Source organism: Panthera uncia (genome assembly GCF_023721935.1).
Source record: "Panthera uncia isolate 11264 chromosome A3 unlocalized genomic scaffold, Puncia_PCG_1.0 HiC_scaffold_11, whole genome shotgun sequence".
Taxonomy (NCBI): Eukaryota; Metazoa; Chordata; class Mammalia; order Carnivora; family Felidae; genus Panthera; species Panthera uncia.
Genome location: NW_026057578.1, coordinates 33,245,736 through 33,317,824, shown reverse-complemented (window position 1 = coordinate 33,317,824; position 72,089 = coordinate 33,245,736).

Here is a 72,089-nt window from a genome sequence, read left to right as displayed (position 1 = left end):
GTGCCTTCTGTATATCCTCTTGGGTGGATTATCTACTTATGTCTTTTGTCCATTTTCTAATTGGATTGCTTGGTTTTGTTGAATTTCAACTATTGAGTTTAAGGTTCTTTGTGTATTCTAAATACAATTCCTTTATCACATATGTGGGATGCAAATACTTTCTCCCAATCTGTAGCTTGTCTTTTCACCCTCTTCTCAGAGTCTTTCACAGAGTACAACATTTTAATTCTAAGGAGAGTCAACTTTTCTTTTTATGTATTATGTTCTTGGGGTCAAGTGGAAAAACTCTTTGCCTGGTCCTAGATCCAAAGATTTTCTTGATTCTTTTTTTCTAAAAGTTGTATAGTTTTATGTTTTACATTTATGTTCATAATCCATTTATGTTCATGTTGTATAAAGTGTGAGGTGTAGGTAGAGTTTCATTTTATTTATTTACTTATTTATTGCTTACAGATGTCCAATTTCTCCAGCATCACTTGTTAAAAGATTATCTCTTCCCCCATTAAACTGGTTTTGCTCCTTTGTCAAAAATCAGTTGGGCATAATTCTATGGGTCTGTTTCTGGGTTTCCAATGCTATTATCTTTAAGGTGATTACTCCTATGTTAGAGCTGGATTCTGCCATATTATTATTTGTTTTCTATTTGTTTATTCTGGTCCTCACTACTCTATTTTCCTTTCTTCCCTTCTTGGAGGTTACTTTACACTTTAGAATTCCATCTTTATTTTAAGTGGGTGTCTATACAGTTTTCAGAGTGGTTGCTCTGGCTATTACAACATATATATGTGACTATTATCAAAATGTGCATTTTTCAGTTTCATCATTCCTATGAATGATCGTTCTTTTTTAAAACTTCTATTTCTTTGCTGAGGTTTTCTACTTTTGCACTTGTTTCAAAAGATTCTTCAGTTTTTGAAGTATTTTTATGATGGTTACTTTAAAATCCTTGTCAGGTAATTCCAACATCTAATTTCTCTCAATGTTGGCATCATTAGATTGTCTTCTCTCATGCAAATTGTGACTTTGCTGGTTCTTGGTATGATGGGCAATTTTCAATTATATCCTGGACATTTTGTCTATTACATTAGAAGACTCTGAATCCTATTTAAATCTTTTATTTTAGCAGGCAACCACCCTGCTTAGTTTATCATGTGGGCCGTGGTATACTTTTACAGGCTGTGGTTCCAGTGACAGTTCAATTTCCAGAGACTTTGCTGTTATTTTGGTCCAGTTGGTTTATCTGATCCCACTGGGACTCCCACAGGTCCTTGTGTCTGAGGGGGCAGAAGAGGTTTCTTCAGTCCAGATCCCCAGCATCTCTGGGCAGGGGAAGGAAGTCTCAGCCTCATGGGAACAAACGGTTCCCCAGACCAGGTTGCTTGTGGGGGGCTCCCTCTTGCCAGAGCCACCCAGCCACGCCCACATTGTGTCTCTTAATAGCGAGGTTTGAGGCCTGATGAGGAAGGACAGCACTGTTTCCTGGCCACTTATTATTAGCTGAGATCTCAATTGATCCCCCTTGCCAGTGGAGCTGGGCTCTCCTGGTGACAGTGGAAGGGCTCCCATTAGATCCATGAAAGGAAGGCCACCTTCTGTTTCTAGGTAAGGAGTCATGAAATGCTGGGCCTGGGTTGTTTGTTGTTTGGGGGGAACAGAAGACGCCCCTGATCCGTGCTGTTCCTCTAGACCTGAAAACAAATTCGTTTGCCTGCCTCTTAGGGACTTTCAGAGTTCTCTGCTGTTTGCCGCTTGCATTACTTCCAGGATTTATAGTGGTACTTAGTGTAGAAGAGCAGAGAGAAACAAATCTATGCCCTCTTGTCAAGATCATAAGTTTGAATGATCCTTTTTTGAAACACAAATTACTTACATCATTCCTTTGTTTAAAACCTTGTAACGGCTTCAGATTTTTTTCAGAGAAAAGCCGAAGTCCTTAAAATGATCTTAAAAAACCAACATAATTTGTCCTTGCCTTACAGTGACCTCTCTGACCTGGTCTCCTGTTTTTGCCCCAGCACCCCATTTACTTTCCCCAGCCAAATGGCCACTTTCCTGCTCATCAAACTCTCCAGAAATCACACAGCTTCACACTTATTAATTCTTTTGCCTAGAATAATCTTCCTCCCGATAGTCACATGGCTGGTTGCCCAGTTCCTTTAAATCTCTGCTCAAAATACCAGCTTTTCCGAGATGCCTTCCTGGAGTACCTTCACCATCACTCCCACCTTTTTACTTACTTACTATGCATCGAGGCAGCTTTGTGTTGTCTAGAAAAATGCCTGACACTTAGTAGGTGCTCAGTAACATGGCACTGAACAAATAACAGGATGCATATTCATGTGCAGTGACCCAGCTGTCACTTACCGTGGTTCAGAATGCTTCTGTTGTGGGAAAGAAATCACCCGGAAAGAAAGTGTACTTGAACCACTAGAATTTACAAAAGGCAACAGCCGGTGGGCCAGCTCTTGGCCAAGTGAACACTGAGAAGCACTTTATGCCCAGCGAGCAATCCTCAGTAAATGTAAATCCACTAAGGAAGCCCCACCCTACAGAGTCACCTGGCTTGTGTGGACTCTATGTTGACACAGTGGTACTCCCCATGGATGAAGTTCTGGCACAATAGGAGAATTAGTATAGGTTCTCGCTTTGAAAGATAGTAGTCATTCTTCATAGACCATGGACACAAATGACATAAAGAAGACAATAATGAAAAATTAAAAAATAATAATAATAATAATAATAATAATAAACATAGAGTGCTTCCAACATGATAAGCACTGGTCAAAACATATTCTATTAATTTATGTACTTTTCACAACAACCTTTCAAGGAAATGCAATTATCATGGTCTTTTTATATATGTGCAAACTGAGGTACAGAGAGGTTAAGTCACTTGCTCACAGTGACACAGCTCACAAGCTATAAGGCGAGGATTTGAACCTGGCAGATGGGTTTCAGAGTCTGTACTTTTAACTACCACCCTACATTGTAAAAGAAACAACCTAAATTTGTTTGGCTCCTACACATGAAGAAGAAAGAACTTAACTCATGAGCAAATAAAATGATAAATATATGTGAACTTCATTCCAAATTCATTTTCTCCAAACTTGAAGTTGAAGCTGACCTCTTAAGTAAAAGTTATACTTGCACTCAACTAAATGCATACAATTCAGAAGAGGAGCCTATAAAGATTTTTAAAGGTAGCATATTGTCTGTTATTTATGAAATGTCTACGTATACCAATGCAGTAGAAGAAAATCATATCCATTAACAATAGAGGAAGTTAACTCCCATTTGCCACATCGTTGTCAGGTTCCACATTGTCACTGTGAGAAGGCCAATTTAGCAAAAGCAACACTTGCTCTCTATGTCTGGTTGAAGCTATGTGAAACTGCCCTGTTTGATCGTTTTTTTTGACCCACAATTATGGCAATTTCACATGGTACAGCCTAATAGATGCAGGCCTCTTTTTCTTTTCCTTCTTGAACTAAGTCTTTTTTATTCATGTTTTTATGTGTATATAGTCAGAGATTAAAGGTCACCTTGCTTCTATGTACCTGGCATACCCTTTTAATATAATATGCTTCTTCCAGATCAGAAAGCAGAAACCAGAATAATGCTCACTGCATAGGCTATTTTCTCCTGGTGTATTGATTTGTTTTCCTAAGAAGTTCAAAGCAATTATACTCTTTTTTCCACCCAGACTTTGCATGACTTAAAACTTAAATAGGATTTAAAATAAATCTGCAAATGGCATTATTTCCTATTCCAATTTTCCCACTTACATTTGAATGAAACTGTGATTTACTCTGAAGTTATACTTTCACATGCTTCCCCCTTCTTACCTCTGTTTTTAGACAGAGTTCATTACATGTGTTCTGTAAATACCTAAGTGTAACTACTTTAGGCTTTGAGATACTCTCTGAAAAAAAAAAAAAAAAAAAACATGCCATTTTTTCCAGGGTCAGTAAGATTTTCTATCTGTCGTTAGGCAGATAGAATCATTTATTAATGTGAGCAGGCCTCTCCAGCTAGAGTTCTCAGATAGAGTAAGGAAAAACACATGGTAGGCACCCCAAAGGATGGGTGTATAGGGATCCCGGGAAGCCTGGGTGGAACACTGACAGAGTAGTAGAGTGACAAAATCAGAGTCCCTCTGACTGTTCAGGCCATCTTCATGGCCATTCTTTTTTTGAAATTAAAAAAATAAATGTTTATGTATTTATTTTGAGAGAGAGAGAGAGCATGTGAGGGGCAGAGAGAAAGGGAAAGGGAGAGAATCCCAAGCAGGCTCCACACTGCCAGCACAGAGCCCAATGTGGGGCTCAAACTCACAAACTGTGAGATCATGACCTGAGCTGAAATCAAGAGTCGGACACTCAACTGAGCCACCCAGGAGCCCCTGTCATTCGTTTAATAAAAGAAGCCTTATTGAAAGCTACCAGAGACATGAAGAAAATCAGACATGGCTCCTGTTTTCAAAAAGGTACAGAACTTAATCTCATTTTCCAGAGCCAACCCAGCAAGTGGGCCCATCAAGACTGTCCAGAAACCTGGTTTGGGTCACCAACTGTTTTTCCCCCCTCAGCCTTCCATTCCTAAGGTTCACTGACACAGGTCACAGGCTCCATGTCCTTGCTGGGTTCAGGCATCTAGATCTGTATGCCAGAGCTCTGGGAGTCTAGTGGATATACTAGACTATTATAGCCACCTGATCTTCACTTACTCAGGAATACATCTGCAATCTGAGGCACTGGCGTTCCTTGGGCACCCCAACTTTTCAATCAAATTAGGTACAAAAAGATTTAAAACATGAACCAGAAGTACCTGAACACCTGTCATAGCTCAATAACGCACACTATATATATGCATTTGAATTTTACTAAATTTGATTAAAAATAGCAAGCAGACATGGAGCATTTATAGTTTATGCTGTGCCAAATGTTTCACATGCGTTATCTCATTTCATGCCCACAAGATTCTTATGAAATAGATGTATTATTCCCACTTGCAGAAGAAGAAACAAAAGCTCAGAGAGGTTAAAGGCTTCCTCAGGGACACATACAGTGTTTGAGCCAGGTTTTAGACCCAGGGAGTTGGATTTCAGTGTCCGTGATCGTACACAGGGTATCTCACAAAAGAACAATTACGGAGGTTATGCACTGATTCTACAAAGTAAGTAAAGAGATGGTAATGAACTGAACGTTTTAACCTCAGTGACTCCCCACCCAATATACATTCACCAGATAATGGCCTTCCTTCCCTTTCACTGCATGCTCTGTTGGCTCAGTGGGATATAAATACGCTGATGCCTGCATCTTCCCAGAGCACACTCAGCTTAAAAAAAGATGAGCTCAGAGTAAGGACTGATCCCTTCCCGTGCTTCATTGACAAAACCTACCGAACTCTCCCTCAGTCAAACTCATGTGTTTCTCATCCCAGAAAAATGCACGTTGCGGCCCAGGCTAGAAGAAGAGATCTGGAATGATTTCCACCTCTCTACTATGGAAAATTCCCCATGATCATTTTCCTACAGTGAAGAATTCTGAGGTTTAATTTCCACTTTCCCAGTGTTCCTACAGATTTTGAATTGTTTCCATGTTCCCAACATAGGGATACTTTTAAAAAAGAAAAAACAGACTATATCAGGTACAGAAAAATCGCTTAGGAAAATTATTTAGGAAGAGAAAAACTAAAAAACATAAAAAGTGAGAGTGACATGAGCAAACTCTAGCCTTGAACATGGAAGAGTTCCCTCTTGTATTGCAATGGTCCTCAGCCAGACTCATCCTCAACACCTGTGAAAACATGTTTTGGTTTGAAGAGCCATTGCTAGGAGGGTGCTGCCCAATTCCTGGGTGCCCATTCCTGGGTTGGAATGTGGCTCTACCTCCCCAACACCTCACAAGGATCTTTTCCTCTCTGAACATCAATTGAGGACCCCAAAGTCTAGGGTATGTTAAAAGACCCCCTATCTCACAGCTGTATTACACAAATAACACAAACACTTGGCTAACATATTTAGCATTGCCTCGATACTTCAGGAAGGTGAGGAACCCATTGGTTAGTTCTGCCCCATTGAGACACTCCACTCTTACAGAGAGAACCTTCCCTAGTTTGAGGAAACAATTCCTTTTCTGTATTTAATTGCAAAAGCAACCGCAAATCATTCCCTTATGCATATCCATGCCTCTTTGCAATGTGACTTTGCAGACCTTGTTATCAAGAATTAGCATCTGTTTCCCCACCCTATGAATGATTTGATTTGGCATGTACAATATGGCAGAAGTGCCGATATGGCCATTTTGAGTCTCCGGATGGGCAACTTACATCCATTCTCAGAACTCTACCAATCCACAAAGCTGGACTACTCTGCTGGAGAATGAGGGACCACATGGGCCAGATTCATGTCAGCCTAGCCATCCCAGCAGCAGCCTCAGTCATGAGAGGGCAGCCCTGATCAGCAGAGCCACACAGCCATTCCACAGCTAACTGTAGAAGCCAGAGGTGCCCAGCAGAACCAGAAAAACAACCTACCTGAGCCCACACCAATTTATCAACCCATACCGGAGTGATCTAAATAAATAGTTGTTGTTTTAAGGCACTAAGTTTTGGGGCTGTTTACTACACAGCAAAACGTTGGCTAATGTACGTATTCTATAAATAACTACAGCAGATAAGGAAGGTGGAAACATGATACGGGGGAAATCCCGCTCAGCACACAACTTAAAATTTATTAAGGAATGAGCAAACATTGCTCTTTCTTTTGTAAAGTAGATTTAGTTATGATATGTTCAACTACACCACTATATAACAACACAACTTGAATTTAATCACAAGTATTAAAAAAAATTACTTCCCTTTAGAAATGGCAATGTGATATAAGGGAATGAATGTTGGTTGGTAATGAAGAGATGTGCATTTTAACTTGGGTTCTTCTACTAGAAGCTGTATGACCATGCCAGATCCCACTCCCTGACCCTCAATTACTGGAGACAAAAATGAAGGGATTGGACGTAATAACATTTAAGGCCTGTTCCGGTTCTAAAATGAAGGGGTTTATGGCATTTTTTTTGTCTGAAACATGAGCATATTTTTTATCACTACATTTCTAAGATGGAATAAGAACACTTCATTTAACCCTCCAAATAAGCCATTATCTTCAACATGCTCAGCACCGCTCCCAGTCATGAGGATATGGCAGTGAAGAGGACGGACATGCTTTAGTGGTATGTTGGAGCTTTCTTTTAAGCTCACAAGAACCAATTGTGTCCTTCTGTTCCCAAATCTGTGTTCAGTGATGATGCATTGGTAGCTTGAAATCAGACACTGGGGGGGTAAGAGGGAGAGGATATTTAAACCACAGAAATCAGCAAATGCTACAAATCGGTTTTCCCACCAGGACAGCCAGCCAGTTGTTAAACATTTACCAGGACAACAGTGGACTCTTCTCCCATCGAGTCAACATCCTACTAGGGGAGCTAGACATTACATTACGAAATATTTTATTACACTCAAGAAGTATGGTGAAGCAGCAGAGGGGGGAATGCATTAAGGCGACCACACGTACTCTCAGCAGAGGGAGGATACTGTAAAGACTTCATACAGAAAGGAACATATCACATGGGAGGAAATGGAGGAAGGCCAGTGTGGCTAGCGTGGCTGGAGCACAAGAGCTTGAAGGGAAGGTGGAAGGAGGTGTTAAGAAAGACTTCCAGGATTCAGACTGTGCAACTCTGTAAAGGGGGTGCCTTTCATAAGGCAGCAGGACCAAGGCAGGGGTAAGGGAGGAAGAAAATGAAGCCAATCTTAGCACTGGGTTTCAGGTATCTCAGGGACCGGGTGTGGGGTGAGGTAAAATGTGGGCTGCTGCGTGCAGGTGGTAAATGCAGCTGGAAGTACAGATGAGATTCTGATGAGTGGAGGGACTGCAAGTTCGAGCCAGCCAAGCAAACTGAGTGGTCATGGAAGTGGGAAAAAGCATGTGAGCAAAGAAGTCAAGAAAATGGGGCAAACAATGTAAAATTCTAATAAAAGATCAAGCCCACAGAGAGGTAATATGGCCGATAGGTTTTACCATATGAAGGTCATTGGTGGCTTTAGAAAAAGGTTTGGAGCAGTGATGGGGACAGAATGCATACTGATACGGGCTGAGGAGCCGGTGAAAGGTGAGAATAGAGAACAGAGGCAGAGCGTATAGGTAAAGTCTTTAAAGATGTTCTCTCTGAATGAAAAGGAGAAAGAAAGGAAAGCAGCCAGCTAGGGTCAAGAGAGGGTATACGGTTTTCTTTGAAGAGAGGAGAGGCCTGTCGTGTTTAATATTGATTGTACAGATCTGGTTAAAGGGAAATAGTGACAACACAAGAAAGGGAAGGGATTAATGTTAGTGTCAAATCAAGTCAGGGTCCAGGGCCAAAGAGGTAGGGATGGTCTGGGAGAGCAGGAGGGAAACAGGAGGAGAGAACAGCCGAAGACCAAGGTGGGCTGCCTGGGTTGATGTCAGGAAGGAGGTAGAGATGTCCTCCAGGACTTTCTCTCTCTTTTAAGAGGTAGGAAGCCACATAAACTACTAGGAGTGAGGCAGCCAGAGACTTGAACAAGGAGAAGGTTTTAGTGAATGAGTAACAGTAGGACAAGTCATTATCTTTCAATCCTGACAGACCTGGGTTCCACCACTTGGTAGCCTGTAACCTTAGACAAGTGATACCACCTTACTAAGTCTTACCCGTTTGGCCACCAATGGTTGAACAAGTACTATATACTAGCAGTGTACTAGAAATGCCAACAAAAATCTGATAAAGTCCTTGAATTCAAAGACTCCATCATCAATTGGGTGAGTAAAATAAGTCAGACAAAATTAACACAGCATTAAAATGGCTAAGGTGAAGGGAAGCATAAGGTATTCAGGAGCACAGAAGTAGGGAGGCATTCTAGACTGGCAGGATTAGAGACGACCTTCTAAGGAAAGAACCACTCTAGCTATAGCCTCAATTTCCCAAAGCAAAATGGAGAAAACAATCAATTGATTAATTAATGAGATAGTCAACATAAGGCACGTTGGCATGATGTCTACAACACAATTACCAATAAGTTCTACTTTCTTTCTCTAGAAATCCTTCCGGTATGATTGAGACTATTAGGCTAATCTACAGAGTTGTTACAGACTTCCACTTTTTGCACACATTTTCAATTTTCTCGAAACGTATTCTTCCCTAAAGATGGTTAGAAGCCATTAAAATTATTCCTCATAGCGAAACTCCAACTTAGAAAAACATACAAAACAACTAACAATAATGTCTTACACAGGGAATTGTAGACACTAGGCATATAAAAATTTTACAAGTTCTATCTCTTCTTTTATTTCTCTTTCATGTTTATGAGCCAGATGCAGCTGGATTCTCGATACCTGAGTCCTTGCCTTCCTTTAAATAAATGAATGCTCAATGTATCAGTTAGCAATCTTGACTGTAAAAAGACAATATGCCATCTTAAACTGACTTAGACAATGAAGGGATTGATTAGCTCATGAAATAGAAATGGCCTGATCTGGCATCTCAGATGACATCAGAAGGATTTGGTTCTTCCCTGGCTTCTCCCCTGCAGGGTTAGTTTACCATTTAAGCTCCCAAGGTGACAAATTATCCCAATATCTGTATTCATGAGAAGAAAATAACAAATTTGGGTCCATGTAACATCCTTGCAGCACACGATCCAACAAAAGAGAAAAGTTCTTTCCCTTAAAGTCCAAGGAAACTTTCCCTTACTTTGGACTGGTTCTAAACAGACTATTCTGGAGCCAATCTCAATGCAGTGACCTCCATAGAACCTTCTGTAATGATGGAAACGTTCTCTAACTGCACCTGTTCGCAGGTAGCCACTGAGCACTCCAAAATATGGGTAATGTGATAGAGAAACTGCTTTTTTATTCTATTTTAATTAATTAAAATTGAAATGTAAAAAGCAACATGTGTCTAGAGGCTCCTGTGTTAGACAGCACAGTTCTACAGTGAGGAAAGGGTGAGTTACACTGACTGGCTAAACTTGTCAGTGCCCACCACCTTAAATTGAGGGTGAAGTTAATCCCATTCATTCCACAAAGGTAAGTCATTCTGCCTGGTGTCCCAGAGCCCACCATTTTTATTTCCCAGAGATTAATGGCCCAATTCAACATGAAATCCTTTGCCGAGGAGTCATCTTTATAAATCTTACCTAGGACAATGCCATGTGAAAGTCACTTTGGAATAATAGCCTTTTAAAGCTGAGAGTGACCTCAGGGCTTGCACACTTTAGATCCATATTTCACAGAGAAGAAATGGGCTTGAAGCATCAATTGCTTTGATTATGGCGGTTATGAGAAGGGCCTGGATGTGCTGACCTTCAGCCATTTTTTTCACTGTAAAATCCAGTCCTTATGCTACAGCACTCCAAAAGGCCCACTGTGACAGAATTAACTTCATTCTACATGAAGCTTCATAATCACTGGTGTATTGAAGCTTCCGGGAAAGATTGTTACCACAGAGGTCTTATATTTTACACTCAAAAGTCTGAAGGAGCCTAAGAGGTAATATAAATAAGGTGGGCCAGCCAGTTGTGAACTGTGGCTGAGTGGACACCACCACATGTTGTGTCTAAAGCAGGCAGCCACCACCCACTCCAGCCAAATGTGGCCATCGGGGTGGGTCGGCCAGTATTGCCATGCCTTCAGATGAGAAATCCAGATTTGTGTATGAACTCCCCAGATTTTTTTAAATGCTGGCCTCTCACAGGGCTCCTGGGTGGCTCAGTTGGTTAAGCGTCTGACTTCAGCTCAGGACACAATCTTGCGATTCATGAGTTCAAGCCCCACATCAGGCTCTGTGCTGACAGCTTGGAGCCTGGAGCCTGCTTAAGATTCTGTGCCTCCCTCTCTCTCCAGCCTTCCCCCGCGTTCCCTCTCTCTCTCTCTCTCTCTCTCTAAAAAATAAATAAACATTTAAAAAAATAAAATAAATTGGGGCGCCTGGGTGGCTCAGTCGGTTGAGCGTCCGACTTTGGCTCAGGTCATGATCTCGCGGTCCGTGAGTTCGAGCCCCGCGTCGGTCTCTGTGCTGACAGCTCAGAGCCTGGAGCCTGCTTCGGATTCTGTGTCTCCCTCTCTCTCTACCCCTCCCCTGCTCATGCTCTCTCTCTCTCTCTCTGTGTCAAAAATTGTGATAGAAATTTATGAAGTCTGACCTGCTGAAAATGCAAGCCTTCAGAGTAGTTGCTGCTGGAGTTGTCCATGTGCTCCCATGAATGCCAGCTGACAGCTTCCAACTACAGCTATGTCTGAGGGCTTTCTTGAAGCCTGGGGCCCACTGCTGTAAAGCCCCCTTGGCCATGGAGAAGGGCTGGTGGAAACTTTAAGGCCCTAAGAGCCCAGGGGAGAGCTGCCTTCAGTCACTGACAGTTGAGAATTGGTGGGTAAATCCCACAGCTCCCAGGCCCCTCAACTGGGACAATTCCGAGGTGTGCTCTGCACTGTCTCCCAGAATTCCTCAGTGGTATGGAGCTTCAGATGCCCAGAGTGTAAAGTGGCATCTACTCTGGTATTCAGATAATTCAATATTCACAATACGGTGCCGAAACTGCTGCCCTCTTGCATAATGATGCCATGCTATAGGAACAAATGTTCGTCTAAAAACAGAATCCATTATGTATACCAGCAGAGTCGTTAGTTTCTTAGCATAGCAACTAGTTCTGCCCCATAAAACTTTTCATGGAGGCATTCTCTTCAAACAGGTGCAGTTGGCCGTGCCGCAATTCAATTTCCAGACTGCGGCGCCTACGTCAGCCGGGGGTTGGGGGGGGGGGCGGTTTTGCACGCACCAAAGAGAAATCTCATGCGAAATCATTCTCATCCCAATCCATGTTCTTCATAGAAGACAGAACTGAAAGCCAAAAATTCTATTGGGAGACACATGAATTTTACCACTCTCAAATGTATTATGTAGGGGTGATTAAATCACAAGCTTCCTGTCACACCTGCATAGGATCTGGTTCTCTGGTTTCCCTGGTGGGCTTATGTGTCAATAAAGGAAGAGCCCTCCAAATTAATAAGAAATGACACGATGTTATAATTTAACAAGGTGATATCTGTTTTTGTATCGGTAATACAAATTTAAGTTATAAAATGACATAATTACATAAAATAATTTTTACAACCACATTTGCTTATTCAAGAGGGCAGAGAATTTAATTAAATATTGAATTCCAACAGCCACTTGGTCTAACAGAGGATCTAGAAAAACAAAAACATAAAGGTTAATAAACAGGGCTTCATTGCTGAGGACAGGTTTGGTAAGGATAAGACAAATAGCTCATACCTGGAACATTCAGAGAATGTAAAATGAAATGAATTTTAATCAACTGAATATAAAAAAATATCTATTTTGATTCAATCTTGGATACTGAGATTCTAAAAAATGCTAGTAATTTCCTGGCTTCCTAAGTACAGTATAGGGAATATTGTTCAATCATAGACAAATAATTCAAAATCTTGTAGGGCCTCTGGGTGCTCAGCTGAATATTACTTCTGACAAAAATTAGGCCATGGACAGGAAAGGTAGAGTGAACGCAGCCTCTCAGGAAGTTTACTGACTTAATTTGTGATGTCAGCTTGCTTTCTATCAGTGTTCACCTTGGCTGCACATTAGAATCAGATGACCACACCTCAGAGCAATTAAATCAGAGTCTCTGGGGAGGGGCCCAGGAACCAGCATTTTTGAAGCTCTCTGCATGATTTCAATGTGCAGTCCAAGTTGAGAGTCACTTCATACAGGCTGCCTCTTCTCCCGAATGTAAGAAGCCTACTGAGGTTTCTTTTTAAGCAAATTTTCCCAGAAAAATTAACTTTATACATTAAACAGATTCTTTAAAAAGCCAAGACATACAGCCCAACTACCTGGGTTCTAATCCTGCCTCTGCTAGTAACCAACTGCATGACCAGGGGTCATCATTGAAACTTTGTGTGTGCATGTCAAGGTCAATACCTATAAATGGGGCTAATAATAGCACTATCCTCAGAGGCTTTTGGAAAAGATTAAATGAGTGCATTTGCGTGCATGTGCGTGTGTGTGTGTGTGTGTGTGTGTGTGTGTGTTAGCACAGTGGCATGTAGAAGACATTCCTTATGTGTTTGCTGTTACTGGTGATGATGGTAGCCATGATAATAACAACAAGAATTCAAAGGTGTGTGCAAATTGAATTAGTGCATATTTAAAAAAATGTATTTATACAGAGAACAAACTGAGGGTGTATGGGGGTATGGGGGAGAAGGGAAAATGGGTGATGGGCATTGAGGAGGGAACTTGGGATGAGCACTGGGTGTTCCATGTAAATGATGAACCATGGGAATCTACCCCAAAAACCAAGAGCACACTTTATACACTGTATGTTAGCCAATTTGACAATAAATTATATTTAAAAATTAATTAATTAATTAATTAATTAAAAATTTAAAAATGTATTTATAATATTTTAACACCAACTTCGTAATAAATTGATTGTTCAATGTTGGTTTGTGTTTTCGTCTTTTTAAATAAGTTAAATAAAATAAACGATGATAAAATGGGAAAAAATGGGAAATAACTAATCATATTCTTTAGTCTATTTTAAGTGCTTAAGTGATTCAAACTACCCATCTAAATTTATTTTACCAAAAGGGAGAGAAAAAAAAATTGTCTTTCTGATTAAATATCGAAAAGGCTTGATGAGGACCCCATCTATAGGATCAAACCATCTTGGATTGACAAGCAAATAAACCAGAAAACAACCAAAAATGCTCATTCTATCTAAAACACCCATGAAGCGCCTGGGTGGCTCAGTCAGTTGAAGAGCTGACTTCAACTCAGGTCATGATCTCGCAGTCTGTGAGCTCGAGCCCTGCATCAGGCTCTGTGCTGACCGCTCAGAGCCTGGAGTCTGCTTCCGATTCTGTGTCTCCCTCTCTCTCTGCCCTTCCCATGCTTGCTCTCTGTCTGTGTCTCTCTCTCAAAAACAATAAACATTAAAAAAAATTTTTTTAATAAAAATAAAACGAAAATGCTGGTAATTCAAGCAAAGGAGCAAGACAAGGATCTGGGAATTCTATCCATAACAAAAGCAAATGGGTTTTTTTATATAACAGAAAACAAAATTATGAACAATGTACCAAATGCATTTCCTCCACCCAATCCTCCAATCCAGTGTCTCAAACTAATTTTGGTATCATACAATACAAATATCCCATTTTATAATAGCTTCATAGCATGGAAAGCATCCAATTTAATTTTTCCTTACAAGACTGGGAAGAGCTAAATATAAGCAACTCATAAAACTGAGGCAAAATTTTTAATTAAATTATATTAAGAGTAAAGTGTTTTGAATTAAGGCCAGAGTGTTTCATATTTCTAAACTCCGATCACAGTGTAGTCAAAAGAGCATCGCTGTCGTTATTGGTATGATGAAGTGAAGTGAAGGTGACTTGAAAATCATGTCAATGCACTTACACCCTACAAATAATCCCAAAGAAACTGCAATGACGCTGTTTCATAACCAGCCTGATTTTAAAAGACATCTTGAAGAGGTTACATTTCAGTTAGCAATCTTGCTGAAAATCCATGAATCACAACCTCCAAGAAGAATTTGTGAAAGAGTCCATCATAATAACATTTCTTCTTACGTTGCATCTACATAGCCTAGGCAATCATAGTATTTGGTTATTCTACACTAGCTGGAGTTACTGAGGAAAAACCTTTGGGCTCAAGGCAGTAGCAAGAAGGTAGTGTTGAGAATACATGGAGCTTAATCTGAAAGTGGATTTGATGAGGGGAGATTCGTTCCTCAGCAATCAGACAGACCAATGACTAAATTACACTTGAAAACACTACAAGTTTAATCTCTAAGGATCTGATCAGTATGGAGGAGGAGAAGCTGCTTGATGTCAATATAGCTGTGATAATCCAAAAGTGATTTATATTAGGAAAAAAGACACAGACAGCCATGGTGGAGTCCAATTCTTCTTGTGAATAATACCTTTTTCTCTTATCCAAGACTTTAAATCATCTTAAAGCTTATTCCATGAGATGCTTTAGATTCCCGCGGGCCCGAGAAACTTTCATCTATGATGGAGTATTTATTAGTGAATTATCCTCAGAGGAAAATTATTCTAAACAATAAATCCCTTCTTTTGCCTTCCATGGCTCTGTTCCCAAAACATTATGAAATACATAAATAAACATCTTGTGTGCCCAAACAGACCTAAGCTTCAGTGCTTCAGATCAAAAGACCACAGCTGAGTCTAAACAGAAAACAAGTCACTAACACCTTGAAGACGAAAAAAATATATATTTAAAAATATACATAAATAGATGGTCAACTGGTTTTTGAAACAGCACATTTATGGTCCTTAACAATTAGTTAGAGACTAATTGCTTAGTCAGAGACTAGTTGTTTGTTATATACCAATAATAAAAAGCCACCACAAATGACCTTGAGGGTGTTATGCTAAGTGAAATAAGCCATGGAAAGACAAATACTGCATGGTATCATTTATACACAGTATCTTAAAAAAAAAAAAAAAGTCAAACTCTAAACTCCTAAAAACACTACAAAAGTGGATGCCGGGGCTGGGCGTGGTGGGGCGCGGAATAGGAAGAGGTTGGTGAAAGGGTACAAGCTTTCAGCTAGAAGGTCAATAAGGTCTGAGGATATAACATAAAACATGTGACTATAGTTGAAGACGCTGTAGTATATAACTGAAACTTGCCAAGAGAGTAGAACTTAAACATTTTCACACAAACAGAAAAATAAATAAAACTGTGAGGTGATGGATGTGTTAATTAACTCCATGGGGGTTATTTTCACAATGTCTACAGATACCAAATCCCCAAGATGTACACTTCAAATATCTTACAATTTTATTTGTCAGTAAATTATTGACTAATAACTCTGCCTCAATAAAGCCGAAATATTTAAAACTAAAATGAAATTTTAAAAATTAAATTAAAAGAAAAGACCCCACAAAGGATCTAAAGTTTACAACGTGCTAGGCATTGTGTTAGGCACTTCACATACCAAGTTTAACAACAGTCCTAAGGAAGTTATACCTCATCTTACAGCTGAAGAAATCGAGGCTTAGCTTGAGAAGAAATTCACCTGAGGTCACTCTTAATACAAGGTAAAGCAAGAGCTCGAACCCACATCTATCTGACTTTGCAGATGATTTTCTTAACTGGCTTCCAGCCTCCCAAATTAGGGTTGTTTTAAGAAAACTGCTTGGCTTAAAACAAAAGTATTCTTCTAATAGTTTCAGTGCCTCTTATGAAGAAATCTTTTTAATGCCCTTAATTAGGGGGCATCTATATTAAGATATCAAGCATTAAGCATCTATATTAAGCAGTTCCTAGAGACGGATTCTAGTAAAATTAGCTTATTTTAGAGGTGGTTCCAGGACAAATCAGGAATGAGGAATTGAGAGAGGAAGGGAAGGAAGGCCATAAATGATGTATTTGCATGCCAGTTACTGCTGTGGATGGTGGCTTAATCCCACCAAAGAGTCCTGGGGAAAAAAACATAAAGCTTGCACCTTTGCTTTATCCCACCCAAGAGCTGAAGGAACCGTGGTATTTGTCTATCAAACTCCTTTGCTTGGGGTTGTTGTTAATTCTCAGGAACTTCCAAGCAGCATCATGGGTAACAAAGTGAGCACTAGTGATCAGAAAAAGCAAAAGAATACAAGCGCTGGCCCCTAGGGTCCAATATGTGGCTTCTGGAGTCATAAGGATGTGGGTATAGACTTCATGCCACATCTACTCTATGAATCTCTTCAATAACGGGAATCGAATTCAGAAAAGTGAAGAAAAAGATTCAGTCCCTAGATGCTGCTGGTTAGTTAGTTGGCGATGTCTGGTGTACTGCTCCAGGCCAAAGAATGTTGCCAGCCCTCAGAAAGCAATCCTCACATGCATCGTGCTGTTTTCTAAGGTAATTTCAGTTATTGTTTCAGGCTTAGGGGAAAATTACCAAATAAAAATGAATGGAACTCATCTTTTTTAATTTATAACCACATCATTATGCTCAATAGACTGCTGAGTATCCTACCTCATTTACCATACACAAGAAAGGTCAACATTGATGCTTCTGGAATACACTAGAGAAGTATGTCCCAAAGAAGAAGCACCATTGCTAAATGATTAATGAAACAAGTGGTGCCTGGGGATTTTTTGTGGAAGCCAGACTAAGTTTTTAATAGGATATTCCTAGAGTTTCCTATGGAGGTCTATGGTTCATCATTTATAATATTTGTGAACTCTGGACTCTCATGCTGAAAAAAATGTCATTGAGACTTGTGTAAATATTTAATTTTTGAACTTTGCTTTTGAACTCTGTATAGCAATTTAAGATTACCGTAAGAGAATGCAGTCTATACTTGCCATTAAAAGAAACTTAATTATTGCTCTGTACAAGGATTCCAAATGGCGTCTCATGCAAAATCACAGATCAGAAGAAAATGGCAGATGAAACAGATAGTAGAGCCAATCGCTCCTGTCTTAGGTCCCTCAAAATGACTCAACATGCAGATATTAATTTACATCTATGAACTAGGGTCATGGGTAAACAAACGGGGTTGTACTTGTTAAATAAGAAAGTATGAAAGGCAGAAGATAAATGGAACAAAAATGAAGGGGGAAATAACATCTCAGAAGCCCACAGGCATTAAAACATAGGAACAGATCTATGGGCCATCTAACCAGGTGGTGGAGGTGTCTGTCAGTAGTAGGAGCACAATGGGAACATCATCTCAGGTCAACCTGACACCTCAGCTCCCTCCTCCCGCAGCCTCCACACCCTGAACTACAAAAATCCCACAGAAGAAAGGGTGCCATCGTAGCTAGCGCCAAACAGAAAGAACAGGGAACCACCAACACGTAAGGCTACCCATTGAAAGAAATTAAATTTAGGGGCGCCCAACTGGCTCAGTCTGTTAAGCATCTGACTTCAGCTCAGATCATGATCTCACGGTTTGTGAGTTTGAGCCCCGTGTTGAGCTCTGTGCTGACAGCTCAGAGCCTGGAGCCTGCTTTGATTCTGTGTCTCCCTTTCTCTCTGCCCCTCCCCTCTTCACGCTCTCTCCCTCTCTCTCTCTCAAAAATAAATATTTTTAAAAAATAAAGAAATTAAATTTAGAGCCCCACCTCACACTAGTCCTCAAAACACATGACATGACTACTACGGTCTGAAAGTTTGCGTCCTCCCCACCCCCTCCCCCAAATCTATACTTGGAACACCTACTGTCCAAAGACAAGATTAGGAGGTGAGGTCTTTTGGAGGTGCTTAAGTCTTGAGAGCAGAGTCCTTGTGGATGTGATTAGTGTATAAAAGAGGCTCCAGAGACCTCCCCAGCCCCTTCCTCTCATGAGGATACAAAGAAAAGGCTCCAACCCGGAAGACGGCTCTAACCTTGGACTCCAGCCTCCAGAAATGTAAGAAATAAATATCTGTTGTTCATAAGATACCAAGTCTACGGTATTTTGTTATAGCAGCTTGAAGAGACTAAGATCGGAAACTTAAATTAATAATAATGATGGCCATAACGATGAGGAATAAGAAAGTCCTTAAGTAAAGCAAAAAGAAAAAAAAAAAGGAATGAAATGTGAACACATCAAAATTGAAAATGGGAAAGTCATCTTTTGCCATGCATAAGTTAGAAATTAAGAAATTCAAAGACAAACCACAAACAGGAAGAAAGTATTTGCAACATCTATAACAGCTAAAGATTACCATCTAGAGTACATAGAGCACCCTCAACAAGGAATATAAGCAAGGGACACAAGATTCATGTAAGAGAAAACAGGCACAGTCCATAAAGGCATAAAAAGAGACACATCTTACCATCAAGGCAGACACTGGCAAATCAAAACAGAGATAAAACAGCTGCATCAATACATGCAAATATACATAAATGCAAAAATAAAAGGTTTCTTAATAATGTTGGTGAGGCCTGAAGAAACAGTTCCTCTCACACACCACTGATAGGGCTATAAAATGATGCAACTATTAACTAAAATTTAGGATATGTATAGCCTTCAATCAGCAATTGTAGTTCTGAAAATTTACCTCAGGGAACCCCTGACCCATCTACCCAGAGAGGGCTATGCAGGCTGACTATTACCCTGTATTACAGGATTGTTCCCTGTAGCCCCAAATTAGAAACAAACACCCACAGTCCACCAGTGAGAAATTATTAAATAAAATTTGGTAATCCATTCCACAGGATATGACAGGGAAATTTAAAAGTAAGAGGTAGATCTACATGTACTTACATGAAAAGTTCTCTAAGACAAACTAATAAAGTAAAACACAAGTTGGTGAAACAGTAAAAACGATATGGTGGTATTTAGGATACAAACAGATATAAACAAAACAAAATGAACTATTTCCATAGATATGCATGTAAAATTCCTTCAGAGGAGACAGGGAACGCTACCATGGAACTGTTACCAGTGGTTGACCCTGGAGGGTACACTAAGATTGGGTCAAAGAAGGAGGGGCTAAGGGCATTTACACTACTTTATTCTCTAATGCAAAGAACACATTTGTGTGTTATTCACAAAATTAAAAATAAATAAAATCTGTAACAACAAAAAAGAGAAAGTAGTAGGAGTCCTACATTTAAAATGTGTCTTTTTCCTCCTATTCCTTTTTGATGTAATGTAATTATGTGCTCCTCTCCTCTCTCCTTCCAAGCTCCTGCTTTAGGGATACAAGGAGGAGTCTGCTGGGCTGGACTTCTTGGATCTGAACTAGTAGTAACTAGTTTTATTTTTACACCAACCTTGGCACAGAAGCAGGGTATCGAGTTGCAAGGCATAGGTCTACTTTGTTTCATCTTCTAGCAGAATAGGTTTGTTTTAGCTCTTTAACATTGACTTCTTTTTTCTTCTTTAGCTTTTCCTCCAAAATTGTGATGCAGATACTTCCTGTAGTTACATGGTTTTCATGGCTGATACTTCCTGTGTTGGTTCCTTGTCCCAATCTGGCATAGCTCCAAAGAAAAGTCATAGACTGATGCCAGCAACCCCTTACATACTCCAGCCGTGCAGGAGCCCCTCTCACCCACAATTACAGATAAGCTCATCCTCTTGACCTAACAGACACTGACATAAGAAAAACCACCGTGCTTAGAACAGTCTTATTCAGAAACATGCTGTTGCTACTTGCAGTCAATAAGATGTACAGAGCCAACAGTAAAGAAGAAAGTGATTAAAATAAGGCCAGAGCTGGTACGAAGAATGAACATATATCCCTTAAGATCATGGTCATGTTTATCTGCTTCCCCCAACCTCAAATATTTTTTCAATGTTTCACCAAAGCACATGTTTGCTACCTAAAAATGACTTGCTACTAGCTCTAGTTTTTTAATTCCTAAATCTATCATCTGTGCTGTCTGTCTTATTTGCCACCCATCATTTCTATGATGAAAAATCAAAGGGGGAGTTAGAGGAAGGGAGCATGTCACTGTCTATGGAGGATGAATTCAGTGGCGCAAAATCAGTGGCTGTGGTCTACAGTAGAATGGATAGTAAGGTACAATGTATAATTTGAGGTGGTATCATGTAGCCGCTACAGGAGAAATGACATGGGTAAGACATTGAGTAAAATGTGAGAATTTCCTCCAGTGCTATAAAAAGAAAGATCTTGTAACAAGAGCTTCTTTCCCAAGAGCTTCTTAAAGCCACTCAGCTCGCCTCTGAGCAGACCAGGCGTCGTTTTGGCACAGGCTCCGTGGACAAAGGAGAAATTAGGTAGGAAGAAGCCCAAAGGGAGAAGAGAGGTACATTATAATAAATGCCAATGCACACTTCCAAACCAAAGGAAAACACAGTGTGTAAAATCAATGAATAAACTTACAAGTATTTTTTTTTCTCTGAGACATCTCTGTAATATATGTGATAGATTCACATCACTAAGAGTCACTGTTTGAAAAAAATATTTTGAAGAAAGTGGGCCTCTAAGTAACATCATGACTGCACCTCTCAGCCAGGTACCATCAAATGATCCTATGCAAAAACAGCGACTAAAAGCTTGGCTTCCCACCCCTCATTTGAGAGCACCATCTTCTAGCATACATTTCCTCTAATATATCACTTACACCCGTCCATCTCCTAGAAGTGGATGTATCACTCCTTCTGGCTCCAAGACCGGGCATAAAGCCAGAAGAAAATGACAAACTTGGAAGCAATGAAAGTTTAATTTTTTTTTCTTAAATCCTCTCATCTTTTGTATACTGATATATGATCATTGACTAAAAAATAAACCTCGTAACTCTGATCTATGAAAATGGGATGACTTCAGTATTTAAAAAGTGAAAAATGAAATTTACTATCTTCTTAGGTAGAACTGTAAGATTAATATCCATGAGAGGAAAAGTAATAAAGAGTTAAAAGGAATTGCTAACATATTATCTGTTTCAATTGGTCATAAACAGCACTACAAGCAAGAGAAAACGGTTGTGGTAAAAATCTGAAATAAATTTTCCCACATCTGAAAATAGACATAAGTCAAAATCCTGGGTTCTCAGAACAATAGACATGCATCAAAGAACCTTCGGTCCTAAACCCTTTCTCTTTCTTAAGCAAAGAAATATTTATGATTGGTCTTAGAAGGGAGTTTAACTGAGTTGCCATGAATTATTAAAAAACCCCAAAATACCTTCTGTTGCTTTTATAGAAGCTTGATTTACAAGCTGAAAAATCAAACTGACAGTTAAGTCCCTTGTACAAATACCCAACCTTTAAAAATGCCCTAGGCATTATAAATATATCTTTCATGAATATAGCTGCAACAGTTCTAAAAATAGCTTTTAGGAGGAAAAAAAAAATTCTTTCAAGCCATTGTTTTATACATAACAGCAGGAAACCAAACAGAATGTCAAACCCAAAGTGATTAACACACCCAGTAATAAACATGAACATTAAGTAGCAAGTCTTGCAAATGAAATTCATTTTTTTGACATTAGCTTAGAGTCTATGGTTTAGCCCTAGATCTATGGCCAGAGATGATTCCAGGGCACCCATATTCAAAAAGTAATTCGAGGGCTACAGGGCTAAAATTCGCCTTTTAGATGAGTGTAAACAGACACGTTCAGGACTGGCCCTGGGAGGGAGGTATTACCATCCAGCACCCTGAGAGTTTCCTCCAGGCTCCACCCTGACCCCAAATATGCCATTTCACACAGCCAGTTCCAGACCACTGCTCACAGGTGAAGTCCAGGTTGCCCCAAAGGCAGAAGGAAAGGCCAACAAATTCCAGTAACTTTGGCAATAGTGACCTAACTCAAGGATGTGAAAAGACTAAGAGCCCTTCACAATGTGGTACCTGGTATTTTATTGGTTTAAATATGTATTTAGCACTCTCAATAAAGCTTACCCATCTCTCCAAATAACAGAGCTTATAGGGTCATAACATTCTGTGTTCTGTGGCCTCACAGGTTCAAGTCCAGAACCACTGTTTCTTGAAATAATAACTACTTTCTATGAATATTTTTCTGCCCATTAAACCCCAAATAAATCTTGCGATTTGCAGACATTCTATTTAATAATTCAATATGGAATTATCTCAATTGGCTTCATAATAAATGAGATCCTAAACTCATGAAATGGTAGACAGAAAGCTAAATATGAAAAAAAAAATCTTGAAACACTGAAGGTATAAGCTAAAGGAATCTTATTCTTAATTTTCTAATGTGAATAAATGATCAAGACCAAATTCCTGTGCCAAGGCCAGGCGAACCCTTAATAAGCAGCAAAGGGGAGAAGGAAGAGAAAAGGAAAGCCAAACTTATAATGTGGGTCACAAGTGATTTTCTCATCATTTTTCTTTATTCTTTATGAGTAGAACTGGAGGGGGGATTTAAGTCACTAATACTGGCTAATTTTCTTCTACAACAAATGTAATTCACATTTCCACATTCTTGTCCTGAAAAAATGGCAATTGTTCTAGGATTCAGCATATCTAATACTTTGGGCTAGAATCCTTGGAAACTCCTAAGACATTTATTTCTAAGTAGAATCTTTAAATAAATTACAAAGGGTCATGCATGAAATGGATATACTTATGGAGGTAACTTAAATACTTTGCAAATCAGCAACAAACTAGAAAATGTAAGAAAGACATATCTCACTTTTTACCTTATTTTGATCTGTCCAGTAAAAGAAAAATCCCTGAGGGTCAGTCCTCAAAATAATTGGAGTGACAATAGTGGAGTCCTAGAAATATAAGAAAAAACACAAATATCAACATATATCATTGTAGGAAGTCCTACCCAGGAGTTACTTAGCAAGTAATAGTTGTTATGAGTTTCTCAAGGGTCAGCAATTATTAGTAAAAGTTTCAAAAAACTAGACATGGCATCCTCACTTCACAGCATTATTAATTACATAACTAAGCTTCTTTACTAATAATTAGAATATCTGTGCATTACTTATAAAAGAAAAGCCCAGGTACGCACATATTTATGAAGACAAATTGACATGTTTTCTATTCAAAGCTCTAATTTTCCAAATAATTTTAATATTAAACATCATTACATATTTTATATGATTAAAATTAATTAAAATCCATGCTTGAAGGTAATATTTTAAATTACATTTGTTCTATAAAATTATTTTTTATTGTACTAAAGAGAGTAAACATATTATTTGGGCATTGCTGTTTCCAAGGTAACAATAAATAAGGCCATGGTCTACATTTTCAGAAAGATATACACAAAATTGTTGCAAATTTAAATTTCACAAGATGAAATAAAACATCATAGACAAATAGTCTTCGGGAGTTTAAAGCATGTACATTATAAAGCAAAAACAGCATGCACTGTAATTATAATATTAAACATTTCTAAAATATGTGTTCTTTTCTTTTGGCAATTTTCAGAAAGGCATACCATCTGCACAAGAAAACACATGTCACTGGATATGGATTTTTATACTGAAATACTTGGTTGGGCCTTTGCAGGAATTACATTTTTTAAAGGAGACATAAATTACCTGTTTATTTCAACTATTTCATACACATTGTAACTAAAGTATGGCATATCGTCTATCTGATCAAAGATACTTATAATGAAAATTAGAACTTGCAGAAATAATTTTGGAATTGGGGACTGTTTTCCTGATGGGAAGAGTAGATCAATGTTTTTAGTCCACATGGTAAGTCTTATTAGAAAGCTCGGTTCTGAAGGCCATCCCCTTGGGGATGCCTGTCCCCCCTGGGTACCTCATCTTACACAGCTACAACTGAAAAAAAAACCATAATAATACCTACCTTAGAAGGTGTCTGTGTGAATTAAATAGGAGAATTTGGGTAAAGTACTTGAACCAAATGCTTGCCTCATAAAAACATTTATTGTTATTAACGGATTATGCTTAAAAACTGACTTATTAAAATAGCAAATGAAAGTTTATCATGGCATTCTTTTTTTATTATGGTTTTATTATACCGCTAACATAAAAATTCCTTTTTTTAAGCATAAAGTTCAGTGGCATTAAGTACATTCACACAGCTGCACAGCCATTACCACCATCCATTTCCAGAACTTTTTCATCTTCCCACATGAAATTCCACAGTCATTAAACACTAACTCCCCATTCCCTCTTCCCCAAGCCCCTGACAATCACTACCTACTTTCTGTCTCTATGAATTTGACCACTCTTGATGCCTCACATAAGCAGAATCATACAATATTTATCATTTTGTGACCGGTTTATTTTGTGACTGGCCTAATGTGTTTAAAGGTTCATCCATGTTGTAGCAGGTGTCAGAATTCCCTTCCTTTGTAAGGCTGACTAATATTCCTTTGTATGTATACATCACATTTTATTCATTCATCCCTCTGTCACTGGACACTTGAGTTATTTCCATCTTTTCACTATTGCAAAAAATGCTGCTATGCACAGATTGACAAATATCTGAGTCCCTGCTTTCAACTGTTTCATACCCAGAATGATCATACAATAGTTCTCTGTTTAAGTTTTTGAGGTCCTGCCCTTCTGTTTTATCCTGATAATTTTAAGATTTATTCTTTTTTAAAAAATTTTTTGATGTTTATTTATTTTTCAGATAGAGAGAGACACGGAGTGTGAGAGGGGGAGGGGCAGAGAGAGAGGGAGACACAGAATCTGAGCTGTCAGCACAGAGCCTGACACAGGGCTCAAACTCACGAACCCCAAGATGATGACCTGAGCCAAGTTGGACACAACCGACTGAGCCACCCAGGTGCCCCTTTTAAGATTTATTCTTAACATGCAGTTTGAAAAATATCTTTTACAAGGATGGTGCTGTGGCACAGAACTTCGGCTGGAACTTCAAATTTTAAAATTACTCCTGAATGTTAAAACAAAAAAAAATTGAAAACCAATTTAATACGATAATAAAAGAACAATTTTTAAAATAGTTTAAGCTTCACCTATGAGATTATATGCATAAATTTTCAGAGCAATATTTGCAATAAATCACAGCAGTATTTTCAGTTCTGTTTCATTACCCATCATCCTCTAGAGTCGGGCAAAATGAAACTTTCTGACAGGCTGCACACAGCACACATCCCCACTTCCGGTGAATCTGGAATTAGCCTGTAGTTTTAATATATCATCCTCAAATCAGTTCCTTTTCTTATCATGGTGTCTGACAAGAGCATCTGACAAGATTCTAATCGAAACCTTGGTGACAATTCACTGCAAGGGTCACAGACAATCAAATATTTAAAGTCATCAGGGCAAACCTCAAATTTATATTTTAGAACACTGTACTAGGCTGCCTCATTTGCTTCTGATACTGCTATTTCTAGCTTATTCCTTCTCCTCCTTCAAAATTAAAGCTGCCTTGTTAAATATTTTCGTGACCTCACTCTTCCGGCCATGGTTCCTCTGTTAAATGATCTTTTATCTCGTCTACCTGCTTACTTCCTCCATAATCACCCCTAACATTCCAAGATCAGCTGGAACTTGGCATTCTTGCCATCGAAGGCAGGATTTGACCCAGAAATACATGAATATCCATTTTCAATTCCACCTGCTTTTTTCCCACCTCCCACATAGCTGCAATGTCTATATTCTCCCGTACCAAAGTAGCCACTCAACCCATATCACAAGTATTCTTAATTGTCAGAACATAAGCTCTTGTTTGAAGTTTGAAATGTATGGTCATCCTTCATTTTCAAGGGAACCGCTGATGGACTGTAACTCTTTAAGCATTTTACTGCCAAAAAATGGAGACAACTCTCGGACAGTCTGTTTCTCTCCATCAGCATCCATAAGATATGTATTCCATATAAGATGGTGGTTTTCAAACTTTTGGGTCCATCAGATGTACTAAAAGGACTTGTTAAAACACAGACTGCTGGGACCCTTCCCCAGAGTTTCTCACTTGATAGATCTGGGCTGGAGTCTGTAAATATGCATTTCTTTTTTTTTTTTTTTAATTTTTTTATGTTTATTTATTTTTGAAGGAGAGAGAGACAGAGTGTGAGTGGGGGAGGGGCAGAGAGAGAGGGAGACACAGAACCTGAAGCAGGCTCCAGGCTCTGAGGTGTCAGCACAGAGCCCGACGCGGGGCTTGAACTCACAGACCTCAAGATCATGACCTGAGCCAAAGTCGGACACTTAACCGACTGACCCACCCAGGCACCCCTAAATGTGCATTTCTTACAGGACCTTAGTGCTGCTGCTGCTGCTGCTGCTGCTGCTGCTGCTGCTGCTGGTCTGGGGACCATACTTTGAGACCCACTGACATAGACCTACAAAGGGTGAGGTTTTGGGTCAGGAACACAATGATGTAAAGGCACCAGTGAGCTTAAAAGGTAGACAAACTTGTGTCTTGTAAGTATATTGTTTCTAACTAAGAATTCAACTTTAACTTATTTCAAGTTGTAAGTTTCTTTTTTCCCAATAAACATCTGCCTTGAAAAAGAGAGCACTGATAAACATACCTGTCTTAAGTTAGTAATAGTGAATAATGCACAGTAAGTTTCCATTTACTTCTCTTCATTTGATAGAAACTTACTCGCATCCCTACCTCATCAATATATCAATAGTGAGACTAATATGATATAAGAAGCTACTGCTTTGCAATTTACTTTTTTCATTATTGCCCCATGAAGGAGCCCTTTTAGACATTTATTTTCCTAATTATCCACAATGAAATTTTAATATCACAGATGTCCTATCTATTTATATGCTGTACGTGTATCTGTGTTCTATACAAAAATTAAAAAAAAAGAATAAGATATTTTTGTCCCTCAAGACCATTTTTCATTTTTTGGAGGTGATTTGGTCCCAACTGAGAATGTATGTTCTGTGCCTGCATGTCCAAGATGGACTCATGAGCCACCTGTGGCTACTGAAAACTTAGAATGTGGCTAGTTCAACGGAGATGTGCTGTATAATTTCAAAGACAAGGAATGAAAACAAGAATATACAATAGTTCATTAATAATTTTTAATATTGATTATATAATGAAAACAATATATTGGGTTAAATAAACTATATTGTTAGAATTAATTCTACCTGTTTCCTTTTACTTGTTTTACTATGGCTATTAGAAAATTATAAATTTCCTAAGTGGCTTAAATTATATTTCTACTGGGTAGTGCAGCTCTAAACTTTAAAACTCTAAAAAGGTTTCTTCTTAATAGGGAAACGTTTTTCACAAAGCAAAGCACATTTGGTCAGATAATTCCATTTAGCAAGTTTTGGGTTTTTTCCATGCATGCAGCTACCATCCAGTTTTAACATCTAAGTAGTACAAAATAAATCTAGTTGCTTCTCTAAGTGTCAATTCTTCGAATATCTGAATAAAGCCATTATGTTGCTGCCCTCTGAGGCCATATACTTTGCTAGGTTGAGGTATATTGTGGGCTGAATTGTGCCACCCACAAAAAATGTATATGTTGAAGTCCCAACCCCCGTACCTGAAAATAACTGTCACTTTATTTGAAGACAGTCTGTACAGAGGCGATTATGTTAAAAGGCAGTCACAAGGGTGGGCCCTAATCCAATAAGGCTGGTATCCTTACAGAAAGAGGAAATTTGGACACAGACACGTACAGAGAGAAGATGATGTAGAGACCCTGGGAGAAGACAGCCATCCACCATCCAGAACAGAGGACTGAACAGATACTTCCCACATGGCCCTCAAGGAAGGAACCAGTTCTGCACCCTGATCTCAGATTTGTAGCCTCCAAAATTGTGAAAATATACATTTCTGTTGTTTAAGCCCCCCCAGTCTGTTGTACTTTGTTACAGGAGCCCAAGCAAACTAGTGCAAAGAGTAACCCTAAACCTTAAGATGAATGTCAAGGACCAGTCCACAGACCCACAGCTTATTCCTTAGTACCATTAGCAGAAAGTCTATTGGCCAGTGTTGACCACAATCCTCACTCCACGGTGATTCTATGTTTTTATGCTGTTACAAGAGAACACATAGGAATAAAGACCTGGATTTCTAAATTAATCAATATTACAGAGTCAACAAGGAGAAATGACAAGCAATGTTCCACAGGGAGTGCCCAAGACCTGCATTAGGAAAAAGTAGAGCGGAAGATGGCAAATATATACATTGTTGGGGAAACAGTTGTGTAAGGAAAAAGAGTCCTAAGGGTCATAGAAAAGCAGATGTGATCCCATCAAACATCAGCAACGCAGCCCTAACTATGAAAACAACAATTAAAATAAAACAATAGAAATGCTAAGGTGCTGGCTTAGGATCAGCGAGGTTAAACTTCTACATGCATCTGCACTGATGAGAATTTTCTTCCAGGGGTCTATACAGTGTGAAATTTCCCCCAAATAAATGAAAGCAAAGGAAGTAACGGGGTCCAGAAAAGAAGACGCAGAACAGTAGAGAGAAGCACCATTTTAGTATTTGCATTTCACCAATAGGTATGAAAATCTCTCTTAATATAATACAGGGAAAAGTTGGAAGCATATTTCTTCAAATATCACACAAGGGAACTTAAGACACTATACTACAGATTCAAACAAGAGCCCAGATTCCCAATTATCCAAGGTGCTCATTGCTTAGTGGGGACATCAGATGAAGAAACTGACCATTTTAGCAAGATACAGCTCTGGTGGGTGTAAACTGGCATCTCACTGTGGTTTGAATTTGCATTTCCCTATGACTAATGACTAATGATGTTGAACATCTTCTCATGTGCTTACTGGCCACGTATGCGTGTGGCTCGTGTGCACGCACGTGCGCGTGCCTTTGCACATGTGGTAACCCGGTCCTTTTTAAAATCAGCTAAGATTTAAATCGGTAGTTTGAATGTGAATCAGTGGTTCTGAACTGGGACAATTTTGCAATGTCCTGAGATAATTTTGTTTGTCACCCTGGGGTCTTTGCTACTGACATCTAGTGGGTAGAGACCAGGGGTGGCGCAAAACATCCTACAATGCACAGGACAGTCCCCTACAGCTGGCGCAAAACATCCTACAATGCACAGGACAAGTCCCCTACAGTAAAGAATTACCTAGCCTCAAATGTCAATAGCACTGAGGTTGAAAAACACAGCTTAATGGCTTCCCATTGACTTTATGATAAAACCTTGCCGTGGCCTAAGCAGGCCACTTGCCATTTTGCCAGCATCACCTGAGCAACAAACTCCCAACCGGCTTATTCTGCTATGTCCTTCAAAGGACATCCTTTGATCCTTGGAATGTCCCCATGTGCTGTTCCCTTGGCCTGACACACACCCCCCTCCTCTTGTTGACCTAAGTCCTACTTATAACCCAGGTCTTTCCATAAATAGAATGCCTCCTGGGGAGCCTTCCACATTTCTTATGCTCACATGTACTTCTGTACCTTTTTCTATAGCACTTACCACCATTATAATGAAATAATTATACTTCTATTCCATTAGCATCTCTCTCCCACAATAGAATACAAACGCCATGAGGGCAGGAGCCAAACCATTTATCATCATAACTCTGCAACACTGACAAGATGTCTAGCTTGTAAGAAGCATCGATGCTTATGTTCATTATGAATACTGAATGGGTGGATGGAAAAGAAGCTAGGTACATTCTGAAAAGTATCAGTTGAGGCTGACATCTCACAGGTTGCCAGTAGCCTTGGCAAGAGAAATTTCAAAGCAGTGGTAAAGGCAGAACAAGACTTTGGAGGATTTTGTTGCGGCAAGAGAAGTCAGAGGAGACAGTAACTATGTGTGGAAGTCTGGAGAACATTGTGCTGGAGTCTATGTTGGAATTTCTGTGGCTAAAAGGCATATATTGATATGTTTTTAGAGGAGCTTTGGCAGAGGGAAAATGTTCACAGATATTATCAAAGGCAAGCTAATAATAAAGTCAGCATCCAGAGAAACTGGGCAACATGGACTCCAGAACACAGAGAAGATGTGCTTTCCCAGGGACCAGAGGGAAGGTGGGAGAGTGTAGGTGGCCCCAGTAATTAAATGAAGAGTGGGGAAGGGAGGAAGTCTTTGTGAATCATTACCATAATAAAGAGAATGTTTTCACAACTATCAGTCTTTCATCTGTCACTTCCAACACATCTGAATTTCTTTAAGGAAAATTTTCACAACAATACCTGGGTACTCATGTGAGCATCTTTTTTAGAAAACGGAAGCCACTGGTAACATTCAGAAGATGGGATGTAAATACATTAAGCATCACAATTTTCAACCAATATTGAATTGCAATTTAGTACACACTCAACCTTAATTGGTCCCACAACAGCATCAGATCTGTACTGACAACAAACATTTTGCTTCTCCAACTCACACTGAGAGAAACTAAGGCCACAGAGTTCCTTTGGACTCTGGGAGATTTCTGAGAGAATGGAAGGATATAGAGCAGGGCTTTCCAACCAACACCACAGACAGTGCGTCAAGAAGGTCTCTTCAGAGCATGACCACCCTCCAGGTCTGCCTCAAGATGACATGTTCCCCTGTGTGAACCCACTGTAACCAGACACACACCAGAACACTTCCTTCATTCCACAAACATTCCCTCAGTACCTACCGAGTGCCAAGCCTATGCTCTGCCCTAGGGAAAGAAGATAAATAACATAAAGCTATAGTCCTCCAAGTGCTGTGGTCCAGTTGTAACACAGACAAGGGATATCCACCTGCCTGTACACACGTTCCTGAACCCGGCAATCTAGATCTGGCCTCTCGACTGATACTACCTTGAATTCAAGCCATTCTGCATCTTGCTTCAGGTCAGGTCACTCATCGTCTACACTCCCATCATGCCTACCAAATTTCCAAGATCAATGATTTCTGTAAGAAGCCACAGGACCAGTCTTAACGGGAATCCAACAAAAGACAACATTTTGCAAGTATGTTGGGAAAGAAAAAGGTGGAGAAGCACATGTAATGAGTCTTGCTAGATACAAAAGTGTCACTTATCAGGCAATGGAAAAAATGACCTTTGTTTTAACGCCACTCCTGAATACCTAAATACACCATGTCTCCCTACTGAATGAGTGATAGAGAACATTTGTAGACTATAATATACACTGGCCTCTGTGCCTCAAAGTAGCAATGAGGCTTTCCTATGTTCCCATGTAACACAATGTAGACAAAAATGAACTCTGTATATACACCATACCTGTTTTTGAAAACAGTAGCCAAAAGGGATAAGTTTGTAGGGACATAAACCCCATTTGTATGAATCCTAAAATCAGGGAGATTTTGTAGAGAAGCCAAGGAATCTTTTTTAACTTGTATTGATCTGGATGGTTAAGTCTTTTACTACCAGGATGCCTGGGTGGTTCAGTCAATTAAGTGCTGGCTCTTGATTTCGGCTCAGGTCATGATCCCTGCATCGTGGGATCAAGCCCCTGCATCAGGCTCTGCACTGAGCATGGAGTCTGCTTGAGACTCTCTCTCTCTCTCTCTCTCTCTCTCTCTCTCTCTCTCTCCCTCCCTCCCTCCCTCTGCCTCTCTCTCCCACTTGTGCACTCTCTCTCTCTCTCTCAAAATAAATAAAATGAAAATAAAAAGTCTTTTGTTACCTAAAGGATCCTGTTTGGGGATACCATGATAGACTGTAAAGAGAATATAACCAGAAGACTTAGTTTTAAATTTAACCAACTAGTTGTACGTCCTTGGGCAAGTCACAACTGACTAGCCTCTGTTTCCTTCTACGTAAAATGGGAATAACACTTGCCTTTTTCCTACCACTAAAGGTGGTGTTGATGACTAAACAGGGGTGAACATAAATAAATAATAACAGTGCTTTACAAGTATAACTGCCTGTGATTAGGATTCAGTCTCGATATTGAGCTCCAAAGGCAGCATTATAGCAAAACTCCATTTTACTCAAATGTAATATTGAAGGAGCAAACTCCATGGGATATAGATATCTGTTGCACATAAGGACTGAAAATCATGAAATCTTAGAACCATAAAAGACAGATCAGGCAGGGGTTAGTGAGGGAAACAGAAACCTCTCTGGAAATTTTGAACATAAAAGGATTTAATTACAGGTAATTGGACAGAACCACAAGGATTGGTGAAGTGGGCTTCAGGTTAGGCCTCCATGAATGACCCCAGAACACCACAGCTCTGATCCTTGAGGAAACCTATTGCTTTCACCACATTCAGAAAGGTAAGAATCAGGAAGGAACTCCTGGAGTCAAAAACCTAACAGCTTAGCCCAAGGCAAAGGAAGAGTAATCTGAGAACAGTGAGCAACCCCTCTTGCCATTGCCTCATTAGACCCATGGCCCTGGACATAAGCCACTTATGAACAATTACAGAAAGTAATGCTTCTGCCTTCAACACCTCACTTTCTACAGAAACAACCCCAGGAATACAGAAAGGTGGTCTCTTTCACATATCTGCCCTTTAAATCTCATATGACTGCTTCTCATGCTGGTGGAACTTAATTTACAGCCAGAATATTAGATGCTTCCAGAGAGTCAATGTAGCTTTGGATTTCCAGATTCTGCATTTTAAAAAATTCCACTAAGAGGATGTGAAAATTGATGCTAAGTGAGACTCAACAATATCTGAGACAGAACACCTGAGAATGCATCATGGTTAGCATTTTTTTTTTTAGTCTATTAGCCCACTCACTGACTTGTTCTGTGGTCTTCTGTCTCTTTTTAAGTCCATGTGGCCTCTTCTATAAAATGAATCACATTAACTTTCTCTTACCTAATTTATAAACAAGTTCCAAAGAAAATTAGATTTTTTAACAGCAAAATAATCTCCTAATTTTTTAAGTATCAATGTTATAGACTGATGTCCACTATGACTAGTTCAGGTAAAAGTGTTTCTCTTTGCAAACTGATCCATTTTCCCTGAACTTGCTCATAAAACTTTAATGCAATAAAGGAAACAAAACATGGAACTGAAAGAGCCCCTGAAATTAAAAAAAAAAAAACCAGATATGGGATGCTTTTATTCTATTTTAATACTAAATGTTTTCTTATTTTATATAATAGTCTGTTTCTCCATTTACAATAATTTAGTTTCTTGACAAATATACAGATTTAGTGAACATCAATGAAGACATATGCCTAAGCATTTGTTCAGAATAGAAATTAAAGTTAAAATTTCCAAAAAAATTGAAATTAACATGTGAAGAAGATAATAAAAAAAAATATCAGATCAGAGGGGAATCAGAAGAACTCTTAAAGAATCTAGTGTTCTTTACGTGATATTTGTCAGTTTTTTACAGAAATTGATGGCTTCCTTAGGAGCTCGTGTGTAACTGATCTCAGAAACGTGTCTCCAGAGGCGCCTGGGTGGCTCAGTAGGCCAAGCCTCTGACTCTTGATTTCAGCTCAGGTCATGAACCCAGGGTCCTGGGATTGAGCCAGCATCGGGCCTCCGCACTGAGCATGGAGCCTGCTTAGGATTCTCTCTCTCACCTTCTGCCCTTCTTCCCTGCTCTTTTTCTCTCTGTCTAAAATTAGAAAAATTTTAAGAAAGAAGTATGTCTCCAGTTGCTTTCCCTGCTGATGCACAGGGGCACATGGCTTAGATTGGGGCATCAGACATGGCACAGACAGGGAAAGAGAAGCATTATGAAATCTGAGCAGGTGGAACTTATGATCTGAAAAGGCTGCATGAACCTAATATTAGCGTGGGTAACAGGAAAAGCAACATTTTCAGTCACCAAGGATGTGTTATTTAGGTGAGACCCATAGCATTAGTCAACAATTCACAATCAATCTTATTTCATTTTCTGCCGGCACTCCTTGTTCATGATAACATGAAACAATCCTGATAAAGAAACATTTAACCACAGGTCACCAAGTTCAACATAAAAAAGGAAAATGTTCCTGTCCCATTTAAACATCATTGCAGGTAAATATAATTTGAAGCTATTTATTGATAGACTGAACTTTCAAGGGAAGTATTCAAGATATGCTAATAGCCAGAGCAAATTATCCTAATACACCACAGGTAGGAGTATCAAAGTCAGGCAAGATAAGAGAGAAAATCTAGAAGAGAAAAATAGATTCCACAAACAGCACTCTGCTGGTCTCCTTTCCTATGCCAATAACAGCCTGTAGGCATTACATTTCCTTGTTAAACTACCAGAGTTTTGTTCAACTATTTCCTCCTTCGGGGCATTTACACCTGCTCCACTTCCCAGACTTCACCTTAGGACAGATAAGGACCTAATCAAGTGCCATCTAAACAGAAGGTAAGTCACTTCTGTTGTTATTATGCAAGAGGGTTCATTCAGCAGTAATAAAAAAAAAAATGCTTTAGGCTGAAGAGGGTTTGTTTTGTTTTCACTGAAAATTAAAAAATCATTTTTTTTAGATCAAAAACAGGCAAAACCAACCTATAAAGTTATAAGTCAGGCTGATTGTTACCCCTGGGAGGAGGTGTAGCGACTGGAAGGTACCACCTAGAGAGGGCAGTGCTGTTCTTGATCCAGTGCTGCATACTGGGTAGTGTTTATTTTGTGAAAACAGATCCAGCCAGACAGAAGATTTTTGTGTTTTACAGTATGCATGTTACGCTCTGATAAAAAGCTTAAAGTAGCTTTATTGGACTAGATTTTGGAAACGTTAATACTTTCATGTTTAAAGTAATTACTGTCGATGAGAAATTCACAAAAACGCTCTTTGGGCATTAAAAATGGACATATCTGGGCATACGTATGTGGCCCTTTAGAGAGCATCTGCCAGCTTTTCAGTCTAAAACCTGCCTCTCCCTCTGTGGGGGCCCCGTCCAGATCCACCACCTACCAGCCGGAGCCTTTTCTTCTCTATTTCCCATAACCTTTCCAGAGTGAGTGCTGCTGAATGCCCATCTCATAAGCCATTCCCCTCAGCTCCCTCATTAATCTGGTCAGTGCCCTCCATCATTCTGCTGCCATCATTTTGGAAACTGTAACTGCATATTCTACATAATGCAAATACTCTACCCAAGCTTCTGTGTAGGATGCTGGGAAATGTGCAATATACAAGCATGTTTATTCTATTATTATTAGTGATGATGATTACCTGTTTTAACTGCGGAGGTTTTGTTTGAAAGGGAGAGAATGGTGGAGAGGGGGGAGAGTGCTACTTGGTTCAAAGCCATGGGGCATTAATCCAAATCCAAACCTTTGAGCTTCCACAGCCTTCTTCTCAAACAACTTAGGCAGTTGAAATTGCAACTTTTGGCTAGATTATGCTTGTGAGACAGAATGTACAAAGATTAGTTTTATACATATTTATTTTAAATATATATTCTTGCTACATTACAAGAGTTCTGTTTAAGTGTTTCCTTCTTCCAGGTGGAATATATATATGTATATATGTACATATATATATATATACATATATACATATATATATAATTTCTTTTTTTAATTTAAGTAGAAATAAAACTTCTGGATACTTTGTAAACTGACTTGCTTTACAGAGAAGGTGTCCTGCTTTTTATGTGGATTCACTTTCCCTGAAACACCTGAATTTTTTTTGAAACAGGTAAAACACTGATTTTTTTTCTTTTTCCAATTATAAAATATTAAAATCAAAGCACATAGTAAAAGGAATGAAAGGAAGGTCTGGATGTTCCCACTTGTAGAATAAAGGAGGCATCTAACATATACTGGCCACTGTGGAAAAATTCATGACCCTCTAACCATTGAGGGAACAATAATTTTTAAAAACCTTGTTTTATTAAGGGTTCCTGGGTGTCAGGCACTATACAAAACAATGCATATGCCTTTGCTCACTTAATGTTAACAGCTGTTCTGTGCAGCAGGAAATATTACAATCTTCACATTACAGATGAGGAAACTGAGGTGGAGATGTATTAAGTAACTTACAGTGACACTGGAACTTGGAGGGGGAGAGTAGAGAAAAAGAAAGAACAAACAAATGTGACACCTTTCATGTCCTAGAGGTTGTAGAACAAAGAGACAAGGTCCTGGGAGCTTAATCAGGGACACATCAGGGGCTGGGAAGAGGGGTGGGGGGGAGCCAATTGTATGGTTTTTATCCTTCCTCTTTTCCTCCACATACAAAGCAAGGCCAAACACTAGGAGAGAGAGGGCCTAGACTCATAGTCTCCTAAGCTCCCTACCTCAGATGCAGAAAGTAACCCCCCTCCACTGTCCATCTCACCAGAACTCTCCCACAATGTCCACAGTCCTTTACACCCACCTCCACCACAGGGGCTGATAATATACAAATGCAAAATAAAAGCAAGGATAAAGTTGCATCCTTTGGTATCACTGGTAAAACAGATAACCACGATAGGTCAGTCCTATATTTGCTGATCAAGTTCTGGAGGACAAGGTTTGGCCTTGATCTCCTAACTGTACACGCTACCACTAGTCGTTCAAACACTGAAGTAATTCTATATGCTCCACAGACCCTGGGGACTCGCAGCCCTCCTCATGATCAGGCAAAAGAAAGGCCAACGCCCTGGTGCAAAGGGGTGTTCTCCAGGACCCTGCTCCACCTCCATTGCCCGCTACTGTCTATTGTGATTGGTTAGTGCCTATGTCAAAGCTTTTGACTACCACTCTTAAAGCATCCACAGCCATGATGCTGGCATGTAGCCAACAGATTATGCAGGGCACTGCACCCTCTAGGTGACATCTTCCATTCCAGAGAGTGGCCAGAAAAACAGAGTAAGTGATTGTGGTGTTTTAACCACTCACAACAAGAGATAATCTCTCTACAATTCTAAGTAGCCCCACACTCATCCTTTCAAATGTATTATTATGCTTTCTAATGGGCTACTCAGAATCTATTTTATGAGTTTGCCCATCCCTCTTCTTAAAGACCAGAGGGCAGGGTTCTACAGTTTTTAAGTGAGATCCAGTATTTGAGAGATTTTAAAACTATTTCCAGCATTTAATTGTCCTCTAAACAAGGTGATGGGGATGCCCCCCTGGTGCAGGGGGCAGAGGATATTTCCCAAAGTCAAAGCCAAAAGGGAAAACCCAACAGTCTCCCCTCCTCAAAGACAGACGAGACAGCCTCTCAAAAATTTTCTCTCTTCCCTTTCCCTTTCTACTAACCCACTAGAAACAGGTGACAGTGCTGAAAATTGTTCACTGCGTATAAGAAATTCAAAAGGCACATATGAATGCAAGTTAAGCTAGCCTAGGCACCAAAGACACTTGGTAAAATACGCCATTAAGATCTAAAGATTGTCCATAATTTTGTCATTGAGGTCCTTCTACTTCTTAGATAGAAAAGTAACAGCTGGATGAATTTCTCAACATGCAGAGAGATCAAATTAAAATCACAAACTTGCAATAATGTACATGGGCTGACAAGACCCTGGTAGCTATCTGCCATACTTTTTAAGTCACTTCACACACCTTATCTCAGTGATTTCAAAGTATGGTTCCCCAGACCAGTGGACTCAGCAAGACTCTATGAGAAATGCATTCTCAGACCAATCCTCAGACCTTCTGAATCAGAAACCGAGGGTGAGACCAAGCAAACTACGTGTTGCCAATCGCCCAGATGTTTCTGACACTCAAGTGTGAGAAGGGCTACTTTATCCTATTGGCTACTTCCAACTATTACAGGTGAAACAGGTACAAACAAACAAACAAACAAAAGTGGCATTCTCATAGTCTTGCTCAAGAGGCCGCAAAGATTCAGAAAGGTTAAGTGATTAACCTAAAGTTACACGGCTGACTGACAAGAGAACCAGCAGGTAAACTCAAGCCTTTAGATTCAACATGTAGTTCTCTTTGTCTTTGGCACACAGTATCACTAGGATGCAGTATAATTAGCCCGATCACCTAAACTGGCTTGATTTTGGAAGGACAGATATGGGACGGCAAGAGTAGAGGGGTGACTCCTGAGGAAGATATGGGTGACCTAGGAAAGTCTGCTCCTTCTCAATCCACAGCTCACCATGGAGACAGAGAGCCAAGGAACCTGCAGGAGAGTTCACCATATTCCAGGTAACCTGACTCCTGGATGCAGTCTGGGTTTCTCCCTACAGAAGATCTGAGATTCCACAGGCCCTCCCTTTAGCGTGTGCACTAAAGTAAGGCTTCCCAAGAAACTCACTGCTGCAGTGCTCAGGGAGAGCGCTTCCCACCTTCTTCAGGTAGTGTCTGACTGGTGACCTCTCCAATACTCTCCTTGCATCACTTCTAATCTCTACATCACTGGTGTTCTTGATAATTTTCTGTCTCCTCCACCTACCATGTAAGGCCTATAACAGCGGAGATTCTGTCCACATTCATCACCACCCCAGAACTAGTGTATGGTCTGGCATTAGCAGGTAAGGAAGAAATACACATGCCATAAATGCACAAAATAAAAATCATCTCCTTAGATGTTCAAAACTTGTTCCATAGAAGATCTCCATTTTCAAAGTGATGCCGGCTATTTTCTTCCAAATAAGATATTCTGGAGCACCATTTAAAAGTATCACTGTGAATAAATGCAGAGCTTATGCTGGAATACCCTTCTTTATTCCGTAAAGTCTTTCTCCCTTCGGCCCTTTATTTTCTCATCACCTCAGTTCTCTCTTTGAGACTTCAAGATGGGCAAAACTGTTTTATTTGTTGCTGAACTGCATTATCTTTTGTTGTTATTGTTGTTGTTGTAAGAAAGCGGTTCATCTGTGTCCAAATTTATTGTTTAGATTCTATTCCATTTACAAAAACATCTGGTCCTTACACTGGGATGGAAGAAGAAAAATGTAAAGTCCTCCGTAAAAGGACGTATGTTTCTATCCTCGCCTACAACATTTAATAATTGCCATTAGCTTTCAAGGAAGCTGTGGCTCATACTCCCGAGTCCCGTTTGCACTTCCAACTGGACAAAATATAGACACAGACTCACTCAGCTAAGTAATTGGATTCGGTACCTGGAATATTTAAATTGTTTTTCAGACACTGGAAAATGGCTTAAGAAGATTAAAGAAAAATACCCTGGAGGATAACAGGCTATAATTTACTAGGTGGAAAATCTTTTCAGGAGGATGAACACCTTATTCGCCTATCATTCCTCCTGTTTGAGAGATGTCTTCCTCATTTGGACCTAAATTTCCCTAGATCCTGGCAGCTCAGGTTTATCCCGGTGGGTTGTTCTTAACAAACCTTTTGAATTACACCCAGGACATATAAATTGATACGATAATGCCCTCCATCTGAAGAGTCCCATGTTTTCAGCAAGATTATTAATTTAAGTGTTTGAAGACAACGGGTTGGGGAGCGGGTGTCACTTGCAGTCCTAGGTCCAGGGCTCTTGCAAAAGGCTGGAGATCCGGGTTTGGGCAAAGCTCTGCCCCACTTGGCAAAAGATGTAATAAATAAATTGTGGGGAATGCCTTGCCGGTTCTGCTTCAAGCTGCAGACTCCAGCCAGCTCAGTTCTCAAAAACTAGCCCTCCCCATTTGCCCGCAGGTCCGCTGAGCACTCCTAGACCCCCCAATGCCCCCGACTTCTGCCCTCTAGCCCTTCACAGGAGTGTCCTCCCGGGCCCTTCTCAAGCCCCTCACTCCGGAGCCAGGCGCTGAAGTTTGGCATCAGCGACCACCTGTCGGCTGGACCGCTGTGTCCTCTGCCGCGTGGGCTCCCATAAAAGTGCCAAGAGGCTTAGCAATCACTGAACAGGCTCGTTCTTCGGGGCTGTCCTGTTCCTTCTGGAAAGGGAGCAATAGAGGTAATAGGGGGTGCGTCTGCGGGCGGAGAGGGGTGCGCCTGGGTCACACCCCAGCGCTCTCCAGATGGTCCCAACTTCACACTTTCCAAAAACTCTCAGGACCGTTCCCTGGCAAAAACTGCCCCTCAGGCCCCCAAGCCTGAAGAGCCTCAGGGGGCGCCTGCCAGACCCGGCAAGGATGGCAATTCCCTGACCCGGAGAGACAGGAGTGCGCGCGAAGCCGCTGCTCCCGGCCAGCCGCCTCGGCAGTGGCCACCCTGCGCGCCCCGAGGCGGCCCCGGCCGGCTCCCGTGCGCCCATTGCATAACGCGCCCCTCGCCCCACCCCCACGCCGCCCGCCCCGCGCCCTGCCCGGTGCCCCGCGCCCCCAGCCCGCCGCCTCCGACTTACATCATCCCACTTGACGAATTTGGTGCCCTTCTTGAGGCTGTCGGACACGCACACCGGCTTGAGTTGCAAAGCGTGCACTCCGGGCTGAGCCCCGGCCATCTGGGCTCATCGGGGCTCGGGGCGGCCCGGGCGAGCGCGCAGGGACGGGGCGCGGGGCGCGGGGCTCCTTTCTCGGCTCGCGAGGCGCTTGACTCTGCTCCCCCGCCGGCCTCCCCCGGCCTCCCGGCCTCCGCACCTCCTCCGGCGCGGCTCAGCAGGCGGGGCGCACGGGGGCCAGGCGCCCGGCCATGCCTCGGGCGGGACGCGGGGTCGGACGCCCGCGGTGGCTGCGGAGCCTCGGAGGGCACAGGGAAGCCGAGCCGGGCGGCCGAGGCTGCCAGCCGCCGCCGGGTACTGCTCCTCCTCCGCCGCCGCCTCGAAGCGCACCATTCAGCACATCCTCTATACACAGAGGGAGAGCGCGAGTGACACACGCTCCGCGCCCCCCCCCCCCGCGCTCCTTCCCCTCCTCCTTCCTCCTCCCGCCCAGCTTCCCCGCCACCCTCGCTGGCTCGGTCCCTCCTTCCCCCGGCGGCTTCCAGCCCAACTTTGCGCGCTGGGTCAGGCGCCGGGAAGCGGGGACGCAGCGGCACCTCCCGGCTCCTGGGCCCCACTGCAGCCAACGCCTGCGCCGCCCGCGCGCCCTCTGAGCATGCCCCATGCCGGGGTTGCAGGGGTGCCCGGGGTGCCCGCGAACCGCGCGTTCCCTGGGGCTTTCCGGGGAACTTGGGCGGGAGCCTGGAGTGCCTTCCGATCCAGATTGGGTGGGGAAAGGGAGCGGTTGGGAGGGATCGGAGAGGCAGCCCCTAGCGGGAGCTCTCTAGCGACGGCCACAACCCAGCTCTTTGCAAAGACATTATTTATTAGTAGATAAGAGAGCAGTAGAGAGGCTTGGCAGGAGTGCTCTTTGGGGAAACCTTGCTGCGCCTGAGGGTTTGCAGCGCGCTGGTCTTGGAAAGGGGGTGGGGGCTACGGTTAAGTTGTGCTTCTGAAAAAGAAAGCCCACCCTGAGAGAAACAATGGTTTTTTGTTTCCCCCCACACACACACACAGACAGAAGGCCCCCTCTCCTCTCCACGTGTTGTGTGTGTGTGTGTGTGTGTGCGCGCGCGCGTGTGTCAGACACAGAGACACAGGGAGAGAGAGGAGAGACCATAGAAAAAGAGGTATCTTATGGATAGTAGACTCCTAACTTGCTCATTTAGTGACATAGGTCTAAGAATGTTTGCCCTCGCTCATTCAACAAACATTTCTCATTTATTAAAAGAGAGAGAGAGAGAGACCCACCAGAATGGGTAAAAATTAAGATTGATAATACCATTGTTTGATATAGAGCAACTGGAACGCTTATCCATTGCTGGAGAGAGTATAAAATGGTAAAGCCATTTTGGAGCAGTTTCCTATAAAAAGTTAAACATTAACTTATCATAAAACTCAGGACTTTCCCAAGAGAAATGAAAATAGGTTCACATAGACTTGTGTGAACAATGTGCATGGCTTTCTTCATAATAGCCCATACTGGAAACTGCATATGTCAATCAACAGGTTAATAGGCAAATAAATGATGGTATGCCCAAATGATGGAATACTATTCAGCAAATAAAAGGGAATGAGCATGCACCACAAGGATGAATGATACAAGCTTCAAAACCTACTGACAGAAACTAGATGTTATGCTGCTGGATTCTGTTTGAGGAATTCTGAAATAGGCAAACTAGCCTATATTGATAGAAAACAGGTCATCAGTTGCTTGGGGTCAGGAATAAGCAGGGATTGACAGGGAAGGGGACCTTTGGAGGTGTTGGAAATGTTCTATATTATGCAGGTACACACTTGTCAAAACTCACAGAACTAAAATGAGTATATTTTATAGTACATAAATTTTATCTCGATGAAATTGATTTCTTAAAAGAAGAAACAGAATATGAACAAAAAAGAATGAGAAGAACCTTCTTTTCTCTTAAGCATTTGTCCTTGACCCCTAGGGCTTTCCCAGGCCCAGTGTTTATAAACTAAATCAAAACATTACCAAAAATGCAGTGGGGAAATTTGCCTCTTAAATACTTCAGTGCATTCAAAAAATATGTATTGATCATCAGCTATATATTAGGCACTATAATAATCACCATGGATAACCTGGTGACCATGACACCTGACTCCTGCTCTCTGTGGGGGGAGTGGGGGGAAGGTTTGCCTTGTCCTTGGAAGCCACTCTATAAACACTGATTTGTTTCATCTGGTCACATGTCCCTAAACTAAAACCTGAGCATCCTTTTCATAGACCTTCTAATCCGGAAGCTCTGCTTGCCAGTAACATTGCAGAAGGCACCAATCACATTCTCACAGGATTGCAACAAGACTCTGCTTCCAGGGTTCCTGGCCTTCTCAATTGTCCTTACAATGGATCCCATCAGAGTGATTCTTTTCTCTTTCCTATTCTGTCTTTACTTTTTCTTTTCTCTCTTTTCTTTCCCCTTGCAATCTCTCCATTATCTACTGGAAGTATTATTGGTCAAATAGGTTTTACCCACCAGAGTGGCTTAGGAGGGCAAGACAGATGAGACGAGACATGTGCCCCCCACCCATGAAGAGGAATTTGGAAGATTAGAGGTGGGTTCTAGTCAAATGAGAAGGTAGATTGAACTTCTTTGTGGTGCCTTCATCGTTCTCTTTCCCTTGCCCCTTTGTGTTTCCACACATTTTACCATGTGACCTTGCTATTTTCAACTAGATGCCTGTGATTTGTCCACCCTACTGATGTTAGACTGTAAGACTTGATTTGGCCAGTGGGATGTTAGGAGAGGTGATATGAGCAAAGGCTTGAAATATGCTTGTGAGCTTGGGTTTGCCCTGTTGGGTCTCTTGTCATTGCCACGAGATTAACAACTCAGGGAGCCATAAAGGGCAGACCAAGGCCTAATCTCCAGCTTGGAGGAAGATCCAACAGAACCCATCCTATCTGCCAGAATCCAGCCAACCTGAAGACTTATGACCATGATAATAGATGCTCATTGTTGAATGTTACTGAGCCAGAGAGTCATTCTTTACATACCATTACGGTAGCAATAGATGGTGGAGTCATTCATCTGGTATTTTTGTTCCTTCCCAGCTGTTGATGTGAATGTGACTATAAGAAGGAGAATAAAGCTGTAGAATTCTGAACAGTGTTTGTCTTCAAGACAGACATAGGCTCCCAGAGCTTCCTCTGCCATCAAGAGGATGCCATTTGATCCGGGAAGGCTATGGGATAAATCCTTTCAACAGATAGAATGAGGCTTGAGGCAGGTTAGTTCAACCTCCTCATTTTCCACACCCCTGGGTAAGGATACAAGGCAGAAATACTTTTAAAGTGTGAGAATTTTTGCCATGCAAAGGGACCTGTAAGGACATCCAACATCGTGTGAGCCAGGCCTATGATCCATCAAGTTCAGTGTTCTGTTCTACTTTTAAAACAATAGAAAGTTCTGTTTTTTGTGAGAACACAGAATTGCCCTTCAAAATATCAGCCTCAGGGAGTTGGCAAAACTAACCTTTTCTGAGTACTCACTATAGGCCAGAGCGCTAAGCTAAACACTTCCCAGACACTCAATAACATACACTTACTGTTCAACAGCACCCTCCCACCCGCTTTTTCTTGTAAGCAAACCTTGATTTGGTTCAGATGCTTAGGGAAGGTAGCTCCTCCCTCTTCCCAGGGAATGAACTATTACTGGTCTATTGGTCGACACCAGTTATAGAATCCTATTCTCCTTTGTCCTTGGTTGATTTAGGAGGTGGTTGAGAGACCCAAATCTTCCCAATGGATTAAAAATGTAGGGGTGCCTGGGTGGCTCAGTTGGTTGAGCGTCCGCCTTGGGCTCAGGTCATGATCTCGCGGTCCGCGAGTTTGAACCCTGCGTCAGGCTCTGTGCTGACAGCTCAGAGCCTGGATCCTGTTTCAGATTCTGTGTCTCCTTCTCTCTCTGACCCTCCCCCATTCATGCTCTGTCTCTCTCTGTCTCAAAAATAAATAAATGTTAAAAAAAAATTTTTTTAATGTAGGGCGTTAGGGAAACACTTCTCTCCCCTAACCCTTTCTCTTGCAGTATATTACTGCGTAAAGAGGATGGCCAAGTAGAAATATATGAAAAGATCCTTGGTCCTTCATGAGACTGCTGTTAACCTTTTGAACCATTTCTAGACTTCCTGATAAGTGAGGTAATAAGTATCTTTATTACTTAAGCCATATTGTTACTCTGAACTGATCTAATAGAAAATAATATTATCCCCCATTTTACTAATTATAAAGTTGAGACTTGGAGGGTTGAATTAACCTGCTCAAGGTCACACAACTTAGAACTGATACTGAAACCAAAGAATACTGACTTTAGAACCTGACTCTAAATTACCATGCTAGCCACTTCTAAAACCTACAACGCAGACCTGAGACCTTCCCCCTGCTTTTAACCACAATATGATATAAGTATACCCAATTCCCCTAGGAAACTGTGGTTTCAGTCTCTTATAAGTTCATAATTCACTCACAGCCTGCCATAGTGGGAAGAGCAGGTGTTTTAATTTGAATACACATACTTTCTGTCAGTCAGTTCTACCAATTGCTAGCTGTGTGACATTAGGAAAGTCTCTTACCCATCTGACATCCAACAGCCTAATATGTTAATGCGCCTCTGCTGATAATAATGAAAACTTATTATGTGCAAGGCACTGTTCTAAGGGCTTTACACTTTCAATGCATTAATCTTCACAGGAACCCCATGAACAGGGCTACTGTTATTATCTCCATTTTATAGTGGAGAGAACTGAGTCAGACAAGGGTTAAATGGTTATCCAAGATTTTTTTCAGCTAGTAAGTTGGAAGAACCAGAATTCAAATCCAGACAATTTGGCCCTAGAGCCAGTGTATGCTATCACGAAGGCTTATTGTGAAAATCAAATGAAATCATGTATGTAAGCCTTTATCACATAGTGTTAATCAGTGGTAGTTAATGCATTTATAATTATTCCATAATTGTACTCTCCTGCCTTTATGTGCCTTCGAGTAACTTTTTATGTGCAGTATTCAAAGACAGCATCCTAATTCTGTGTTCTGTGATCTAGTCAACCTTTTTTTGCCTGCATTGATTCTATAAACTTTAATCATATGCATTTTTATCTCTAACTTTCTAGAATTCAACAGCTCTTTTCCATTATGAACAAATGAGTTCTAATTGCATGTAAGCGTCAGATTCCTCTAACTCTACCTTTTTTTTTTTAAATTTTTTTTTTAACGTTTATTTATTTTTGAGACAGAGAGAGACAGAGCATGAATGGGGGAGGGTCAGAGAGAGGGAGACACAGAATCTGAAACAGGCTCCAGGCTCTGAGCTGTCAGCACAGAGCCCGACGCGGGGCTCGAACTCACAGACTGAGAGATCATGACCTGAGCCGAAGTCGGCCGCTTAACTGACTGAGCCACCCAGGCGCCCCACTACCTTTTTTGAAATAACAGAGAGATATGAAGAAAAACTTCCCAGAATGAGGTCTATAATAACTACATCTGGGTTACATTAGATAGTCTTTGGCACACAAAACCCTCCACATCTGCTGCTCCATACCCTTTCCCTGCCTGGCTGCCTGGGATGAAGATGACCTCCATGGTGACCTTGGGAGTCACGCGTTAAAGAAGGCAGAGCCTCTGTTAGCCTGGGTCTTTGGATGACTGCAAGATGAAGGTCACCCTGATCACCTGCCCAGTACAGTTATGTGAATAAGAGTATGTAAGCCAAGACATAAATATCATTTACCATTAGAATCATCTTTACGTTTCACATCAATATGAGAGATAAAGTTTGTACATCTTAGATGGTAAATAAGAACATGCATCGTGATGAAATTGCCAAGTTCTGACTCAGTGAGATCTGTTATCAAGTTAAACACTGAGATAGGCATAGACTCAAAAGAAGAAACTTAAAATTATCACCAACACATGGGAAAAAAAAAAAACACTATACTTTTTCTTCCCTGGAGGCTCTTATTTGAACCCTTTCTTAAAAGCACAATGCATTTTGTCTAAATTCTACTGCACAAAAGTAAAAAGCTTTTAGATTGATTTAGTTATGTTACAAAAATGGTGGGATTTTTTTTTCTTTTGGAAAAACAAGAAAAACGACCTGATGTTCATTTAAGCTCCATTTTATCCTTCATGTAAAGCAAAAGCTTTCACTGAAAGCTGCTGATCGCCTTAAACACCATTTTGGAAAAAAAAAAAAAAAAAAAAGAAGAAGAAGAAGAAGAAGAATTTGGAAGTACAGCTCCAAAAATGTTTAGAGAGACACTCTCAGCCGAATCTGGCTTTCACAAAAATACAGACGTTAGGGAGTGAGGACCGCAGAAGCAATGCCTCAGGACAGATTGGAAGCATTGAAGAAAGACCTCTTCACCTCACCCTACTTCCCTCCTGCCATCTCCAGAGCCTCCGGAGTGTCAAGATACAATCTTCAAGAGTCAGTTTATCTTCCAGACATGTATCTGCACTGTTCTATAAAAATAAACGTCAGCACACCCGTAATCCTCTCTCACTTCAAATATAACCACCAAGCTTTGAGTCTCTAGCGATATCTCGACAGAATTTAAAGGAAATTTCTTTTTATTTTTGAGCTTTTGAACACAATGAATGGATTCACACTTTGAAAAAAATCTTTTGGCCTATTGACTGGTGTCATGTGGTATACACTTCCTAATTAAAGTAGAGTTAAATTCTTCAATTTTGTCCCTTTTCCTCTTACACAAGGATTTCAGTCACCATTAACCGGTACAAAATATGGAGCCCTCTGTATCAGCCCTTCATTTTCCAAGGGCTTTTAAGCAAACAACAGCATGGCTTTGTTTCAGATCAGGACTTTTCTTTTCTGGCATTCTCTCATTTCATTATAGTTGCCCCACCCTAGCAATGGAAGAGCAAACGCTTTGATTATAACTATTCATGTTATTATTTAAAACATACAAAGGCAGTGAGGGAAAGTTATTTTTCTAAAAGGGTCTTCCGTGAGGTTCAAGTTGCTCATCCTGTATCCATTCTCTTAGAACCCATTAGCAGTAGGACTCTCTTGATTGGAAACCTCCCGGAGTTTCCTCAGGAGAAATTTGAAACTGGCCCTTTGGTGGAAGGGTGGGGAGAGGGGGGCCAAGGACAGACCAAGGAAAGAGGCAGACCTTCCGATTGGTAGGTGGCAGGTTTAAAAAGCAAAGGAACTTATACAAGGCTTGTCCTGCTGGCAGCAAGATAAATAGATCTCTCTACCCACCCACTAGAACCTTCGAAGTTTATATAGAGGCCTTGCCTTGGTTCAGTCACATATATGGTCCAGGTGGCCTCAACAACACCTTACTCTCCAGACTGCATCCTTGAAAATGTCTCCCACTGTGGGAAGGATTGGCAGAACATGCATTCAGGGAAGGGAGTGAGGAGATTCTGATTGTCTGGGTCCAGGTCCTAGGTCAACCCATGGTCACATCCTCTTAATGACCTCCTCCAACAGACTTCAACTTAATATAGAATAGACATGTGCTTTTTCACTTTCCTTCCTTCTTTCTCCTTGTTCCATGGAACCTTCACTTGATAGCTGAAGTGCCAACCATATGGTGCTTTTGAGAATGAAAACCAGGAGCTAGACTGGTAGAACAGAAAGAAGTCCTTAGGTCTTGTAACCACCAAATCACCCTGAATCATCTAGATTTTAAATGAGAAAAAAGTTTCTGTCTTTTAAAAATCCTTATAATCTGGGGGTGGTCAGCCTAGGCAGCCACAACTAACTGATGTAGAAACAAACACCAAACACTCTGGTGGCTTCTAGTGCTATTGTTTTGTTTCACGTAAGTCTTCAAATGCCTTTCAATGCTTGGTGCTAGCAAGTTAGAAAAAAAATGTCTTTTTTTTTTTTTCCCCATGTATTTCCCCAGGGTTTTTGTTCCTGAAGAAGTGGCTGGTTCTCAGTCATTCCACCAATTCAGGATCAGTATAGAAACACTGGTTTTCATAGAAAAGAATTGTACTCAAAGTATTTGTGAAGGTAAGTAATGAGCTGCATAGTGATGCATTTTATTAAAAATAAGTCCCAATGCCACTATAGCAGCTACATAATTAGAGATAGATGTCACCATGTAAGTCAAGCTACGGTGATTTACAGAGACCATGAAGTTTTGCTTTTTCTCGCTTGAAAACCATCTTTTACATTAATGTTGACATTATACTATTCTAGGGAATTGACAGAACAAGGGTTTGACAATTTCATTCTTCATCTAACTAAATAGCATAACTCAAAGGAGAGAAATACATTCCAGTTTCCTTCTGATTTTAAAGACTGGTATAATAAATAAGCCCACATCATTATTGACCAGGCTTTGCCATTCCAAACTGAATCATATAGATAGAGAATAATGTTGAGCTGGGATTTTACATTCACAGAAAAAGAGTGTCAGGTTAGCACTTCAAGCAGATAAAAAATTGAATCAATTTGTACATATATATGTTGGGTAAATATAGATATTTTATAAATATATATGCATTTCCCTACTGTATATTACCTCTATTGGTACATATTAAATATCAGACTCCCATATACAAATATGTACAAAGAGCAGAGAACAGCTAAGCCAAGCAACAGATGGCAGTGATTATGTTACAAATTAAAAAAGAAAAATAACTTGGAAAATGGTTTACTTGGAATTGCAGGGGGAAAAATCAGTATGAAGAAGCAAAAACGCCCCTTTTCTTGACTGCAAAGAGAAAAATGAAAATGCTTTAAAAACAAGTTGTTGCTTTTGTTTTGGGGAGTAGTTGAAAAAGAAAAATTAAGTTGCAAATAAACACAATGGAGAGAACCTCCCCCACCTCCAATAAGTTACATTCTGTTACTTGAGCTGTGTTGTCATTACATCTTCCAAAGAATGAAACAATGCAAGATTTGCAACCGTTCTATATTCTAATTCTAATCTGGACAGTTAAGATAATAATGATCTCACTTGTTACCTATTCAAATTAATTTATTAGAAATAATATCATCTTTAGTTGTATGGCAGGGATAAGCATACCTTTAAAGTGAAGGTAGGGGAGTAAATATTTTAGGTTTTGCTGGTCATATGATCTGTACCCCAACTATTCAACTCCACTGTTGCAGACTGGAAGTAGCCATAGAAACTATGTGAATGAAAGAGCATGTCTGTATTCCGGTAAAACTTTATTTATAAAAACGAGCAGCAGCCTGGATTTGGCCCGTACGTTGTAGTTTGAGAACTACTGTTCTGTAGGAAGAAATAAGGTCAAGATTTCTAGAAACTGTCTTTCAAAGTAAATAAGCATGCATTGCCTCATAAATGTGTCATTTCTTTATTTCTCTGTGGCATGGAATGTGTAACTTTAATTCTACTAGTATACTATAAACAAGTAAAGTGCAAGATACAACAGATTTGAAGCAAGATATGATTTACATATGAAATCAAGCAACTGTCTGACTAGGTGAATGTAAGTGAATATAAAATTTTGGCCCACAACAACCCAGTTGCAGCAAAAACAGCCTGGCAACAGCAAAATCTACACTAAAGAACCATCTAAGGAAATCATCTTGCAAAATACATATTCCCCATAAGATAATGTTTGGTGTATCTAATTTATAACTATTCCAATTAATCTTTCCTATAACTGTTATGCCCAGATTTCATGATCCCCAAAGACCACCAGGGAGCCAAGTCCGATGCAAAAGCAAAGAGCCTTTATTCAAGCTAGCTGGGGCTCAACCCCCTACCTGCACCAACGCAGCGGTAAGATACTGGAGAGAGAGTGGGTTTCAAAAGCACAAAGGTTTTATTGGGATCTTGGCCTTAGCAGATTGGCTGGGGAAGGGTTGTCTCCACAGCTGATTGCCTGGGGAAGGATAGAACAATGGCTTCCAAGGTGTGGTCCCAGATCAGCAATTATCAGCGTCACCTGGAACTTGTTAAAAATGCAAATGACCTGGTGGTCACAGACCCACTGAATCAGAAACTCTGGGGGTGGGGCTCAGCAATCTGTGTTTGAACAAGTCTTCCAGGAGATTCTGATGCACTTGAAGTTTAAGAACCACTGTGTCTGAGGATCTCTAACATGTTTGGCCTCAGTGTATACAGAACGTTTCTCACTGGTCACCTATTAACCATTGGCTGTCAGCCTTGCTGTGCTATATAAATACCTAGCACCAAACACCATTCCCAGAGACTCTGATTTAATTGGTTTGGGGAGGGGTAAAATGCTCCCAGGTCATTCTAAGCCTGGACAGGGTTGAGGGCTCCTGCCTCTGGCCCCTACCTGAGAGAAGCCCTCCTTCTTCTACTCACACTTTCCACGCCTCTCACACTCCCCTTCCTCCCACCTTAGACTTCGGAAGACTGCATCAATCGGTAGCCTGCTTTCTTAGAAAACATAAGGTACTCAAGGGGAGGAGGCGTGGTCTGAGGTTTGAGTGGGAACTCCTTTCTGAGGCCATGTCAGGGCATAGTCACTAGTGGGCCGGCCTAGGTCTGCTCTTTCATAACCATGTGAGAAATGCAGTTATTGAAATAGCATTCTCATTAGCATTATTTGTATAAATGAAATATAAAACTGCACCAATCATATAGATAATAGGCTAACTCTTATTAAATATGGCTAAGATATGTTCTCTGGAATTTCTCTTCAACTCCATAGTTGTCCAAGGATACCATAGTCCCTCAAAAGATGTTAATTGAGTTCCTACTGTGTGATAGGCAACCTATTAAACTCTATAATTAGTTTTCTCTCTCTCTTTTATGCCAATTATGAAATCTACTAATTTGTAAATGAGAGGTTTATGGTATCATTTATCATCTTGCTACTCAATCTGTGGTCCACAGACCAGTAGCATCAGCATCCTTGGGAGCTTATTAAACATACAGAATCTTGGGCCCTGTTTCCTACCTGCTGTATCAGAGGGTGCATTAGCCCAAAGCCCAAGGGATCAGCGTGCACACTGGAATTGAGAAGCACCCACATAGTATATTAGAACCACAGTCAAATAAGTGCTTCTCCAATGTCTTGGAGTCCTGGTTCCAACTTCCTTAGGAAATAATTTCGTATCAAGGAATATCTCGGCATTGAGTATAGACCAACTCTTTTAGTTTATAAAATAATCAGAGTGTCTTCTAGGCATATATCTTAAGCCTCATCTCCTGAGATGTATTACTCTTCACAAGAATACCTGAAGCCAAATCTGTATACTGGAGTAACATGCTAAATTTTGATAGATTGTTGAAGTTGAGCAAAAAAATCCATGTTGGCTCTACACTCCATGGGTAACCCACTGAGCAGCCAGTTTCCCACATTAGGATATGCTTCTGTGTGCTATGGTGGAAAGTTAAGATTGAGCCACATGAGAAAGCTAATATGTTACTTAATGTCTATACCCAGAACATTCATTTGTCTTAATGCCTTCCCTCTTTCTTTATCTCTGAATGTTGGGAGAAGTGATTTTTGTCCTCATGGTGCAATGACCAGTGCTACTCAGAAAAAGGGCACTACATGATTCTGAGTGGCCCATACTTGATATTTGAATTTTTAAATATTGAGATCATCTGTTGACATAATTACTTACCTCCTTTGAATGTATTTCATTTTTTATCTCCTTTAGTCAAAGACTTGTACAAATTTTGATGAGCCCAGTTATCATCTTGGTCCCTTTTTGGATGAATACAGTTTTAGCAATGAGGTATATCCTATATTTGTATATTTGTTTTTTATTCCAGAGGAAGGGGCAGAAGGTGATAATTGGTCACTGCTTTTTTGTTGACTAGCCTTGTGCTGAAAGTTGCTTGACAGGTTTGGGTTCTCAAGAATGTGAGATTAAATGAACAGATAAAAGTTAGAAAAATAGCTGTAGTACTCACACAGGAAAAATATATTTCACATCTAGAAAATATTTGCTTGGTGATAGTGATGACTTCAGTGTGTGCACATGCATGCTTGCATGCCTGTGGGTGGGTGTGAATGTGTCCATGTTTAAAAGCTCTCCCAAATTGTTTGTTTGGAGAAATATTTGTCTTCATTTTTCTAGAACGTTTAATCAGTAAGAGCAATGTCATAGATACATTGTATTTCACATATATTTACTTTCATTAAATTATATAAACACTTAGTTTTTAAATGCCAAATAAATCTACAGGCTTCTTATAAAGAGAAGCAGCCTCCTGTCCCAACCCTACCCAATTTCCCTCTCTCCAAACGTAACTACTTTTAATTATTTTACCTGATTATTGTGGCATTTAGTTCCATGTCATTAAACAATATATTTAGCTTACTACCTAATGATTCACTCTGTTCACTGTCTATTAGTTTCTCAATATGGAATATAGGAATTTGCTCTTTGTCAACATCTTTTCCCCATCTTTTCCCCTGCCCTTATTATCCCACCATGGATATAGATTTATCTTAATTTTGGTTAGCTCTTATTTCATATTCAGATATGGTTAGCTCTTATTTCATATTCAAATACATTCATCAGTACATATTTACATCACACATATATGTATATGCATACATATATACATAAAGACATATAGCACATATACATATTAATAACAATGTGTATATAGATACATTCTGTATGGGTGTATATATATATACACACACTATTCATAGGTAAGTCATGCAACTGTCAGGATTATCTTCCATTCCTCCACACTGTTTTATTCTCTATACCTTGTTTTATTATTTGATCAGCTTGTTTTGTATCTACCGCTAATTCCAACAGATACATTCTCAGCTGTTGAAATCTTCTGTGATAAGCACAAGCACGTTGAACATTCTCTCAATCTCTTTTTCTTGAAGACGTCTTTGCCCGGGGCTTCTGACCCTCTCCAAGTTCTGCACCACCATCTTCTGGAGTTTTCCTTTCCTCAGACTGAGAATTTCCTTTTATCTCATCACTGCGTTGGAACTCTCAATTCTTGTTTGTTTCATTCTTGCTTAACCCTTTTGTTTTCAAAGGTTTTATCCTTATGTAACCTTGCTGTCAGTGTGCTAGGGAGGTAAATTATTTGACAGCTGACATATATAAAAATGTTTTTATTCTGCCCTTCACAATTAATTGACATTTGGCTCAACAGAAAAATTCTGGTTTACAAATCATTTTCTCTTAGAATTTAGGAGGCTTTTGTTGTTGTTGTTGTTGTTGTTGTTGTTGTCTTTTTGCTTTCGGTATTGCTTTTGAGAAGTCTGACTTTCTGTCTTGATCTTCCCTAGAGAGACATTTTTTCCCCCCTCTGGAAATTTGTCCCCAATGGTCTGAATTTACATTAATTTTGGACTTTGGGTTACTTTCATTTATTATAATGGGCATTCATTGGGGTCTTTTTATTTCAAAATTTGTGGGAAAAGCTCTAGAATTCTGGGAAATGTTCTAGAATTATTTCATTGATTGCTTCCTCTTTTTAATATTTCTCTTTCTGGGACACCTCTGTTTTGGATTTTAGACCTTCTAGATTGTTCCTCTAATTTTCTTTTCCTTTCTGTCCTCACATCCTTGTCTTTTTGCTCTACTTTCGGTGGCATTTCTTCAGTTAAACTTCCAACCCTTCTGTTTCAGTTTTCCTCTTTGCTATCATGTTTTTAATTTTGAAGATCTCTTTTTTGTTCTCTGAATGATCATTTTTATAGCATATCTGGCTCATTTCCAATTCTCTCCATAATGCTAATTTACTTGATTTTTAAAGTCTCCTTCTAATGGCTAGTCCTTGTTCCCACCTGTTTGCTCTCTCTTGCTTGCTTTGCCTCTATTTTTATCAGCCACTTCCCACATATATCTGGTGACCTTTGGTTGCTAGTTTATTTTAAAGAGCAGAGCAAGGAAAAAAGCTGATTGAAAGCTCTAAATACACGGGCAGCGCTTAAGAAGTGTGGCTCCTGCTGTAGCGTGATCAGGACAGGCTGTTTCCTTGGGTTACTTCAGTATCAATATATCTAGTCTTTTCTCTCATTTTCCTCAGCAAAGATTCTCCCACTGGTGAAGATATGGCATATTTTAAAATAAGTGTGACTTCTAGCTATCATTATTTAGAAAAAACTTACAAAATATTGACTTCATATGACTTCCAATGTCACTATAATAATCATATAAGTAACATTATTATCTGCAATTTGAAGGTGAAGAAATGAGACTGAGGGAAGTGAACTACCCCCTTACCAATGCCATAGGAGGCAGGATTTGAATCCAAAACAGTTGTCTCCAACACAGGTTTAACAATGATTATTAGTTTAGGATGTTATAAATATCTCAGTTAAATAAATACATGCATTCCATGAACAAGAGGCTACAATAGATAACCAGTAATTTTGGGTAAAGATAAGCCAAGCAGAAATCAGAGAATGGCACAAGACTTTCATCTCTATGCGTAGCGTGGAGATTTGCACAGGCCTCTGGGTTCAAAAGCAGTTCAACAGTCTGAAGAGAATGAAAACTCAAAACAAGAATTCAAATTAAAACTTTGAAGGGTGAACTCCTGGAGTACCCATGGTTTTCCTATATGACTTTCACTGTATATATGCTCCATATGTTAACTGACATTTTAAAGCCTGACTAAAACATTACAGGCAAGATTATTTTTCTACTTCATGACTACTTAAAAAGCTGTTGCCTGCTCTAAATGCATTACTCTAACTTATAACTTCAAACACTTTCTGAGGGGTAACCGTGGCGAGATAGATGCCCTGCTGTATCCTGAAATATCTAAAACCATTGATACGGTTATAGTCAGTGTTTCAGTTTTTCTATTGAGACATAATTGACATATTACATCAGTTTCAGAGGTACAACATAATGATTTGATATTTGTATATATTACAAAGCGATCACAACTAGTCTAGTTAACACCCATTACCATGCATAGTTACAATTCTTTTTCTTTTAAAAAAAATTTTTTTTTTAATGTTCATTTATCTTTGAGAGACATAGCATGAGTGGGGTAGGGGCAGAGAGAGAAGGAGACACAGAATCTGAAGCAGGGTCCAGGCTCTGAGCTGTCAGCACAGAGCCCGAGGCGGGGCTCAAACCCACAAACTGCGAGATCATGACCTGAGCCGAAGTCAGACACCCAACCAACTGAGCCACCTAGGCACCCCTACAGTTCTTTTTCTTAGGGTGAGAACTTTTAAGATACACTCTCTTAGCAACTTTAAAATGTACAATACAGTGTGATTAACTACAGTCACCATGCTGTGCGTTACCTCCCTATGATTGATCGATTACACTAGAAGTTTATACCTTTTGACCACAACTATGCATTTCATCCTCTCCCCTCTGATTCCTTAATTATATAATTTTACATTTTCTGTAGTGATTTAAGTGATTTCATTGCAATTATCTGGTTTTACCTTCCCAATGACACCCTTTTTTTTTAATTTTTTTTTTTTTAACGTTTATTTACTTTTGAGACAGAGAGAGACAGAGGATGAACGGGGGAGGGTCAGAGAGAGAGAGGGAGACACAGAATCTGAAACAGGCTCCAGGCTCTGAGCTGTCAGCACAGAGCCCGACGCGGGGCTCAAACTCATGAGCCGTGAGATCATGACCTGAGCCGAAGTCGGACGCTTAACTGACTGAGCCACCCAGGCGCCCCCCCCCCCAATGACACCCTTTAATTTTATTTTCTCCATACTCAATATCTATACAAACAAAAAACTTTCATTATTAACAAAGGCCAAGCAAAAAAATGTTATTGTCATTCATCTAAATTCCTCTTTGAAGCTCTATGTTTAAAGGTAGAAGTTCTCTACAGAAACAAAGAGCTGTGATTTCCTTCTTTCACTCTGCTACACACATACTTTGTGGTATTTAAAGGCATGAATAAATATGCATACAATTGTCTTTTGTATTAGGACTCATATTTTCAAACATGGTTAAGTAAAAATAACTTTCCTCCCTCTAAAGATACAAGCAAGTGAGATGAAAACCTTCAGAAAATGACATGTATTGATTCTGTAAATTAAATCCAATATGTAAAATAAATAGCAGTTTAAGAATTATCCTGTTATAAGGGTAGCTGACAAGGGTTTCGCACCACCATTTAATGCATCTGATATGTTTGCTCAAGTAGCACAAATGGGATGTTTCGCATATTAGAAAATGTGTGTCAACCAAACTCGTGCATTTATAAAAATAGTTGGCATGTCTTACAGATCCCTCTCCGTACAAATATGTCTTTCTCTAGGTAAGCGGCTTGTTTTAATAGCATGCTGGTGTAGCAATGTCTATGTATTTTAAGCTTCCTGGATGTTTACAAGCCTTTAAGTACTGCTCCTAAGAAAATTCAAGTAGAGTCGTGTGGTAGACTGAAAGCAAAGAAGCTTCAGTTCTCTGTCTCTCCCTGTATTTACACTTTTTATAATGTCCTTTTGCACCTTCTCCCATCTAGCAGTGGAGTCCATGCTCCTCAAATCTGGGCTGATGTTGTGACTCAGTGTGCCCAGAAAAATGGTACAGAAGTGGCAATATGCCAGTTCTGAGCCTAAGCCCCAACCATGCCCAGCCACCAGGATGTAAGCTGTGGCTTGCCTGCTAGAGGGATGCGAGAAAACAATGAAGAGCAGAACTCATCCTAGACCAGCTTAGAGTCAGCTCACCCCCAAATATGTGAGAGAACCCAGCTAAGGTCAACAGAGCTGCCTTTCCACTCATAACTGCAAATGTCTGTGTGTGTCCAGCTAATACCAGAAGGGCTGTCCCGCAAACCCACATACCCATAAGCAGTAAAAATGTCTGCTGTGTTAAATCACTAGGTTTGGGGGTGGTTTATAACAGCATTGTTTCAGGAAGAGATAAATGACATGAGCACGGATATCCCTAGCTATTAAACCAAAATGTTATGAACCTCATAACAGACTTTTAAAAAATCACTTCTTTAGTATCCTTTTTCTTTGCAAATCCAGAGTTTGCTTCCACTTGACCAAAATCATTCAGGTCATGACTTCAGATATTCTTTTTAGAAGTCCTAAAACATTCCATTTGCACAGATTAGAATTCTGACTCTAATATTAGTCAGGAGTAACAAAACACTATTTACGTAACATGAAAATAAATTGACGTATTAAATGTTATGACTCATCACTACACTAAACTAAGCAGTAACTTTCATTTTTATGACACTTTATTTTTTAAGTGTGTATTCTTTTATATTCTTATACTTCCAGAGATAATTCAGGAGGTAAATGTTCTTATCATCCCCATTTCACACATAGGAAATTTGAACCTTACAAACCAATAAGTGCCTTTCCCATTTTCATGCAATTTTTCATGATAGGTTGAAATACAGTACCTTTTTCTAGTATAATTAAGACATGCTACTTCATGAGGCCCATGAACTATTCTGCAGGAATAAAAGGCAAATGTAAACCCTTTCAAATATTTCATATTAATATTTATGTTCAATGACTATATATTATGTGGTTATAATAACTTATAATTAGGTAGCACTTCAGGGATTACAAAACCCTAATGGTGCAGGAAGGAAAGTTAAAAGTCTCTTTCCACAGATGGAAATACCAAAGTTTAGAAAGGTTAATGAGCTCACCAGAGTCATACAATGATGGGACCAGATGTGGTTCATCCCAGTTTTTCTACACCAATACCAGAAGCCTGAGTCTGACCCTTTGCTTGAAAGAGATTTATTAAGGTCATTTCCTCAATATTCTGCATGTTACAAGTTGCACACCAACACAGCTGAGATCATCATGGCCCTAGAGGAAAAGCCATGCCAAGTAAGAAGACTTGGGTGAGCCATGTGGAGACTTTGCAAGTCAAGACTCACTTAGAGCACACAGAAGAATCCATTCATGAAGAAATAGACCAAACTAATTCATTGGCTTCTGTTGTTTGGCGTTCATAGTCAGAACAATCTCTGAATCAGTATTTTGTTCTCTAAAAAAAGGAGGGGTAAATGACCTGTCACATTCGATTAATGAAGAATATCCTTTGATACTAGCAGTATGGATAGATTGAGCCCTGTACTCACTGTGCAAAGAGTATGCCAGTTGTTCTCTGGAGGATTTTGGATACAAATTACAGCCTGCAACCCTCTGGAACCCAGGACTATAGCCACAACTGACAGCTGCACACAGTGTAAGTGGTGAGTTAAACCACGGACCCCATCTGTTTATGCTTCTTGACAAGAACAAGTTACTCTTCCAAAGATTGGCAGCAGCCCAGTTAGCACACCAGGTCCTTTCAAGTACATTAGCTTCCTTAGTCTCCAGTCAAGCGTAGGCTAAGTACTCAAGTGAGTTTTCACTTCTATCACTTAAGGCTTGGGGTAACCAACTCTCCGTGTAGGTTGTCTTCTGTTGACCCCTCCACATGCACTCTCCATCCTTCTACATTTTGTTGTCTTCCCTGGCCCCTGGGATGCTAACCTGGATGGGTTTATTAAAGGAGTATCTTGCTCTCTGTCTTCCAGTTGGCTTCAGCCATGGGGTGCCCTAGGATGAGATGAAGGAAGGAAGGAAGGAAAGAAGGAAGGGAGGGAGGAAGGAAGGAAGGAAGGAAGGAAGGAAGGAAGGAAGGCCGAGTCAGGGTATTTATTATCCTGGCACCTGGCCTGTTTGATCTCTGTAAGTTAGCCAGTTCCATCCACTGAGCACAACAGCTCCTATCAAGTTGTCTTTACAGCTCTCTCCATGGGTTCTGGAAACCACGTCTCCTTACCTCTTCGGGTCTAGGAGTGATAGTAATGACTCCCTGTCATTACTACTAGTCCCAGGGTCCTACACTATCCTTTGTTTTCTTCCCTAACCTTTATAATAGTCCTTTTATTAACCTTCTTCAATTACCGGAGTGTGTCATCTACTTCCTGCTGGGACCCCTGACTCATACTTTGTTGGATAGCATCTCACTGGACCCACTCAAGGTTATTGTGTTCATTTATTTAAAAACACATGTGACACATTGATTGCATTTTAATGAGCAGTCTACATGCTGTATTGAAAGCACAAGACTTGGTTTTCATCCCAGCCATATGTGACTTAGCTTTGTGACCACAGGCAATTAAATTTTATTCTGAAAACCGTTTTATTTTTTTGTCATCTGATATATGCCAGGCACCAGCTAAGACCTGGTAATACAAAATAAATAATACAAGATATCCATCCTCATGGAGCTCATACTCCTTACAGATGAGGTAGAGACATAAACAAAGATGGCTAATACAATATGATAAAAGCTATGTGGTGATTTATATAGATGTTTTCTTCAGTTTTCTCATTTGGTAAATGAGCACAATGATATCTGTCCTGCTGATTTCATGAGATGAAAAAACAAGTGATTCAATGATACTGGTAAAATATTTTGAAATATTTAAGAATATTCAACAGTAAAGTTACTATTAGAAGAATTACTATAATGTTATTATTATGTTATTATGTTAACCTGCTTTACTCCTTACTGTTTTAAAATAAATTAATTATAGTGTTTGTTCCTTTCTGGCATTATGAGAAGCTTAGGCATTACTTTCCTCCAGGAAAAAATTTTTTAACATGAATTTGAAGAAATAAGAATAAATATCTTGAACATCTAAACTTATAAATTTAATCTCATATTTAGCAAGTGATATTTATGGATATACTATAATAATTAAGTCACAAAGACAGTGGAATCCTGATGATTCCATTCAGCCATAAATAACTGCCAGAGTGGAGTTGGAAGATACTGGCCTCAACTAGTTTAAAAAGTATTTAATAAAATAGTTTTCTGGTTGTACCCAGGTGGCTTTCCTTGAAGATAAATGATCTTCTGTATCTTTATCTAACCTTCTAGCTGAAGCTATTGATCAAAAAATAAGAATCCATTGTTTTCTTCAAAATGTTCTGGGGTTATGTCTGGTACACAATTTTTCTCTCCCCTTCTTACAGCAATAAAAATCTCATTCTTTGTTTTGGGAATCTTTATTCACGTAGTTCAGGTGAGGCTGCTCATATTTTATCTCTTTCCACCATGGGAACAGGACACTCAAGTCTAAAAATTCTGAGCTTCCCAAACAGATGGCCATAGAGTTTGACTTCAGATTAGTCATGTGACCCAAGGTAGGCCAATAAGAATCTTCACTGACACTATGCTGTTGCAACTACTTGGTGATACTTCCATGTATCACTGGGGTTGGTAAACTGAGATGGACATCTTGTCTACCATGAAGAGAGAGCCTATCCAAAAGATGGGGAGATTCAGCCATGAATTAAGACAGATATACCTATGAACTTTTTAATTACATTAGCAGAAAAAGAAAGAAATCCTTTCTTTGCTTAAGCTAATTTGACTTAATACCTGGCACTGACAATAAAATCTTGGTTATTTCATATTGGCATATAACTAAAACTGAAAATGACTGAATGGATTAGAAATTAAGATTTACCTTTTCTCTTAAGAAATTCAAGGAAAAAATACCTTAGAAATATGTGAGGTACTATTTACAGAGCAATATATGATGATTTTACAACTGTACAACAAAAAATAGGAAGCTATGATCAAGAAACAACTTGAGATAAAGAAACGATTCATGCACATTTGAAATAGAATTACTAAATAAAATGTTTAATTGAAAAGTGGATATCCCAGAAAGAGAAAACAGAAATTGGGGGTGGGAGGTTGGGGACTGGCGGAAATAATCACAGACACCATAGCAACAAATTTCCTATTGCCAAATTAAAACATAAGTCTGTTGCCCAAAAGGCTCACTGAGATTTGGAAAGGAAAAAAAGATCCATATCTGAAATCAATTTATAAAAAGAGCCTAGAAGCTTTCAAAGAGGAAAAATACCAATAAGGCGATTATCTATGAAATTAGAAGAGAATGACATCAGACTTCTCACGAGTAATAATAGATGTCAGAAGATGATATAGTAATACCTTCCAAGATTAGGGAGAAAATTACTTTGAATGAAAAATTCCATATTCATTCCAATTATCGATCAAGAGAGTGTAAGGGGGGAAAAACATGTTTTCTGACATGAAAAGATTCAAATAGATTTTCCAAAAATCCTACTTGAGAATGTACCTGAGGTAAATACAGAGGCAATTCAAAAACACTGAGGGACTTTGGAGCAAGAAAATAATAAGAAGTAGGATACGTGTATTATTGACATTACAAAGATAAGCAATGAAATAATCAAAAATCAAAACAAAACTAATAGAAGTTGAAATGAGAAGGAAATAAACACAGCAGGAATAGAAATGGGGTAAATTACTTTTATTACTCAATGCCAACAATTTAAAGTGTGCAAAGAGAAATCAAAGAATTAACATATTATTTAAAATTACAGAAGTAACTAGGAGAAGAGTTGAAATTGGTAAAAGTATGATTCTTCACTGAGAATTGGGGAGTCAGAAGGAAGGAGGCAATCACTTTTCATTCATCCTGATCTATTTTATTTCAACTTTTGTTTTTACATGTATATACTACCTTTATAAGAAACTAACAAAAAATTTTAGTTAAAATTTTTTTTAATATTTAAAGTTGTTCATTATTTAAATACATTTTTTTTTTATTTTAGAGAGTGGGGAGTGCATGCATGAGTAGGGGAGAGGGGTAGAGAGAGAGAATCTTAAGCAGGCTCTATGCTCAGCATGAAGCCTGACACAGGGCTTGATCCCACAACCCTGGGATCATTACCTGAGCCAAAACGGAGCTTTGGACACAATCAAATGAGCCACCCAGGCAACCCAGAAATTAATGAAAATTTTAAATGGTGGTTGTCTCATTCTCATTTTCAGTGAAAGTTAAAAAAAAAAAAAAGTAGAATCTCTTACAAAGAAATCCAAAATACCATTCATGGGTGATGTGCAATATCTCAAGCATGACTGTGACAGCAGCTGAGGAGCACCAGAAATGTCACCTGTTATAATGGAATGGAAGCACTTGAATTATTGGAAAGACTGTATATTAAAAAGGCATATCTTTTTCCCAAAGTTAAGTTGCTGCCTAGAATATGAAAGGCAAGCAGGGAAGACATAACTAGCTATTTGAGCTAATGAGTTTTTAATTCTATAATTAGTCTATGAGGTTGCAACTAAAACCACACTGTTTTAAAAGGTACACATAATACTCTATCACATATTATACTTGTCACAGCTAATTGTAGAAGATAATTTCACAGAGAATAACTCCAAACATCATTGAGTTGATAAGATCAGGAATAGGGAAGATCTTTTCAAAGTTCTCACTTGCCATGTGTCAGCCACTGTGAGGGAATTTGTCAGCATATTTTTCACTTTTCCATTAACTTTGTGTGGTATTTACAGAGTTAGGTATTTAGATATTTTTTAAATAATTTTTTAACCTTTATTCATTTTTGAGAGCATGAGTGGGGGAGGGGCAGAGAGCGAGGGAGACACAGAATCCAAAGCAGGCTCCAGGCTCTGAGCTTTCAGCATAGACCCTGATGAGGGGCTCAAACTGACCAACCATGAAATCATGCCCTGAGCCAAACTCGGTCGCTTAACTGACAGAACCATCCAGGTGCCTCTAGGTATTTAGATATTTTACAGATGAAGAAAATATCGGCTTGGAAATAAGTTCACTAAAATTGCAAAAACAAGATGTGAACACCATAGAAGCATCTGCAGTGTGAGCACAGGCTGAGGTCTGGAATCATCTGAAGGCTTCTTTACTCATATGTCTGGTGATGAGGCTGGGCTCAACTGGGACTTATGAAGGATCATAGTGTCTTGTGGGTTGGGCTTCCTCACCGCATGATGGACTCAGGGTATTTGGACTTTCTATAAGTTGGCTCAGGGTTGCCAGGGCAACCTTTTCAGCAAAGTGAGGGTGCTTACGACCTAGCCTGGGAAGTTACATAGTTTTCCTTCTACCATAGTCTACTGATGCAAGTAAGTTCAAGTTGAAAAGAAGGGGACAAGAACCTACCTCTTCATGGGAGAAATGTCAGAGAATTTATGGCCATGTCTCAAAATTCTGCAGGAGCACATTAAATGCACTCAAGAGATAAATTTAAAAGCATGAGATAAAAATAAATGTCAATATAAGTGACAATATTTTTTTTGCCACACTGACTCATCTTGCTCATTCCTTTGGGTATGTACCCCACATTGGAGATTGGTCTAAATAAGTGAGACACAAGATTTCCCTGCTGAAAGCCTTAATAAAGGTTGATATTAACATATGGGACAGGCTGTCATGGAAGTATCAATCTTATGCACATTTCTTAGCACCCTTGTTACAATTCTACCCTTTTCTCTCCTGCTCTACAATTTATATTACAACTCAAAGAAGTAGGAATGATTATTATGGGAGTAACCTTAAATGTGTTCTCCTTTATTATTTTTAAATGTTTATTTGTTTATATTGAGAGAGAAAGAGCATGAGCGGGGGAGGGGCAGAGAAAGAGGGAGACAGAGAATCCCAAGCAGGCTCCACGCTGTCAGCACAGAGCCAGATGCCGAGCTCGATCTCACAAACCATGAGATCATGACCTGAGTCAAAATCAAGAGTCAGACGCTTAACAGACTGAGCCACCCAGTCTATTCTCCTTTAGTAATAAATATTATTCACAGTATGATAGCCAAAAATTACTTGCATCACACTTTAAAAAAGCTTGTAACATATCAATGATCAATGTAGTGACACAAGAATCAACAATTGTTATATGAAGTACCGTCATATAGGTCTGGAATTGCCCTCTCTTTGTCCTGGAATTCACCTCTTTGAAAAAATTTCCCAAGATAGTGGGTGATTGGTGCATAATCTTGAGAGAGATTGACATATCACCATAGTGGAAGTTCAGGGACATCTAAAAGGAAATTCAGCACAGAGACAGATAAAGACTGGGGGGATGTAAGAATAAAGGTCACAGGATAATAAAATATTTCATTGTAAATATCTACTTTTCTGCACTATGATATAATACCTCTCCTTAGCTGTTATCATTATCTACATGACACTAGTGCCCCATGTCCTTCCCTTGGGTGGGCTCAAGTTAAGAAAAGAGAACCCCCGCAGGATGGCAAGAATAAACAAGATAGAGAATTTTACAAGAGTAAGGAAGTGGAGGGGGAGTTAAGTATGGGATGTAAACCTCCCTGGAACTTGTGGAAATCTTAGAGAGGGCAGGAAAATTTGCACAGGACTCGGGGTGGGGATTCAAGCCAATTTTGTAAATCTCAAAGGACAGAGTGTAATGTTTGGTTATGAAAGCATTAAGCTAGCAAAAGCACTGGCTGGCACTCAACCAAGAGTCCAGTTTCCTCCAGTCCTTGTTGGCAAAGTAAAGGAACCTGACTCAGCTGCCTATAAAATGAGATCAGGAGAATCTGTCACACCACAAAAATGGCCAACACAAAGCAGTGCTAGTCTCTAGCATCAACTGCTCTGCCTCCTTCAAACCCTACCATCACACAAGTTGCAACAGGAAAAATGAAGGGAATGTACACCAAGGAATGTGCAAGATGATCTATTGGAACATGGCAAGAAAATATTAGAACCCGTACTTCTATTGGTTTTCATCTGTGTTTTAAAATGTGTGAAGTGCGTTAATGTAGATAGAAGTGCATACGTATCACTTGTAAATGCATTTTTTAAATGGTATGCATAATTATTTCCACTGATGAGCACTTGGGGAGCAAAATATTGGATATTAAAGATTTGGAGGGTGAGGGGTTGTTTCAGGGCGTCTACAAACTAAAGGAGAGTTGAATGAGAGCATGCTTCTAGAGTAGGTTGGCAGAGTCAAAATATTTGCTGGGCTCTGGGTAAACCATTACATTTTCCTACACGTCTCACAGCGGTTAGCTGCCTTCAGGACTGCGATGGGTTGAGAAATACTGAGATGAATTATGCAAGTTTCTTGGGGGAAAGTCTGCTGTGAGAGGACAAGATTACTTATAATATTAAGTTGGCCCACACATCTCTGCGAGCCATGATTCCTGGCAGATAAATATTGATACTTCCTGATTCCTCTACCTCTGGTAGTTAACAAGATTCAAACTCACAGTATTGTGTTTTACCGTGAAAGCAAGGAATTGATATTTACTGTCAGGCAGTTTACATATGTTAATCCATCTCACCTTTGTTACAATTCTGTAAAAAATAGCTAATATTATTTGCATTTTACAGGTAAAGGAACCAGAGACTATGTGACTTGCCTAATATTCCACAGCTAGGTAAGGAAGAGCCAAAATTCAGGTCCAGTTTCTCCTGATCCCAATGCCCTGTTCTTAGGCTGTGGTTTTCCTGATGTAAAGATAAAGAAGTTTTCTGAAGCCCTCGGGTTTTGAAAAGATCTTTTCCCCTGTGCTTTTGTAGCAAAGGAGAGGCGCTTCCCCCAGGCCTAATATTTTGAAATAGAAGAAGGCATGTTAAATGAACATTGAAGTTCATTTTAAAAAAGAGAAAGTGAGATTGTTAAAACCCCAGTCACGGCATTTAATTGTTGACCCCTGCATGATTTGTGGAACTCTCTTTGACACTCAGCAACTGAATGTTGAATTAGAGAAATGATCATCTGAAAAAGTTAATTGTCCTCTACTTCTCATTAAACCAATTTTGTGAGACAATTCAAGAGAGTAGATGGCTATGCAATTTCCATGCATCATTTGTTTGCTAAGTCACTCAGCCTTGGATACCATTTATTTTCCAATTCAGAGCTAAATACATATATGGAAAAAAAAAACCGGGTCTAGAAAAAGGGTCCATGAGGGTTTGATGAAAAGGGTCAGCATCCTCATTGGAGAGAAAGCATATCTCCCCTGAACGTGTATGCACTTCAAAGCATGCTATTAAATGATAAGAAGGAGGAGGAAAAATGTAATTTCTCCAGAATAATTTTTGCAACCACAGAAATATCCTGCACAAGTGGACACTCAATTCTTTCCAGTTCATTCCTAAATGTACATTGCTGTGACCTGTGATGAAATATTAAGACTATCTAAGGAACCGTGTCTTCTGGGAGTTGCAGATAACAACCCATCGCCTGCAATAATCACATGTCTATTGTCTGAAACTGAGGAAAAAACACAAGGGGACTACAGATGTGAGTGAAAATCAACTCAAGATGGTGGGCTTGGAAACAAAACTACAAATAAATTTCAAAAGAAAAGAGCATATCTCAGCTGAATAATTACATGACAGGTGGTTATATGGGATATGGGAAGGTAGGTCTTTTTTTTTAAAGGATAAAATAGGAAAATATTCACTGTATAAAATTGTTTGGTAAAGCATGTGAATATTCCATTGAATATTTGTAGCTTTTTATATACTCAATTCCTGTTTCAATGATGTTAAATAGGCAAAATATACGTATGTTTAAAATTTGAAACATTTAGTAAGCAAATCAGAATAAAGCCACTAGAGTCAGCATGAAATTACCAAAGATGAGGAAACAATATAGTGAGGGAAGCATTTGTCTTCTAAGCCTGACTTATTTATCCTGAAATATTTACCTCTAACATATAATTCCACTCTCTTTATCCCCACAACCCTGTTGAAGCGTTCAGATTTGCATTTCTTTTCTTGATTCAGTAGTCTCAAACCCCCCTCAAACTTTTACAACAAGTAAAAGTTGTTCCAAGTGTTGGTTGAAAGGTGGTAAACCATGCTTAATGAGCACTTTGTCACTTTTAGAGCCTATGGACAACTTGTTAACTTGGCCATGATCTGAAAGAAAAATGTGATTGCTTATGTTCTTTATTGTTTTATCTACACCTTCTACCTATCTTTTTATCCCTGAGTGGATGAAATTTATTCTCAGTGCCATGTCACACTGTCCTCCCTCATTCTTTCTTTTCCTTGCTTTCGAGTTCCACATTATTTTTGCCCTCAATGTATTTTTATCCCCCAAAATGTCTTCATTCAAAAAACATAAGGTGCCGATTTATTAGGCACCTACTCTGTACCAGGCACTAGGCCAGGCTCTCTAGCAGTATGGAGGTAGATATAGAGGATGAAGGGGAACTATTTCAGTATTTTTTCCCACTTCCAGGTTTGCAATAAACATCACTTTCTCAGCTGCCAAGTGCAGAGTATTACCTGCCAGCTACTGTAATCCATGAGAAATGGTTAGCATTCATTAGATAGAATCATAGGCCTGGAAAAGATTGTAAGGCGTCACTTCTGGGTTTATCAGCATTTGTGGATTGGGAAATATATAGACTAGTTCAGTACATACTTTTATGTATACAGAAGATACAAACTGATAAAGATGCCCCTGTTTTTTAGATATACAAAAGCTGAAAGAATTCACCTCCTTTATACCCATGTTATAAGAAATCTTAATGCAATTCCTTTGGACAAATGAAAAATGGCACCAGACAGAAATATAGATCTACACAAAGGAATAAAGAGCACTGGAAAATTTAACTATACCTGTGAATAGAGAGGGATCATTTTTCTTATTATTGAAATTTCTTTAAAAGATAATTTACTGTTTAGACAAAAATAATTACAATGTAATATAAGGTTTACAATATATGTCTAAGTAAACGTGTATGGCAACAATCACAAAATCTGGGAGTGGAGAAATAGAAACACACTATTGTAAGATACTTAAACTCTCTAAGTGATATAACAATTGACAGCAGAATGAGACACATTAAAGATTCCTGCTATAAATCTGAAAGAGATTACTAAGTAAACAAAACAAAAAGTTATCAATAATAAGCCAACAAAGTAGATAAAATGCCGTAAAAAGTTACTCAATTTATACAAAGGGACAAAAGAGAACAGAGAACAGAAGACACAAGTGGAAAACAAACAGCAAGACAACAGTCATACAAGGAAGCTTACCAGTCATCACATTAAATGCAAATTATTCAAACACGACAGTTTAAAAGCAGAGTGTTAGATTGACAAAAAAATCAAGACTCAATTATATGTTTGTATACAAGATACAAAATATAACTTAACACAAAATAACAAATTTAAAGTAAAAGGATGAGAAGGAATATGCCATACTAATCCTAAGCAAAAGAAAACTGGAGTGTCTATATTAATATCTGAGTCTATATTAATATCTGACAGAGATGTTACAGTAAATAATATTATAGGTGTGAAGATCATTTTATAACAAGAAAGGGGTCAATCCATCAAAAGGACATAATAATCTTAATTACTTATGCACCCAAAGTGTGAACATATATGAAGGAAAACTGATAGAACTGTAGCAAAAAAAAATGATAGATCCACAGTTATTGCCAAAGTTTCCCCTGTATCTCTCTCAGACAATGATAGAACAAATAGGCAAAAAGCCAACAGCAATATAGATTTGAACAACACAATCACCCCACTTAAACAGAATCACCTGTATATCAACAACTGCTTTTAGGAACAAAAGCAAACACAAATCAGTGGAGAAAGGATAGTCTGTTAATGAATCGTGCTTGTTCAATTAGATATTCAAGCAAAAAATAAACTTTGATGCATATCTCTGGACCATATATGAAAATTAATGCAAAATGAACCTTGGACATCAAGGGTAACGTTAAAGCATTAAAACTTTGAGGAGAAAAATATTTGTGACTTTAGGTTAGGCAAAGAGTTCTCAGATAAGATGCCTAAAGCATGATTCGTAAAAAAAAAAAAAAAACATTGATAAATTGGACTTCGTCAAAATTAAAAATTATTTTTTTCAAAAGACAGCATTAAGGGAATGAAAAGATAAACCACAGGCTGTCAGAAAATATTTGCCAATCACATATATCGGATAAAGGATTTGTATCCAGAATAAGTAAATAACTCTCAAACTCAAATGAAAACACCAAACCAAACAAAAATGGACAAATTATTTGAACAGACACTTCCCCCAGTGAAGATATATACACAGAGCAAATAAGCACATGAAAAGTGCTCAATATCATTAGTCATTAGAGAAATGCAAATTAAAACTACAATGAGATACCATCACACTTGTCAGAACTGCTGAAAATAAAAAGCCTAACTGTAGCAAATGCTGGCAAGGATATGGAAAAAACTGGAATTCTCATACATGTTTGTGGAATATAAAGTGGGACAATGGCCATTTCTTACACTGTGACATACATTTACCATACAATCCAGTCATTCCACTCCTATTTACCCAAGAGAAATGAAAGCCTATGTCCATATAAGATATTGTACATGAATGTTCAGATTTGTAATAGTCAAAAAGCTGGAAAGAATCCAAATGTCTTCAAACAAGTGAATGGATAAACAAATTGTAGAATGTGCATACAATGGAATACAATCAGTAAAAGGGAATGAATTATAGATGTACACAATAATATGGATGTATCTCAAAATAATTATCAGTGAAAGAAACCAGACAATAAAAGAATAAATGTATTATTTTATTTACGTAAGATTCTAGGAAATGCAAACTCATTAATAGTGACAGTTTCCTGAGGAAGGCAAGAGGAGAAGACATAAGGAATGGAGAAGGATTATAAAAAATCATGAAGGGGGCTCCTGGGTGGCTCAGTCGGTTGAGCGTCCGACTTCGGCTCAGGTCATGATCTCACAGTCTGTGAGTTTGAGCCCCGCGTCGGGCTCTGTGCTGACAGCTTGGAGCCTGGAGCCTGCTTCTGATTCTGTGTCTCCCTCTCTCTCTGCCCCTCCCCCGCTCATGCTCTGTCTCTGTCTGTGTCTCTGTCAAAAATAAAAATAAAACATTAAAAAAAAAATCATGAAGAAACTTCTGGGGGTTATGGATATATCCATTCTTTGGATTGCGGTTATAGTTTCATGGGTGTATACATACGTCTAGAATTATAAAAAGTATACTATAAATATGTGCATTTTTATGTCAACAGTCAACTTGTTACAAAAAGACAAAAAAATTACAGTAAAGACAGTAAAGTTTAAGGTTGTTTTGAGTATAGAATGGGTAAATATGTATGAAGCATTTAGCACATTTCTTGATCCTTAGTAAATATTCAGGAAGTTATGACTATTGTATTATCCATCTTTATGAACCCATAGTTTTTTCTTGTGTTGAGGAATACTATTTTTTACCTTCTAATTCTTGAAAGTTTGGAGACCATGTTGGAAATCTCTCTTGTAATAAAAGTAGACAGACAGCTGGCATAACCTCAAAATTGTAGATAGGGAAGAGAAAATGTAACAACAGTTGATTAGACACATTAAGATGGTGCCCCAGGTCTGGTTTTGGTTCCTGATTCTAGAAAATTTGCTGGATTTTGTGTGCTCAACTGTGAAGCATTTTGGTGGATATGAAACTCCCCCAAAGTCTTTCAGAGTGTAATACCTAATTTAAATGTGCAACTGCCCAGTAAGTTGTCTGAGGTTGGATTTCTCAGCCATGATTTGAACCCAAATAGCAACTGAATTGAGACATGGATTTGAATACAAATACATACTTTGTTTGGGTGACCCCTCAGACACTGGTAGTTGTTAGAAGTGATTTCAGGAAACACTCGTGGTAAAGTAGGGAACTAACCTAGGAAAGAGAAATTAGGCACTACGGGTTACGTCATCAAGTAAGTTACCAGTGTGGCCAACTACAGCTAAAATTTGGCTGGCGAACTGTGGGAGACAATGTAGAACATGCATTAAAGCCATGCCAACACAGTGGCAAGGGAGGATGTGTATCTATGGTTCAACCTCTGCTCCAACGTTGGTTGGAGTTTGCCTCCAGAACATTATCCTTCTTCCAGCATTTCCGGTTTGCCCTGGGCACACGCCAGAATTAAAGTTCACAGGCAGAGAGCAGCAGGTGTTTGCAATAAGCAGCCTTCACAGTGTAGGGGTGAACCCCAAGGGGATAAGAGCAGGCTCTCAATAGCTGTAGTTACATAAATCATGCAGGAATGCAGCCTTTTTTTAAATTTTCATTGCCAGTTAAATTATCTTTAGAGTCTTTCACAGCTGCTATTGAATGGATTGCTTCACCACACTGGGGTGTATGACTTCAATTTGTTAGCGATGGAGTTGGGAAAGGCTCAGAGACTCAAGATGCACTGCAGCTGCGCCATGCTTGTTATTAATAAAGAGAAGTTCATAAAGTATTTTATGGTTGGATGATCATTGTACAGATTTCCTTCCTAGAGAAGCCGAATCATTGACGTGTCTATGCAATTTGTCACTTGTTTTATCTTAAAAAAATTGTTGTATTTACTACAGCTCTGGTGGTCCTTTATTTTTCACTCTTCATTATGGTTTCTGAGCACTATTGTGTCCCCACTTTCCATTTAAATTTTCTGAGATGACAGGTTTTATACAGGAATCTTGGCAACAGAAAGACTTCTCAGACCAAACATGTGACCTTTTCCTAGATACCATGATTTATCATGCTTTATCTTTTCTATGAGTCTTAAACAATAACATAATTTTCCTTATCCCAAATGAAAAATTGATATTAATGATAGCTGGTCACAGAAACATGAAAGCTCATCATTATCAAGTGACTATTACAGGAGAAATTTCCAAACCCAACTGAAAATTAACTGTATGAAAATGTTCAGAATATGGGAGGTGTTCAAGTGTGACCTGACTACCATTAGGGGGAATATTTTGAGGGTCTCAAACAT